General features: G+C 33.8%; 7 protein-coding genes across 12 annotated transcripts in view; 5 read left to right on the forward strand and 2 right to left on the reverse strand.

Moving 5' to 3' along the window:
* Nucleotides 1–2,023, reverse strand: part of LOC142643354 (26S proteasome regulatory subunit RPN13) — an 11,596-nt gene extending 9,573 nt beyond the window's left edge. Inside the window, exons 1-2 of one of the 2 annotated variants that reach the window (XR_012845847.1) lie at nt 1,867–2,014; nt 1,607–1,658 (exon numbers count right to left, since the gene is read on the reverse strand). Coding sequence is in view for 1 of the 2 variants with exons in the window: in XM_075817921.1 (XP_075674036.1) it covers nt 1,607–1,645 (39 nt within the window). In the remaining variant the exon portion in view is untranslated. Of the gene's footprint in view, nt 1–1,606; nt 1,659–1,866 lie in introns of both variants that reach the window. The other variant, XM_075817921.1, reaches the window with a different exon arrangement.
* Nucleotides 2,024–13,853: 11,830 nt separating this feature from the next.
* Nucleotides 13,854–19,863, forward strand: LOC142641979 (protein APEM9-like). Of its 4 annotated transcripts, none has more exons than XM_075816313.1 (6): nt 13,854–14,053; nt 14,235–14,396; nt 16,118–16,195; nt 17,679–18,057; nt 18,254–18,612; nt 19,528–19,863. In XM_075816313.1, exons 1-6 carry the CDS (start codon nt 13,998–14,000, stop codon nt 19,652–19,654), a joined length of 1,161 nt encoding a protein of 386 aa, XP_075672428.1. In that variant the 5' UTR covers nt 13,854–13,997; the 3' UTR covers nt 19,655–19,863. The 4 variants fall into 4 exon arrangements, with proteins under 4 accessions (XP_075672428.1, XP_075672429.1, XP_075672425.1 ...); XM_075816314.1 differs by having other exon boundaries at nt 13,857–14,053; nt 17,679–17,964; XM_075816310.1 differs by lacking the exon at nt 16,118–16,195 and having other exon boundaries at nt 13,870–14,053.
* Nucleotides 19,864–20,498: 635 nt separating this feature from the next.
* LOC142643916 (uncharacterized) lies at nt 20,499–20,942 on the reverse strand. The gene has a single exon (XM_075818629.1). The coding sequence runs from the start codon at nt 20,940–20,942 to the stop codon at nt 20,499–20,501; it is 444 nt and encodes a 147-aa protein (XP_075674744.1).
* Nucleotides 20,943–24,873: 3,931 nt separating this feature from the next.
* LOC142643695 (uncharacterized) lies at nt 24,874–33,578 on the forward strand. 2 transcript variants are annotated; one of them, XM_075818402.1, is made up of 9 exons: nt 24,874–25,070; nt 25,207–25,312; nt 27,472–27,653; nt 28,241–28,386; nt 29,597–29,688; nt 29,891–30,231; nt 31,580–31,643; nt 32,596–32,658; nt 33,089–33,578. In XM_075818402.1, exons 1-9 carry the CDS (start codon nt 24,889–24,891, stop codon nt 33,278–33,280), a joined length of 1,368 nt encoding a protein of 455 aa, XP_075674517.1. In that variant the 5' UTR covers nt 24,874–24,888; the 3' UTR covers nt 33,281–33,578. The 2 variants fall into 2 exon arrangements, with proteins under 2 accessions (XP_075674517.1, XP_075674516.1); XM_075818401.1 differs by having other exon boundaries at nt 24,889–25,070; nt 27,460–27,653.
* Nucleotides 33,579–38,760: 5,182 nt separating this feature from the next.
* LOC142643917 (pollen receptor-like kinase 1) lies at nt 38,761–42,947 on the forward strand. The gene is made up of 3 exons (XM_075818630.1): nt 38,761–39,445; nt 40,800–41,390; nt 42,095–42,947. Exons 1-3 carry the CDS (start codon nt 38,761–38,763, stop codon nt 42,706–42,708), a joined length of 1,890 nt encoding a protein of 629 aa, XP_075674745.1. The 3' UTR covers nt 42,709–42,947.
* Nucleotides 42,948–46,109: 3,162 nt separating this feature from the next.
* On the forward strand, nt 46,110–47,493 carry LOC142642713 (glutathione S-transferase PARB-like). Its single transcript, XM_075817120.1, has 3 exons — nt 46,110–46,323; nt 46,509–46,557; nt 46,797–47,493. Exons 1-3 carry the CDS (start codon nt 46,174–46,176, stop codon nt 47,243–47,245), a joined length of 648 nt encoding a protein of 215 aa, XP_075673235.1. The 5' UTR covers nt 46,110–46,173; the 3' UTR covers nt 47,246–47,493.
* Nucleotides 47,494–66,570: 19,077 nt separating this feature from the next.
* LOC142643918 (U-box domain-containing protein 35-like) overlaps nt 66,571–71,571 on the forward strand; it is an 8,841-nt gene continuing 3,840 nt past the window's right edge. Inside the window, exons 1-5 of the mRNA XM_075818631.1 lie at nt 66,571–66,739; nt 67,634–67,743; nt 67,968–68,089; nt 68,805–69,019; nt 69,110–69,161. Of these exons, the coding sequence (XP_075674746.1) occupies nt 66,571–66,739; nt 67,634–67,743; nt 67,968–68,089; nt 68,805–69,019; nt 69,110–69,161 (668 nt within the window). The remainder of the gene's footprint in view (nt 66,740–67,633; nt 67,744–67,967; nt 68,090–68,804; nt 69,020–69,109; nt 69,162–71,571) is intronic.

The following is a 71,571-nucleotide window of genomic DNA, read 5'->3' on the forward strand; positions in this document are numbered from 1 at the left end:
ATAGTTCTAGATCTAGTCCCAGAATAACAACTATAAGGGGATCTATTGAAAGCACTGAATTTGGGATACGATAAAGTAGTTCCTATTTGGAATTCAATCCTAATTGCATAAATGGAGCACACAAAGGAGCCAAAGCAAGTGGATGTCCATCACAAACTAGATAAAAACAAAATACAAGAGAAGCCTAGTAGAGAACATTATCAAACCTAAATGACCCATTCAAAACGAGAATATATAGGTCAACTTTCATGCAAACCTAATGTTCTTTAGCTCAATGTTGGGCTTATTATTACTTGGCAATTTTACTCCCATGGTAAAAGAATTAATGCGCATGATGAATGGGATCCTTCTACCTCACCATCCATGTTACAATTACAAAGGAATAAGGTGCCATTTAAGCCCCTGCTGGGATATTTTGAAATACAAATTTCCCTTTCATGTTAATTTTGACAAATATAAACTTTTTTTTTTTTGATAGGTTACAAATATAAACATATCTCTTTTTTTTCATTTATTTTTGCTTTCAGTATATCCATCGTCACAAAGATTAATAAAAGACTTCAACATTCTCAGATAATAGATTATACCAACTCTTCCTTTCTACAATCACATAAAAATGTAACAAGCTGCTAATGACCTTTAAGTCAAATGACATTTCCTAGTGTTTCCAACAAAGATATCCAGGGTACAAATCCCCCTTCTCCACTTAAAATGTGTGCATATTTGTGCGTTTGTGCGTGTCATTTATCTCCATTTCTTAAAGACTACTCCCTGCCTTACAATTTTCTCTTTCATTTACTTGTTTTTTTTATAAAATCTTTTACTTGCAACCAAGAAAGAGTGTGAATATGATTGCATCTAATCCATAACTATATGTTGCTTACTTGCTTTACTTATGGAGGATTTCAAAAAAAAATTAAATCTTGCTAGTTTTTTGAATAATTAGGAGGCGCTTTCTCGGTGAGTCAGGTTTTCTGTTGGTTTTACACTTGTTATAAAAATCACACCGTTTATTGAAACGTGTACTCATTCATCCAATATTATTAACCGAAAACTCGCAATTAGTATCAAATACTCCAATTAGGCCATGAGCAATTTTAGTCCCTAAAGTTTAAAGTGTGATCACTTTGTTATCGCTTTCCATCAGTATAACGTGTCTAATGTAGTGTAATGATGACTTTTCAGTTTGGCCACGTCGTTAATCATAAAAACGATCAGTTTAAACTTCAGAGACTAAAATCACACACATGCTAAACTTTAGTAACTAACAGTATATTAACCGAAAACTCGCAATTAGTATCAAATACTCCAATTAGCTCATGAGCATGATCGCTCTCCGTCCCTATGACGTGTCTGACGGAGCGATGACATGTCAATTTTCAGTTTGGCCACGTCATAAAACAAACTAAAATCGATCACTTTAAACTTCGGAGACTAAATCGCTAATAGGCTAAAACTTTAGGGAACTAACAGTATATTCTCAAGGCTATACACATACGTATATCATGTACATGTATATATGCAGGCATACAAATACACGTATATTGTACGGAACCACATACATACATAGAAAATTATGATAAAGTGGGTGAAATATAAGATGTACCTGCATTTGTGGAAAAGCTTCGGTCGAAGACGAACCCATAGCTCCGGTTATTCTAAGTAAAATAAAATAAAAACAATTTATCAGATTAATTAATTAATGTTTACCTTTAATTTCTTCGATTAATTTTTTAACTCCTGGTAATTCATTAGAATTTTTGGTTCTATTATATAATAAAACCCTAGGTACAGACAGAGAGATAAATCAAAACCCTAGAGAAAGGCAGTTAAATTTTTTTTTTTTTTTTAAAGAAAAAGATATACCTGTATAAATTCACGAATATTCTTCTTGATCGGTATTCGGTGGTGGTGGTGAGATTCAAAAATATGCTCAGGTTTGTGTAAGAGAGAGAGAGAGAGAGAGAGAGAGAGAGAGAGAAGAGGTTTATTTAGGTGTTATCGACTTTATTATGAAGGCTCCGAGTTGGGTTGAGATGAGATATTGGATCAGACGTCACAATCAAATTACCCATTTGACATTCAAGTCCCCACCGCCTCAATTTTTTTATTTTTTTGGAAGTTAGTAATTTATTAGGATAAATTATTAGAGCAACCAAGCTCACATTCCGTGGTTTTTTTTTTTTTTCCACATATGTACTATTCTTATATTGTGCAATATCAACGTTACATATGATTATACTTTTATCATATTCGATGGTTTTTTTATTTTTTCTCATATTTTATAGTATCACCCTTACATTGCACAGTACCAACGTCACATTTTATAGTACTTATGTCACATTCGGTAGTTTTCTTATATTTTTTTTTTCACATTTAATGGTATTATTTTCACATTGTGCAATACCAACATCACATGTGACTGTAATTTTGTCACATTCGATGATTCCTTTTATTTTTTCTCACATTTAATTGTACCATTCTTATATTGTGTAGCATTAACATACTCTTAAAATCTAAAAAATGACTGATATACCCTTAGAACCTAAATAAGGGAAACTAGTCTTCTTCCTCAATCTCATACAATATTTTTCTCTACTTTGCTCACCAAAGTACAGTGCGGTGGCCAAAATAAAACAGTGTAAAAACAAAAACAAAAAACATTTACAAAGAACTTTTTTTTTTTTTCGCACAAAAAACGCTAGTCAACACAATCTAGCTATCTTAAGGTGATTTAAATTTTCTCATTTTACACTCTTTTTGATGATTGGTCTGTTCCTTAATTTTTCTTATTTTAATTTGTTAGAAAAAGTGAAAAACAATCTGAGATGTGGTTTTGACATAATAAAATAGGTCCATAGGCATTGAAATAACTTTTTTTTTTTAAAGTACCATTTTAATTTAAAATTGCAGCAAACTAACAAGTAATAATCGAGTGCAGCAAGCTAGCTTTTTAGAAAGCTATAAGTGACATTATAGCCTGTGCTTTCTCTGTATTTCTATTTGCTGCTTCTACTCTTTTGAATTAGCCATTTTGGCTCACAAAATAAGGGGCGTTACAAAATTTAGAACTAATCAACACATTAAAAACTAGTAAATGCTAATATTATTAAATTATGAGTGGTTTTACATTTTCACTACAAATGAGTGGTTTTTTAAAATCTCATCCATTTCAAGTATTTGATGCAAAAGAAGTTGTTTAAAACCAAAACATCAACCGCTGAAGGCTCTCATCACTAAACCAGATGCACCCCCCTCTTTTAGGTGATTTCTTATTTCTTTTTAAGGTATAAATACCATGGCAGGAACTTGATATACGTCTCACCCAAATACAACTACCTTGATTTGTTACTAAAGAATACTAGAAGTGTAAATGATGCAAACTAGCAATTACATTGACCAAGCATTATTAGTTACTTGATATCAAGAAATGATGGCTGATTAGGCAGGAGCATAACTAAATTGCTTATGAGCAAATCTCATAGTTACAACTTACAAGTTATAACATGAAATCTAAGACATTATGGTACATGAAATTATCTATCATAAAAGAAGTTAAACACACTGTCCAAAGAAAAAGTTGTTCAGACTCTAACCAATTGAACATATATGACAACATTAATGACACACAGAGTCTCTCTCTCTCTGGGTCTTGCTCTTTCTTCCATCAATTCCTTTCACATTTCAAGATACAGAATGACTCCCATTATATACAAATTTCAAAGAACACAAACAAAAATATATAGAAAGATTAGCCGAACTAAATAAACTACAATACATTACGAAACCATAGAACAATTGTGGCCCAATCAAATTTCTAAACATACTACGGAATAACAATATACACAGAAGTGCGATATTTGCAGAGTCTATCAAATATTTACTTAAGAAGATGTTGGAATCAATTTATTTACTAGTGATTAAAACTTGTGCAAATATGAAAAAAAAAAAAAAAAAAATACAATTAGATTCCAACTAGCGCAGAAAGTATTCTCAATAACAATCATAAAATGAAGTTACACTAGAATACATAAAACCATAAGCATGTGACAAATATAAAATGAATTAAGTATGCGTTTGGGTTAAGATTAAAAATTAAAATTATTGCACTATTTAGCTTATTTTTGCTATTATTTATAAGCTCCACTGTACTTTTTAGTACTATTCATGAACCCACTATACAATTTTAACTAATTTTTACTTTTATCTACAGTACTTTCAGCAATTATTTTTCAGTTCCAGCAAAATAAATACCTCCTAAACAAACTTATCGAGATAGACACAATAGATAAACGGTCAGACTTGAGACTTGAGAATGACCCATGTTTTTTTGGGAGTAAAATCTGGTTATCTATTTCTAAGGGTCCGTTCGGATATAATTAAAAATTAAAAATATTGTAGCAAAATAATTTTTAAATATATAAATAATATCATGTTTATTTTTAATACTTTTTTTGAATAAAGTGATTATGGTTCCCATAATGCGTATATTTACATAATCAGTGCAAAACAGTGCATAAACAATAAATTTTGTCCCTTTGAAACGCGAGCAGCAGGGAAAAAAAAAAAAAAAAGAGAGAGAAAAACGCATAACGCCATAAAGGGAACAAAATTTTTAAATAACTAGAAAATGTAAACAATATTATTAGTTGGGCAACGTTTCAAACTAATTTGGTTTCTAACAAATCGAGTTCATTGAACTCGATTTTGGGCTTATAAATCGAGTACAATGTTCTCGATTTCTCCGTCGCGGCACCGGCTAATGTGGACAAAATGTCCACGTAGATATAAAAATCGAGTCTATTAAACTCATTTTAAGAACTCGAGTCTAAGAGACTCGATTTGTGTTCAGTGTCCCATATCTCTCCAACACTCAGTCTCGCTCTCACTCTCACCAAAACACTCTCAAACACCTCACACACTCAGTCTCTCGCTCTCACTCTCAAAGCCACAGATCACACTCATCTCTCACTCTCAAAATCACAAAAATTCAAACACTCACTCTCTCTCTCTCATAGTCTCTCACTCTCAAACACCCAAACGCTCAATTCATCGGCGGCTCTCCCTCTCTCTGTCATTCTCCTCTCAACTCATCGGTGGCTGGTTCTGTCGTCGATGGCTCCTCTCAACTCATCGGTGGCTTGCTCTGTCGTCGGTGGCCCCTCTCCTCGTCAGACTGTGACCATCTCTCTGACCCACCGTCTCTCTCTCACTCTCAGGTAATTGATTCTTAAATTCATTATTTATTTAACTGTTTGCTTATTGAGAAATTTGACAACATACCAACCACACTACATTTCATGTGTTTTTGCCTACTTTATAAGTGATTTCCTTCAAGTACTTTAAAGAGGATGTGGCGATTATTTTGTATAAATCAGCTCTTACTGGATGTTAGGTTGATTCATTAGCTTAAATAAATTTGTGTCCTACAATTATCAAAAAAAAAAAAGTGTGTCCTACCAAGCACCTACAAGTTTGCAATTTAAACCGTGGCTAGCCTTTAGTGTATTACTCCATTTCTTGTACTATTTTGTTATGGAGCTACTATTTTATAATGGAGCTTCTTCCATTAGATTGTGAGGGTAGATCTAGTTGCACTCGTATTCCAGTTCTTAAAATTCTCTTATTTTCAAGAACGAAACCCCCTGGTTTCAACATTTAGTTAATGCTTTCAATATTTTTCTTGTCTGGCCCTCTTGAGAAAGAGGGATCATACTGCACTCATATTATTTTCTATTAAAAAACAGGATCTTGAATTAAACAAGAAGCTAGTCATTTCAGCTTTGCTTTTATTCTCAAAAAAAAAAAAAAAAAAGTATAACAAAATTTAAAGGATACATCACTGTTGTTGAAGCTCTATTTGACTTGTTCTTTTTTTTAATTTCAAAAAAGAAAATGAAATGGTGAATGCTTATAGAATGCCAACTACTTGGTGAAGACTTTCTGCTTCATTTAAAATAAGGGAAGGGGAGACATAGTTTATCCAAGCATTGTTGAACGATGTAGTTCCATTTTATTTCTAGATATATTAAATTTGAGGGAGGTTGGACCTTGGTGCAATGGCAAGTGCCATCCATGCAAGGGATTTGTCATGGGTTTGAATTTGGGAATCGGCTTCTTCAAAATTAGGGGTAAGGTTGCCTACCAACTATCATTTCCAAACCCAGTAGAAGCTGGAGCCCTGTGCACTTAGTACTAGCTTTTTAGATTTATTGAATTTGAGTTTTAATTCTTTGGGAGTGGATAGATACATATCATGTGTATTTGAACTATTTCCACTTTTTTAATAGAATTATTTTTACTTATAAAATAATATGTAATTCCATTTTTGTGTTCATATACGATTTCTTCCCTATTTCATGGTTTTAAGTTTTTATTTTTTATTTTTACATGTTTATGGATTTGAGGGTGTCATGGTTGCTACTGATTCTCGAGCTAGCATGGGAGGCTATATCTGTATGTTATTTCTGTTCTTTCTTTTTTCCTATCTTGCATATAATTATATATGGGTTTTGGATGCTGATTTTGTACATATCAATTTCTTTACAGAAACTAGACTTGTTGTTGATGATCATGCTTATGTCTGTAGTTACACAAACATGCTCACAGTTAGCTTGGTATTATAAATTATCCTTTGTTAGTTAACTGGAATAGCATGTATTAGTTCCTTTTCGAGATAATTGACTAATTAATGTTGCAAGTGACATTAATCGTAGTGTTCAATTGCATTGTCTAAAGTGGATGGGAAATGTCATGTTGCACTTACTCTTTCTTTCCTTATCTTATCAGCATCACAGTCTGTAAAGAAAATCATTGAAATCAATCCTTACATGCTTGGCACTATGGCTGGAGGAGCTTGACCGTCGGTTTGGCACGAAATCTGGGCATTAAGGTAATGTATTAAAATGATTGTCTTGTTTTCCCGCATTCAGAACATATTTTTTCAGGCATGTTGGCTCTAAATCATTTGAGTCAGTGACTGTATAACGATTATTATAACTTAGTATCGTTAGCTTTATGCTGTCTGCTTTGTAGTGTTGATGTTATCAGGAAAAGTCCAATTTGTTAAGCGAACCTTTTTAGTATAGTGAAGTCTTATTGCTTTGTATATACATTAGGCAGCTAGAAATTGGTGTAGTGGTGGCTGATCCAATGCCCACTGAAGAGACCATAGCCTAGCCATAGAAAATAGCCTGGCATGCCTTCGTGTGAATATAGTATACGACGTAGGCACTTTGTTTTTACATATTCTGCACTTGATCAATTTATATAGCATACGATGTACAGGATGCTTGAGAATTGTGGTGTAATTTGGACTTGTTCTTTTTATCAGTTTATTATGTGGGACCTGATGGATGGAAAAAGCTCTCTGGTGATGATGTTGGAGAGCTTCATTACCACTACTATCCAGTTATGCCGAGCACAGTGGAACAGGAAATGGTTGAAGTAACTGGGGCATAAAGCTCTTGCTGAACTTGGACTCTGCTATAGATGTTTTCTCCGTAGGAGATGGGGGCCTAAAATCCTTTAAGCACATGCATTTCCAGTTGGTCTTTGAAACAATTTATAGATAGACTTGTCTCTAAGGTTATATCACTTATCAGAGCCCTATGATTCATGGCTGTGTAGTGTTGTTGGACAGACTATTGTTGCTGATTGTTCTGGAGTTTTAATTAAATTCTATTTGGTTTTACCATTTTTTAGTTCTATGTGTGTGCGCGCTTTCATGGCAATACCTAAGAAAAATCTTGTTTTACCTGCTGCTCTTGTGGGCAATGGAAGACCTCATTTGGTTTGAGAGGTTCTAGTAACAAGAGACTTTATTTGGTTCAGTAACAATGATATTGTAGAGTTTTACCCAATGTTTATGCTAGTATCTTTTTGGGAAGGAAGGATTGAGTATATAGTATATACCAATAATATGGAACTTAAAGGAGATGAGGTATACCATTGGCCACTGGTTAATTTAAGTAGAAATGTTTTAAATTCCATTTTGCACCCAATGCATATTCCAGTACCCAAAAAAAAAAATCTCTTTCCATGCTGGGGTGTTCTGGGCGTTTAGCTTATTTTGGCTTCAGCATTTTTACTATTTTTTACTCCCCAAATCAAATCTGAACATGTACATGTTATTTAAAATTGGCCATTTCAAAAAGTTTGATTCTTCTTTTGAAAATATTATAGGAAAGGTATTTGAAATGACTCGGTTGTTATTCCTGATATTTTCGTAGTATAAACATTATCATTCAAATTATAATAAAAAAAACATTATTATGTATTGAGTAATGACCAAAGAGTGGGATGATAAATTATTTTTTAGTTATTATATTTATTTTGTGAGGCATATTTAGTTACTATTGTAGTTATTTTAGTTTTATTCACACAATTTTATTTGAAACTTTGACATGTTTACAACACTTTTTAAATAGTACGCCAATTGCTAAATGCTATAAATATATTCAAAATTTTTGGCATAACAATTTTTTTATTTATTTAAACATGCTCATAATATTAACTAGTCATAAACTCATAATAACTCTATTACAAAATAGTTAGACTCTTATAAAAAAAAAAAATTTATTTTCACTTACAACTTTTTAGGAGAAAAACTCTCCATCTAAAACTTTACACCATACAAACTCCCCAAATTCGAGTTTCCAGGCAGATGGCTCAGCCAGAGAGTTGGGACAAACTCGATCCCTATGAAGTCGATTTTTACTAGTTTTTTTCTGAATTTTTTTTTTCCTTACTTTTTTCGTATCCTTTTTTTTCTTACTTTTTTTTCCTTACTTTTTTTTTTTCCTTTCTTTTGCTTACTTTTTTTTCTTACATTTTTTTTCCCATTTTCTTTCTTACCTTTTTTTTTTCCTACATTTTTCCATTTTTTTTCTTACTTTTTTTTTTCCTTTCTTTTGCTTTACTAATTTTTCTTACCTTTTTTTTCCCATTTTTTTTCTTACCTTTTTTTTTTCCATTTTTTTGCTTACTTTTTTTTCCTTTTTTTTTTCTTATTTTTTTTTTGCTTTTTTTTCTTATAGTCTCAACAAGAAGCACCAACACAGATGAGTATAACAGCTAATAGAAATAATTAACAACTAATTGAAAGATAAAATTAACCATTCATAATATCACAATATAGAAATAGGTACATTGGATACAGAATACTTCGATTACAAGTGCATTCAGTGATAAAAGAAAATAATAATTGTGCCGATATAACCCAGTAGTAAGTTCAAATACACAATAAGGAGAACCACAATTTACATCTAGAATGGCATTCCAAAATCGAGTATCTGCATACCTGAGAAAAATTGAAATATTGTCGTTAGGTACCAACAGCCAAAACAACGGTACTAATCTATGTAACTTGGATGATTGATACAATCATGAAATTTTATATAAAAGCATCACTTACCTAGGTTGGGTTAGTATTGCTTGTCGAAGCCCCACGAGAAAGCGGACATTTTCTACGGTTATGCCCATGTTGATGACACAGTCCACAGCTCTGCTTTTGTTGAATCTCCCTCAAGTCAGAATCTGGCCTTCGGCTTCCCGGTTTTCGCCGGACCCCATCCATCTCATTCCGTATCCTAGACTTCACAGGTCGGCCTTTGGCCCGCAACAGGTCTGGGTCAGGCACCCACTTTGGACCTTCCACATCCCTCCACAATAACTCTGACTTTGGCACCACAAATTGGTGTGAGTAGGTGCGAATGACGTTGTCCAAACTATAACATGGGTCAATATATGCAGTTCCATCTTGCCCCAAGTACTGAAGAACTGTAATCGCATGTGAACAAGGGATCTTTCGATTTTGCCACTTTCCACAACCACATGTTCTGGCCAATATGTTTACTTCATGACTATGTTGTCCCCCTCCAGAGTTATGGATGTTGTACGCAGTCGTTACTTGATATACACCATGGACATTATTAAACGGCCTTACTTGGTGTGTTTTAGATTTTTTCAAATTTGCATCAAAGATTTCTAAGGCATATTTACTCCACACCTTGCCCTCCAAGAGATCATGAGTAATTTTTTTGTGTCGATCATGGAAATACGCAACAAGTTTGCTCCAAGTGAATTCAACCAGTGCAGCAATGGGCAGGCCACGGGCACCTTTGAGTACTCCATTGAAGCACTCTGAGACATTGGTTGTCATAGCCCCATAACGGTATCCACCATCACGTAGCTGGGTCCACTTCTCTATATCCTCTTTCATTAGATATGTGTATGGCATGATGGATGGGTCAGGTTCACTTACCTGTTGTTCAGTGGCTGATTTCTTCCTAAGGGCCTCGATCTCGGCTTCCTTGATAGGTTGCACGTACAACTCAAATTTAGCTTCCTGAGTAGCATACCCCGCTTTCAAGGCCAATGACTTTAAAGTGGCGTCTTGAAAATGCGTGTTGAAGTTGCAAGCAACATGTCGAAGGCAATATCTGTGGTATACTCGCACTCGTCCATGATCATCTCTAGGCCAGTTGGCAATTGCATTTTGAATACCCTTATGTCGGTCAGAAATTATGCATATGTCCTTATTTGCTATCACATCCCCCAGTGCAAACCTGACGCAATCTAAAAACCACCTCCAACTAGGCCCTGACTCTTTGTCCACAACAGCAAAGGCGAGAGGCAAAACCTTGTTGTTGGCATCGGTGGCCATTGCAATCATCAACACCCCTCGATATTTACCATACAAATGGGTCCCATCAATACTGATTACTGGTTTACAATGTCTGAATCCTTCAATGCAATGAGCGAAAGCCCAAAATACATATCGCAATATTGTAACACCTTCCTCCCTCGGTTCAGTGAGATACCAGTACCGGGTGCCAGCTTCTTGATCCAAGTATGCCAACAACAACTTTTTCAGCCTTTCGTAAGACTCTTCCCAATCGCCGAATATCTTTGCAATAGCCCTTTGTTTCGCATCCCATACCTTAGAGTAAGAAAGCTTATGTTCATAATACTTCCCTTTGATGTAATCTCTAAGGTGTTGAATTGTTGCCGTGTGATTTTCTCGCAACATTGGAACAAATTCTGCTGCAAGAAAATTACAATCCATCATTCTACCATCAAGAGCCATGCCAAGGGTCATACAACTGTGAGGACCCCCATAAGATGTGACCATCCATGTTCCCTGTTTAGGCTTCATCACTGCTCCAACGTACCACTTGCATGACTCATCCATGCATTTCACATACAGTCTACTTTTGGTCGACCTACTAGTCAGAAAGTTTCTGTTATGCTTTGCGGCATAAATTGTTAATGCACGTTTCACAGCTGCTTTATTCGCAAAAATCAAGCCCGTACAAAAATTCATGTCCGCATTCCAAGAAGAAGCAAATGCTTGCTCACCAACTTCAGGATCAACCATATTTTCCCAAGTATTTTCATAAAATGATAAGGCGGGAGGTTCATAAACGGGGGTTGCATTTGTAACATGCTGAACTCTAACAGTAGGGTTTGCATCATCTTCATCACATTCATCCATATCATCAACATTAGGATTGAGAGTAATTTCATGGTCATCAACACCCCTATCAAAGTCACCTCGCTCAATCCTCTCTTCGTACTCATCTCTATCGTCAAGATCTTCCCCAACACAGTGTTCGTCTTCAGCTTCAACTACTGGAACTGTAGAGGATTCACCTCGATGTGTACAAAATTGATCTTCATATCTATTAACAGGTTCGCTCTCAACTGTTCTTGGTGTCTCTTGAAAAGGGGGTGTATAGCCTCCCAACGTGGTGCACTGATCATCTAGGACTGCAAACTGTAGAGATGTAGTTGTTTGTACAATATCCTCTATGCCGACTTCTGCACGCGGCTCCAAAGTGACGTACAACTCAAAATTTGCTATTTGTTCCCATTGACGCATCTTGTGAAACATGAACTTCACATGTTTGTCTTCTGTTATCGCCATATATCTGTAATTAATGCATTGATTGAGGACTTCATGTGGAGAACGGAAAGTAATATGTATGTCATGCAAAGCAGGGTTCAGTTGCAGCTCTTCCATAATTTTTATCTTCAAATCACTTAAGGTCTTTAACTTATGGCGTATCATCATATAACAGCACTGGATACCCGGACCTTGAAATGGAAATCCGTCATAAGAGTTGGCATTGCTAAGGGATCCACCGTAGTATATATTTATATAGATCATTATCAACCTATAGATCATCAAGTGCAATTGTGTTAATGACAAATTTATAACTCTCAATCAACATCAATCACAAAACTTTGGGTATGACATGTCAACAATACTAACCTCAACCAAATTTGCATATACTCACATCCAAATCATTCTAGAGGCATGACTTTCAAAACCCATTCAAATAAGATATGATGAACAAAAATATTATAGCAACTAGTTACCCATTGAAATCTTTGTTACAAATCTGAAACAACTATATCTTGAAATAATTTATACTAAAAAGACTGTAATGGGTGTCTTAGGTATCAAACTCATAATCCATTTCATACCAATGACAAAAACCTAAAAGTACTAAATATTCCTAACAATTGATCACAATATTTAGTACTAAATATTCCCAATATTAATTTTGAATAAAAACCTAGCATAATCACAATATTTGGTACTAAATATTTCCCCAATACTAAATATTTCCAATAATTAATCACAACATTAATTTTTTTTAAAAACCTACAAAATAATTTAATCACAATATTAATTTTTTTTAAAAACCTACAAAATAATTTAATCACATTATTTACACTAACAAAAAATAAGCAAATATTCCCAATATGTTGTAATAACATAATTAATCACAATATTTGGTACTAAAAATTCCCAATTTACAATCACAATATTAATTTCCTAAAAAAAACTTAGCAAATAATTTAATCACAATATTTACACTAACAAAAAAAAAATTTCCAAATATGTTGTAAGTTATAATCACAATATTTAGTACTAAGTATTTCCAATAATTAATCATAATAATAATTAAAAAAAACTAACAAATAATCACAATATACTAACAAACTACCCACAAACAAACAAACTAATCACAATATTTACACTAACAAACAAAAAAACAAAAATTTTGCTAATATGTTATAATCGTTTCTTAAAAAAAAAAAACCTAGCAAATAACCACTATATTTAACTAATAAAAAATATTATCAATATTGTAAAAAACATTACCTGAGAGTTGATGAAAGATGAGTGTGATTGTTGTGTGAGTGATGAGGGTTGTGTGAGTGGTGCTGCTGTGAGAGCAGAAGAGAAATGAGAGCATAAGTGAGCCGGGTAAGGGGGAAAAAGGTCCTAGTTGGGACCCACATGACACGTGGATGGGTTGGGGACCATTCACAGAAATCGAGTTCAGGAGACTCGATTTTTAGAAGCAAATAAATCGAGCCTCCTTGACTCGAGTTACATCCACGTGCCCGAAAACCATGGTGCCCAAAAATCGAGTCCAGTAGACTCGATTTACCTTAAGTGATCACGTGACCAAAAACCGAGTCCACTAGACTCGATTTACTAAAGTGATCACATGCACCCCCGTGAGTGTGAAACATAGAAATCGAGTTCATTGAACTCGATTTTCTTGACCAAAAATCGAGTTCAACAAACTCGATTTCTGTGCCTATGTGGCCTCCCTGTCCAGCTCAGCCAGTGCCGCGATGGAGAAATATAAACCGAAAATCGAGTCCAATAGACTCGAATTGTTAGAAACCAAATATGTTTCAAACGTTTGCTTACTAATGATATAGTTTGAATTTTGTAGTTAGTTCCGTAAAAACGACTTTCAGTTGAATCCAAACAGTCACCGATAAAATTAAATAAAAAAAATAAAAATAAAAAACCAAATTTTACACCTCTTCACGGCTCACGCAACTCCCTCTCTCTCTCTTCCCAATTTCATTTCCTTCTCCACTGCCAATCTCCACCCCTAATATCATTTCTTTCTCCCCTACTTGCACATCCAAAGCTCCCACCATACTCACAGAGAGAGAGAGAGATGGCTGTAATTGAATCAAATCCTTCAATTTGGGAAGAAATCGAGCGCTCTGAGAGGTAATTTGGCTCTTTTCTTTTTTTATATTCAAGTTTCTTCGACAATTCCTTTCTTCAAAGCAATTGAATTATTATTTATTTTTTTGGGTTTTCTGTTTGTATTTGAAAATTTTAAGATTTGAAAAACACTGCCATAAAAGTTTTGATATTGTATTGTTGTGTTGTGTGTTGGCAATGGCAGCTACCTTGTTTGCTCAATGTATTCGGAGGCAGAATCATTAGCTTCGTCCATATTGAAGCGTCTTTGTAACGATGATGATAAAAGCATTGTTGAAGTTGGATTCCGTGACATGTTGGAGTCGACCGGTATGGTGTTGGTCCAATCCTTGAAGGCACTAGGAAGGTACCTTTCATTAAAACTCTTAAATTTGTTTTGAGAGAGAAACGTGAATTTCATTGAATTTATGTTACTTTTTAAGACTTGCTATTACTATGTTTTGGAAGTTTTTATAAAAGGATGGAATAGAGTAGGATAGAAAATGCTTTCTGCGTGCGAGGATAAACTGCTTAGCCCATCAGGGGGTGAAAAGGCCCTGGATTGCCCGCAAACTGGTTTTGGCGGGTGGGGTCAGTTGCCTGTAGGAGTTTAATTAACCGTGAGGATCGTGCAGTATACTCTGCACCGTGTAACTAATTTGAATGAAGTTCTCCTACGTCATCCAAAAAAAAAAAAAAAATTCATTAAAGGTTGGAATAGAGTAGGATAGAAATAAAACAAGGTTGTATTTTACTAGATAAAAAGGTCATGCTAGTGCACAATGCTCTCAATTAATGTAGGGAATGCAACATTCTGCTCACTTGTAAGTAGAACATGGATATGGGAATGGGATGGGTTTATTAGACGCATACGGGTTTCTTCTTTTTCTTAAAAAACCATGTTATTCTATGAGTTTTTGTGTGTGTGTGTGTGTGTGTGTGTAGATTCGATGGTTTTCTTGGCTGTTGATTTGTTATTTAAAGGTTTTGGAAATGCTTGGGGATTCATTAGATGGTTTGATATTGAGCATTTTATAATGAATGATGTTTGGGCCTTCCAGTGCAAACAAAAAGGTTTCCAGAAGTCTTTGGGATCAGCCGTCATGAAGAGTCTGCTGGTGGCAGGGGTATGATTTATTCTATTCCATTAACTGGTGTTGGGCATATAAGATTTGCTGGAAACTTGCTAAGAGTATGGGTTTTTTTCGGTGCATGGGTATTATTGTGTTTTGACCCTTTCTAATGATATGTCTTTCCTATGGAAGAGCAGTTGGAAGTCGAAAATCATGCTTAGAGTAGTTTTCTTTTCTTGGACAGCAGCATTGGGGAGAAGTTTGACTATTGAAAACTTGTGTAAGAGGAACGTTTGGGTCTTGGATTTGTACTATATGTGCAAAGGTAATGGGGAAACGGTGGATCATTTATTTCTTCATTGTCTTGTTGCTATGGAGTTGTGGTTGATGGTGTTTGGCTTGTTAGGAGTGTTCTAGGTCATGCCAAAGACTGTGGTAGAATTACTTGCTTCTTGGCAGGGGCTCTTTGGTTGTCATAAGAATGGAATTGTTTGGAAAGCCGTTCCACACTGTTTGATGTGGTGTATTTGGGGGGAGTGGAATGCCTGAAGCTTTGAGGATGCTGAATGGAATATGCCGGACATCGAATTGTTCTTCTTTAGGACTTTGTTGGATTAGATGTCAATTGTAGATTGATATTTGTAATTTACGTGATTGATTGAACTGTCCCCATTTGTGTACATCCTGTCTACTTGGGTGACTGTTTTATTTGATATCAATAAAGTTCTCATTATTTGTGAATAAATAAAAACTTTTGATGCCCCTTTATCTCATAAAAGAATTATATTTGGGAGGATTTCTTTATAACTCTCATAAAGGTTATTTTGGGAGATGGTAATTTAATTCTTCTCCTTTCCCATCTTCCAAATGATATAATTAGATGATTTTATTTTTCTCTGTTTTGTTCCAAAACTCATCAACTTGTTATAATTGATGTTATTTTTTGGCTAGGCAAATGGAATCTGTTATGGTAATCTTGAAAATTTTACTCATAACTTCTTCTGGGTGCATGCAGGACATCAGAAATTCTGAATCAACTTAAACTACTATACGTATCTGTTACAGCTATTCCTGTTCAAGTTCTACTTACTGGGTACCTTTACCTTTTGCACGTCATAATTTCCATTTATTTCAGTTTTGCCATGTGATTTGAATTTGAAAAGAATATATGAAGGGTTATATTCTAATGTTTTGTTGTCTGACCTTAAATTTTTTAAAAAAAAGCTCAACCCTAAAAAGTTCATTTTGTCAAAACAGCCATGACATGGATAGAATGTCCATAATTGGTCTTGTTTGATAGTATTTTTTTGGTATGTAAAGTAGTCCATTAAAATAAACAAGGCCAAAGGAGTTTTCAGGATATGTCAATTGTCTATTACCCCAGTTGTTCAAGGGATTCTGACCCTCCCTCTCTTCTCTCAATTTATTGGCTTTGAGGATGGATTTCCTTGAATCATCAGAATCTAAAGTAAATAATCTTCAATTATTATTTGAAATGCCTAGTTGCACAACTACTTTACTTTTAAGTTTTAACTAATACAACTTGGGACTTCTGTTTGCATGCAAAAGGCCAGGGAAAAGCTTTTTCTTTTAAAAAAGAAATAATTCTTCATAGAGAAGGAAGAGGGACTAAGGCATGTTGATGCATACAATAGCGTAAAAGGCTCAGAGAAGTGAATAGGGATCAACGAATTCAGTAAGAACTGTCCTTTTGGCATCCCAAAGTCTTACACACTGAAGGTCCCCAGTTGGATCCTGGGCAGCATTATCATTCCATTTTTATTATTCATAAATATGTTTTTTCCCTCTTGCCTTATCCTTTTACCTATCCCAAAAAAAAAAAAAAAAAATCCCAAAGTGAGGAGAGCACCAAAGGAATAGAGATTGATGAAGAACATCATGAGTTTAACCAAGGAGAACTTCTAATTCATGTTGTGTTTCCATCACATTTTTTTCTCCAAGCAGATGCCTAAGAAGACAATGTAGCCACTCTCCAGAAACTTTTATTGAAGCCCCCTTTTTTTTTCTCCCTTTTAACTACTTTCCATGGGGGTTCAAGCTATGGCTTAAAGCATGTGTAAGTATAATCTAATCCACAAAACGTAGGACATGGGACATGGTTAACCTGTGGATTTATCTGCTTCTTTTCAATGTTTGCATGTTGGGCAAACTGAAGGGTCCATGCAGTGTAGCATCTTTATCGAAGTATTCCTATAATAGTGAAGGATCAACAAACCAATATGTTCTTTGATTCATACTTATTATAAACGTCTTTATGAGTAAGCATGTGGGATTTAAATGCATATTATAGTCTAGAAGATGTGGGAAACTTAACAAAGGAAAGAAGACATGGGTAATTCAGTCTTTCTATTTTGTCCATGTAATATAGGTTTTGCAAACATGTTCTTGGAAGGGGTATTCTCTATACTTCTAAAGGAATGGTTGTAAAATTAGAAGACATGGGTAATTCAGTCTATTTTGTTCATGTAACGTAGGTTTTACAACATATTCTTGGAAGGGGGTATTCTCTATACTTTTAAAGGAGTGATTGTAAAATTTTAATCATTGTTTGTCAGGGCCTGTTTTCAGATATCAGATGGTTCTTCTTTTGGTGTTCGGGAATTTCTTGAGGAGTTCCTTAGCAAGTGGAATTGTGTGGATGAACAATACTATGTTCTTGTTGGTGCAGAAGCAAATGTAGATTGTATGGCAAGATCTGAGAGGCATTTTATTTTGGGAGTTGATGAATATGTGGAAGTTGTTGAGGTCTATGCTGTGACACTACTTGCAACAGTTTTACAAGATATGCACCTTGCTATCTCGTGGGTTGAGAAAGCTGCACTACCTGAGGAAAAACGACAGGTATATATATATTATGTGGTACTTCTAAGTTGGAATCATGCATTCACGCTTTATTATAATCAGTTGAGGCTGTTCTTGGATTTCGCAGTACATGTACTGTTCAAGAACTTACTGATTTTTTGATATTTGATATCATATTTGGACTAAGCTATAAAATGATGATTGCTGATTCACATTATGCTCTACGTTATATCACATACTAAAATGATGATTGTAAACTTGATTGATTTTATTGATAGATGAAAAGAATATTCTTTCTTCTTATATTCTTCCATCTCCTTTCTTCTAGGTACTTCTGAGGAAATTGCACTCCCTGCATTCTCTTAAAGCCACCAACTTGTCACAAGGGTCCTCACCTCTGCTGGCAGATAACCATGATGGCCATTTATCTTCACAGAAAGAACTGAATGTGTCTGAGGTTTCTCAAAAAGCCTTAAAAGCCACATACCCACCTAATCAAGGGAATGTTACAAAACAAGCAGTTTTAAAATTTTCTGAACGAGGGGAGCCATATTTCTGGTGGTTTCGTACCATCACTTTGAAGTTTGGTAATGCTCGATTGGTCATATCTAACAGAAAGGTTATGCTGGGCTGTTTGATCCTGCTCATGTTTTATGTTCTCCGAAGGAAAAAAGCTGCTTTGAAGAGGTAATGTATTTTATTCTCTCTGATCTACATGCATGACTTCAAAGTCAAAGCCTCAGGTCAAAATCTATTCTTTTTTCTTTAGGTTTAAATCTTATTTGGTTGCCGGTTCATTTTGCTTGCTCTCAGTATGGAGTGCTCTAAAATAAAAACTGTTTAAAATGCCCTTTATTTATTTAGCTGAAATGTTATCTCTTCGTCCAAGTTATCATAAACTTAGCTCCCATTTGGATGGCGTCTTGCGTCTGGCGTTTCCTTTTTTTTTTTTGAAGCGCATTTCAGCAATTTTGAGAGATTCCAGTGGGTCCTGTGCACTGTTCACAGGACCCACAAACATCTTTTTTCAACAAAACTTTCATTAAAAATGGGTCTCATAGCACTATTCACTTATTTAAAAGTATTTTGCTACAGTGTTTTCAGTTTTCAGCAAAATAAGCGGTATCCAAACACACCCTTAATTAACAATTAATGGTGAATTGGAGGAGAATTGGGCTTTATAAATAGGTTATTTAGATCCACATATGTTAATTGCTGCATTCCAATATTCCACATAGTTATATTTTTATTGTTACTATTGAGTTCCAAACTAATATTTATCTGGATGACTAATGTCATGAGTGGCCCCCCACCATTTCTCCCACCTCCTCCACTGCCCTCACAGCGAACCCTATTCCACAACACACAACTACTTTTCTCATGTTTTCCTGTCAATTCCCCCGCCAACCCCAGGAAACCCCAAACTATTCCCCTCATGAACTGTGGACCTAACATATTTCACAGAATCACTTTGTTAAAACAAGTCGTGTAAAGCAGTACAAATACTTAATGGAATTGAAAGTTTGAGGGCCAGTGGTGGAGAAGTTAATTATCGTATGTAAGAGATATGATGTTTTGATAAAATATATATCTTTGTTTCAGGACTGTTACAAGACAAGCACTGTTCTTGAAAGGAGCTCTGGTAGATTTGTGGAAACTCGCATTTTCATACCAAGTGAATCCTCTAGCTGCTGTTCAACCTCTGGCTCCTGCAACACGAAGACAGTGACATATATTTTTAGTCATTATGCTCTTTAGGTGTCCAATACAGGTATAAATAGAGATATCTTCTCATGAACAGCCTCTATTTTAAAGAGGCAATGTTGTTTTAGTACGGATCTTGTATTTCCTCTTGTCAATAAGGCCACGCTATTGTAATTATGATTCGTGAACTGATATGAATTAAATATTTAACAACCAGGTGCAATTTCTATGTTTTACTGTTTGTTGCGAGGAACTAGATATATCATGTGAATTGTGATGCACATTTACCACAAAACCTCATTGTTCTATGTACATTTTTATTTTTATTTTTATAGGTAATAAAGATATATATTCAAGAACACTACCTTATGCAGAAAAAACATTGCATAAGGTAGAGAGGAAATACAAAGGGAAAAGAAAGAGAAAAAAGAGTAACTAAGTACACAGGAGAGAGCTAAGGAACATAGAGAGAGAATCACTAGATTTGAGTCTCCAAGCCCTAGACCAGTCAAATAGAATGCCACTGAAAGAGGCCAATAGCTGGTCATCCGAACTATCTATGTCCTCGAACATCCTCCTACTATGCTCCCTCCATAGACACCACATCAAGCATAGAAGAGCTAAATTTCAAATGCTAGACAAATGCTTCCTAGGCCAATTCCACCAACTGAATAAAGTATTCGCAATCGATCCAGGCAAGACCCAAAAGAACTATTCACCAAACTCCATAGCCGATAAGCCTTTCCACAGTGTAGTAACAAATGATTCGTCGCCTCCCTGTAACTATGGCACATGATACACCAGTTGACAAAACCCAACCATCTACCCTTCAAATTATCACCTGTAAGGATTCTATCTCATACAGCAGTTCACACAAAGAAGGAAACACGTCGAGGAGCCTTAACCTTCCAAACACCTTTCCAAGGAAAAATAATGGGCAAGGAGCTTCTCAACTTATTGTAGAACGAACGAATATCAAAGTCCCCATTCTTTGTCAACTTCCATTGCATACGATCTCCGTTCTCTGTAGGAGGAAGATTAGAGCCCAAGGTACGAAGAAAATCATCCATACCACCCATTTCCCAATCATTTGGTCTCCGAGTAAAATGAACATCCCAGTTTCTCCACTCCTCAATCCCCAACTGCTCTAGAGAAGAGGCCACTGATGCCTTTTTATTGGAAGCAATCCCATACACACTTGGAAAAGTCAATTGAATTGGAGAATCCCCACACCATTGATCTGTCCAAAGCTTCACTCTATCCCCCACTCCTACCTCAAAGCGAATATTCTTGTTAAAATCCTCCCATCCCATGCGAATACTTCTCCACAAGCCACACCCATGCACCCCTCTACGTAGTTTGAACGTCCATCCCCCCCATTCTTCTCCAAACTTGAGGGCTACCACCCTTCTCCAGAGCCTTGTCTCCTTAATCCCAAATCACCATAACCACTTCTCTAGTAAGGCTTTATGAAGGTAGTTAATTTCCTTATTCCTAACCCACCATTTTTCAAAGGTGCGCACACCTTATCCCATCCCACCAAATGAAACTTGGAGTCACCCCACAAGAAGTCCTTTTGCAACCTCTCAATTTTATTGGCCACATGTGTAGGGATAGTAAAAAGAGACAAACAATAAGTGGGGAGGCTAGATAAAGTGTTTTTAAGCAATGTTAGTCTTCCACCTTTTGACAAATACAACTTCATGTCTTTGTATTCTCACTTGGTTATAATGAATAAACAAAGTGAGAATACAATAATTCATGCCCCACGATGCATTCAATATCAAGTGATCGTTTGTTTGCTGAGAAAGAGGATATCGAAGGGGGCAAGAGGGGCAAAATGTTGGGCCAAGTGCCAATAGAGTCAATAGACATGTTTGGAATTTTGTTAAAGCTTAAAATAAAGATGACATATTCGTTTATATGCGACTTCTATTGGTCATTCTATTAACTTTTGAAGCAATTTGCTCTTAAGGTGTAGATTACATACACACTATAATTCGCACGTATGGATTTGTATTTTGTTTTTCAGCAAAAATTATGGCTGTGTATACTGTACAAAAGAAGCTTATATATTATCTAACATATTTGCATTGGGTCTGTATCATTGCCCATGACATGGTCTTAGCATTATTATGACTGTAATCAGAAGGATGTTAAATTGCCCAACATGATATTGTTTGATGTGACAAAAGTTGGATTTTGAAGACAAGTTGTTAGTTATTATAATTAAGGGTAAATTCCAGAAAACTACCCTGAGGTTTGAGGAAATACCAACTAAGTCCATAACTTCTCAAAACTATCCAACTTAGTCCTTAAAAGACAATTTTGTCCCTAAAAACCAAAACTCTGTTACGTTCTCTTCTCTCTTCTCTGACTCTCATCTCTTTTCCTTTCTTCTCTCTCTCATCTAGGTGATGCCCATCTCTTCTCCCTCGTCCCTCTCTCTCTCACCGATCTCTGGTCATCGGCAAAACCCATAACCCTCTCTCCCTCTAAATTTTCTTTGGTTTTTAGGTTCAGATGATTTGGGTGTGGGTATACTATTTGTAGATCTATGGGTTTGCTATTTTGATTTGTGTTTTGGTGTTTGGTTGAATGGATGTCTTCTAATCTGGTGCATGTGGTTTGGATTTAAATTTTGGTGGGTGACCTTTCAAATTTGTGGTGGCCGTGTGGCTAGTTGCTACACTTGTTTGTTTGTTTTTTTTTTTTCCTTTTCGTTGATGCTCTGGGATAGAGGTGGAGGTAGCCGTGGGTTGCTACTGTAGTGGGTCAGAGGTGGTGGTAGCCATGGTGGGTTGCTGCACAGTTGTTTTTTTGTTTTTTTCCTTTTGTTGCTACACTGGGTTAGAGATGGTGGTAGCCATGGATTGTAGCTGATGTTACTGTTTTTAGGTGATAGAAAATAGGGAAGAGAGAGTGGGAGTTGATGCTAAACTAACCTTTAGTAGTGATGATTGTTCAATAGAGTTGCTGATGCCGATGAAGACTCATGGGTTTTGCAGGTGGATGATAGAGAGAAAAAGGGGAGAGATGAGAGTCAAAGAGAAGAGAGAAGAAAACGTAACAGGGTTTAGGTATTGAGGGACAAAATTGTCTTTTAAGGACTAAGTTGGTTAGTTTTGAGAAGTTATGGATGTAGTTGGTATTTCCTCAAACCTCAGTGTAGTTTTCTAGAATTTACCCTATAATTAAAAACCATTCATTTAATCATTAAAAAAAAAAAAACCATACATTTGGGATTGCACCAAGAAGTAGAGTTTTAGTTCTAGAGTAAAATTAATACCTCTTGTGGTAATCCCAAACTGACTCTAAAACTTGATCTTAGCTACCTCAAATTTCTTTTAGGGAATTCCTAACACAATGTCAAACACATCTAAAATCATGCTTGAAAAAACTTACGATCACGATTGTTCTTTCTTGTACGATTGTTTCGCAATGCTGCTATTTCTTGTATGAATGTTACTACATACGCGATTTGACATTTCGGGTTTGTTTGAGATCCACTTATTTTGTTGAAACTGAAAACTTTTTGCTGAAAGTACTGTAGATAAAGATAAAAGTTAGCTGAAATAGTACAGTAAAACCTATGAATAGTACCAAAAAGTGCGGTGGGCCTATGAATAGTAGTAAAAATAAGTTGAATAGTAAAATAAGCTGGCTTTTTAATTTGGAGCCAAACTCACACTTCATATAAAGGTTATGTGCGTAGTTTTAATTAATTAATTATATAAGGAATGTAATGGATAATTCATAAAAGAAAGGAATGAAGCATGGTGTATATTTTTTAAAATGTGTTTAGGAGTTTATTAAAGGGGGATGAAAAAAGAAAAGAAAAGAAAAGAAAAGAAATATATATTTATTATTATATCGTACACATTTTATTTGTTTCCCCCCCTATAAGAATACAAATGGTATTTCACCTTTATTTCATTAAGAAATAAGTGCTCCTTTTGGGAGAAATTCTTGCGAGGGAATGGAGTCATTTTATTATTTTCATTAAAATTCCAAATAGAGAAATAGATGAAATATTCTAATAATAATCAATTCATTTTCTCTTGGTATCTATTGTTTTTGATGCATGTAATATTCCACTCACATTATATGGGTCCCATAGGTGGCAAAAAGGATATTATGTTTAGAGTGTATACACCTAGCTCTCTCACAACAAGTGAGATCAACATTAGTGGTCCCATGTGTTGTGAGAGGATGAGTATATACATCTGAAATATGATATGTCCCCTCCCATAGGTGGATGGGATCCATACGATATGAATGTAATTTGTATGCATTCGAAACATTAGATATTACATATTATGAGTGTGACGTTGCATGTATTCAAAAGGATCAAGACATTAGATATTTTTTCCTTTCTAAAGGGATCGTAAGTTGTAACCTTGGAAGCACATGAGATTTTGTAACCTTGGGATAAGGTTATAAATGAACCAAAGTGTTTATGAATAGTTTAGGTTCGACTCGAGAAATTAAACTTGTTTATATTCGTTTATTTAGCAAATGAGCTAAGCTTAAGCATAAGTGCATAACTGTTGGCTTAATTATTTAGCAATTGAGCCAAACTCAAGTCTAGCTTTAGGCTTGATTAATAAACAAGTCAAACTTAAACATAATAATATGCTTACGAACAAGCTCAAGATTATAAGGTTTGATTAAAATATATATTAAAATGTATGTGTTATTACATATATACATTTATAAAAATTACTTATATAGATCGAGATTTGATTGTGTAAATTTGTATATAAATTCATAATAGATGAAATTATTATTTAAAATTTATTGATAATATAAAAAAATCCATTTTGTAACAAAAATCAAATATAATAATCTCATAAGTTCATAAACAAAAATCACTCTATTTAATTAACTTAAGTAGCTCATAAATACTTCTAAAAAACAGGTAGCTCATAAATAAACTCGAACTAATTTGATTAGAAAATCAACCAAACTTAAATAAGTTATTTAATTTAATAATAAACTCGAATTTGACTTGTACTGCATTTGAAATAAAATCAAACGATAAAACTTAAATATGTTGTCAAATTTAACAATAAATTTGAGTTTGACCTGTATTTGAAATAAAATTAAGCGAACAATTTTGAACCTTTTTAATACACAGTTAAGCTCGGCTCGGCTCGGCTCGGCTCGGCTCGACATAGACTAAACAGTAAGTAGGGGCAGATTGGTCATATCGGCATAACATATTTTGACGAGAGGGGTTTGGATCTGCAATGATAAATGATAAAAACGTGGGCATGGGCGTGGGCGTGGGCGTGGGCGAAGTCGGAGCCAATTTTGGTTTGGGGAAGAGAAGGCATTCGATTTCGAAGGAGATTAACGATGGAAACCCGGGCTCAGAAGAAGACTTATTTACATTATAACCACACCGATCCTTGCAGATTCGCCAGGTGGACTGCCAGGTACTTTCGTAATTTTAATTTCATATCTCTCTCACTCAGTTTCAGTTACTAGCTAGCTCTCTTTTTTATGTTTATATTTCAATTTTTTTTGAATATAAATCGAGTGAATTTGGTTTTTATTTTTTTTTTTAAAAAGGGAGAGCTATGAATTCATGGAAGCAAGGCCTTGGCAAGAAGTGAATGAATTTTATTCAAATGCAGTGAATGGGCAATCATCACTGTCAGCTTTGTTTGGGATTCAGGTGGGTTTAGTTAAAAAAAAAAAAAAAAAAAACTATTTTCATAATTTGTATTTGTATTTGTTTGCATGTGATATGTGAAAAGTGATATGTTCACAACAAATCTTAATTGGTAGGATGCTACTGGTTGTTATTGTTGGGGTGAAAAAGTAATCTTAAGTTCAAATTTAAACCAATAACAACTAACAACCTATGATTTATTGTGAAAATATTGTGGACATAGTATGTCTCATTATATATATATATATATATATATATGCTCTTTTCATGAATTGTATTTGCTTCTGCATTTCTTATACTAGATTGATGATGCTGCTCCCTTCTTTCATTGATTATGTCATATTTTTAAATATTTCTATAACTCGGCTGTCATTAGTGTCGCATAATGGTGTCGCGAAAGCTACAAGAAAACAAACACATTGCTTTTTGAATGAAAATCTGGAATCCACCAAGGGTTCTTTGAATTCACAAGGTGATAGGATTTTGGAATCTACCAAAAAGAAACAATAGAAAAATGTTTGAATTTTTATAAATTTGATAATTGAATTGTCTTGGAAGCTGCAATGCGTTTAAATAGTAAAAGGCGGCTAGGAAAATACCTAGAAAGCCCTAACTTGTGCTATTCTGGAAATTAGGTGGCAAAATAGTAATTTTAATTAAAAGCAGCAAAGTCGAGACAAGTGTGGAAATTAGAAGTACTGTTTCTAAGAGATGTCACAAAACAAATGGGACCTTATTCTATCTTTTAAACTAAAATTTGTTATAAAAAAAAAAAAAACTAAAAAAGGCAGATTTCAGGGGCTAAACAATGGAATTTGCGCAAAATGTGGCTTTCGTCATGGGCCAAGGTTATGAGTTGTGATCTTAGCACTTTCTCATCACCTCACCAAATATTGCGAAATTCTGTTGTTGTTGCCGATGATTTATACTAGTGATTTTTTTTCTTGAATTTCCTGCGTGCTTACTCATGGTGGTCTTTCTGCTCAAGAAAAGTACCTGTTTTCTGTTCTACATCATATAATTTGTTTACTGCTAGTCCCAAGCCTGTTTGGAAAAAGGAGGTTTGGTAGCCAGCGTAAAATTTAGTTACTTTGTTATGAATGAATAGATCCACTGTGGGTACACGATAGGGTGCCCCCTCTTAGCGGGGTTACTTTGGAGTTTGGACCCCAAATGTAGAGAAAAGTGGATGAGGATTAGCTAGTGTTCCTCGGAAGCAAAGCAATGCCCTACATTGGCACGTGGGTGTGGTGAAAAATGGGGTAACAATTTCTGTATTTTGATGGATGAGTAAAAGTAAAGAACTTAGTCCTAAGGATTCAAACAGGCACTTGGAATATAGGTTTTTTAATTGGGAAAACTAATGGCAATAGTAGATACAATGACTAGGAGGAGAATACACAGTGTACCTTTCAAAGACTAAGTGGGTGGGTTGAATGTTGGGCTGTTAAGAAGCAACATGTTCTAAAGTGAGTAGCTCTAAAATGAGAAGCTAAAATGAGAATGTAAAGATGAATAAGTGGTAATACTAGGAAAAATAGAATTCAAAATGAGGAATTTCGATTAAAGATGGGGGCGACTCCTGTTGATGAAAAGACGAGCAATACTTGCTTAAGATTTTCTGGTTATGTGCAAAATAAGAGCGATTAATGCACTAGTGAGGAAGAGTGGGTTGGTTCAAGTCAATGAAATGAAAAAAGGTAGAGGAAGACCTAAGATAACATTAGTAGAAGTAATAGAAAAGAATAAGTGAATTAAGGAGGGAACATAAAAGTATGACTTTAGATAGAATAGAATGATTGAAAAGAATAAAGGTGGCCGATCTTGATTTGTTTGTTCAGGATCCTATTTGATCCAAATTTTTCGGGCGCAAGGCTTGGTTGTTGTTGTATATCTTTAAATATCCATAGTATAAAGTACCTTACACCATGCTTCTTAATACATCTTTCCTGAGAAATCATTTTGCTAAGCTACTATTGTGAGCTCAATCATCAAGTTCATGTTGATTGATATTGTGAATTCGGATTCTCAAATTAAATGCTGGTAACTTTCCCCCTATGATTGATTGGAAAGATTTACAAGTTTATTATGTTGATGATGGACTATTATTATCTTAGGTGATTAGTTATTTATTATATTTATTTCTATAGAATTTTCTCCAGACACATCATGTTCACAATAATGCTGAAATTCCAGAGGTTTCTGATAAAACTGAATTGGAGAGTGTTTCTGCTGAAGAAAGGACTGGGAGATGGGCAAGATCAACATTCAAAATTGTTCTTTCATACCATGGGGGTTCCTTTGACGGGTGGCAAAAGCAGCCTGGCTTAAACACAGTCCAGGGGTAAGTTGTTTTCCTGTCAAACTCTGCAATTTGCTCAAACCATTAGCATAGTACATATGATACTTTATTTCCCATTTATTTTTGGCAAGTGATAATTGTTTTTAGTTGAATCTGTTTGAACTGCAAGTGGAGAGGAGTTGATCCTTTTTATTTTTATTTTTGTTATTTATTTATTTATTATTATTATTTATTTATAAAAAAACACGATTTATGAAATGAGTTTACTGTGGTTTTCATTGGTCAATGGAACATTTGTGCTTTTTCCGTAGATTTCTAAGTTATAGGAATAACGGAATCACAACTTATACCATTCCTTTTGAATTAGGAACTCCACTTTGAAGTGCGGTCTTTCTGCTTCTGAATGTGCTAACAAAATTGTCATCATTATTGGTTAATACACAATGACAAATGCTACCTAATTCTGTGTTTTTGGGTGCTTCAATATGCCTTCTGCGGATTTAAAACTATCAAGATTCCTTTGTGTACAAAATGAGTGTTTAATCGATTGGAATTTGCTAAATACTTTGACAGTTCTCTTTCATTTTTATTCATACTCTTGAGTCTTGACTACACTTTACTTTTGACAGCCTAATTGAAATATCTCTTGGGAAATTTGTTGATGAGAATAAAGTTAAACTGCTGAAAGACAAAGGTTTACCGCTGGAAGGTTGTGTTGTTGTTGCTGGGCGCACAGACAAAGGGGTCACAGCTCTTCAGCAAAATTGTGCTTTTTGTATGTTATTACTTCATTTCCCTAAATGTATTATATTGGCTACTTGAATATGTAACTTTTGGTGATGATGTTATTATTTAAACATTTATAAAGGTGGCTATGCTCTGATTGCAGTTTGCTTAACACATTCCACTTTCTATTTTGTTATGAACTATGATGCAATCATTGTGTGCAGTAAAAGAAAATTAGAGTGGATTTCTTGTAGTATCACCCTAAAAACATATATTAGTTTGAGAACTTTTCTTAACTTTGCTATTGTTACTGAGGTCCATATTCAGTTACAAGTACAAATTCCAATTGTCTAGTGGAAATGCCCTTATTTAAAATGATAGATGCAGTTATCTCTATGATTGTGATATATAACTGCAAGAATGTTTTTAAATTGGTTTGACTTCATTATAAGGTTTTGAGAAGAAATTGTAGATTTGTACTGTATTCAATGTTACGTATGAACTCATCAATTATAAGGTCTCAAAGGCCTTATGTAGAAGTAACAAGGTAGCTACGATATAAACGTTGTTGTATGAATTGGTAGTGTTGTAGCTCAATGAAGTGCAGCACACACACACACACACACACTCAAATTCATGCTTTAGGACATTGCTTCAAGTGAGATAGTGCTGGTTGGCTGTATGCTCTAATACTTTATATACAATACATGGGAAGGGTGTTGATATGGCTTGTGACTCTTCTAGTATATTAGTCCAAGCATTGCACCTCTTGGACATAATGTTTACAGTTTATTGGTTCTCTATCCTGCAAATTTTCAATGAAAAATTCTTCTGTTGGTTGGTGGGCTCCATTGATTGCATCATGTGTTTCCCCAAAATATTTAGTAAAATTTATTTCTGCACTAGAGTCTTTCATGACATGATCTGTTAGGTTTCTTTGGGGTTCAAGTGATTGCCTAATGGTATTGGGACTATTTGTGGTGCCCAGTGTCAGGGTTCGAACAGGCCCTCCCTCCTATTTGCCTAGCAAACAAAAAAAATAATGATCTGTTATGTTTCTTTGATATTGCACATATTTGAAGCAATTGCTTTATGGATCTTTGATTGAAGAAAGTTTATGTTATCCTTTTCTCCCCAAGTAGAGTGGTTTGTTACTTTGGTCAGAGCTTGAGGAGATTAATCTAGATTGTTTTTGTCACTTGTTCCATTTTATCCATCTGGTGTGTGATAATTTCTGACCTTATAATTGTTATATCTAGCTACTTGGAGAAGGGATATAAAAACTCAGGATATAGGGGAGGCCATCAACAGTGCAGTGCCAGGAAAACTTAGGGTCATATCTGTTTCTGAGGTAATTTTTTGTTCAGATTTTCCACAAAACCAAGCTAATTGAAAATGAAATTTGTTATCTGTATGTTTATTTCTTCAATATTTGTAGTAGTTGAATTTGATCTTCGTTATTAGCAACTGGAGATGTTTATCTGATTATACATCTCTCTGTCTCTCTTGCTCTCTACTTCGAATATACTTATATCAGGTGCTACTCACTGTAGGTATCACGCGTATTCCATCCTAATTTCTCTGCCAAATGGAGGCGCTATCTTTATATTTTTCCATTGAATGATTGGGAGGATGGGGAGCACAGTAGTGAGAGTGGGGAGGATCTTGAACATTTTAGATGTAGTGAAAATGAGGATGACCAGAAAATTGGACGTGTTGAATGCAATGGGGAGACTGTTGAAAACCAAATTATCAATGATGGGGAAGAGCTTGAAAGTGGAAAGAAACCACGTAACTTCCGTATAAGCAGGGTTAACCTACTTTTACAGCAGCTAGAAGGAAAATTATTATCTTACAAGATGTTTGCTCGTGATACCAAAGCCTCAAGAAGTGTGTAAGAATAAAAACCTTTGATTGCTTTTGGAACTTGTGTTTCTTGGAAACCCAGGCTTGTATGTATGTATAAGGTAATAAGCTTCTGGTTGACATATTCTCCCCTTGTAAATGCATGGTGGAGGGTAAGATCATAGGATCAAGACTCATCAGGGGTGTGTGTAACTTTTTAGTAATTATGAAAAAAAGTCTTTTGTTAGATTTTTAAGAGTTATACTTAAGACTTAATCAGATATAAGTATTGATGAAAAAATAAAATTGGACATGAAGACTTTGCTAGGCAGGTCATTTTAAATATGAATTCTCAATTTACATGCTGGATTGGCTACATTAATACTTGTATATTAATTTTGGATGGAGTGAGTGTATTGCTCTCCAACCCCCCACCTCCAACCCTTTTCTTTTACTTGTGGTTGGCTAGCAAGGTATTATTGGCCAATTGACCATAATTGGAGCCTATCTTTAGCTAAACTAGATCTTTCAATCTTTTTTTGCAACTTAAGTTTGCATCCTTTCCTGCCATTGTCCTTTTGGTAAAGCAATTCAGATCATTTGTGTCCATTGGTGCAGCCATTGGACAACAACAAATCTTGCAGTTGATCATGGCAGCTTGCCCAGAATTAATGCAGGCCATAAGCCTGTAACCACCAAGAATTAAGCAAGAATCTTATTTTGCCACATGCCCTTCTGATCAATTTGTGCCTATCTGACTACCATGATCTGATAGGTGTAGGAACATGCCAATTTTGCTGTGTTTGAAGTATTTAGGATTCTAGAAAGAAAAAAAAATGATAAAAACTTAGGATTCTTTTTGACAATAATCTGAACTTTTTGAATATATTTATATTGTAGCCAAAGAAAGAAAATGGATCATACTAGATTTAATATAGTACTATATTTGCATGTTTTTAATATGGTAAACTAGTCTGTGTCGCACTATATTTGTTGCGCTAATGTCTACCATCCTTTTGTGCCTTTTCAGTTCTCTATGTTGACCTCTTCATTTCTTGTCTGCTTCCTATCTTGAGGAGGATGGTGGGTAAATTGTTCTAGTAGGCATTAGACTTTGACAGTTAAAAGGTTGAAAGCTTCGGATAATCTTATGGTATAAGCCATCGAAGTCCCAATTTTATGCTACTGGCCTGATCTGAGTTTTTTGGGACTTGGGAAAACTGAAAAGATTGCATAGGTTCAAAGATAATTGCTAGTGTGTTTTTGCATGACTCAGATACAGGACAGTAGCTTTTCTGGGAATAGCTTTGCCTTTGTGATGATTCCTTTGACATTGACTTGATTTTTAAGAGAGGATCTATCCTTGAGTGCACTAACTGCAATTGTATCTATTTCAGTGGTCCTCCTACGGAGTGTTTTGTCTACCATGCTCGAGCCACAGAAGCCCGACTGCCATCCTCTGTAAGTGTTCCATTATTCATTTGCTGTTTTATTTTCTGACTTTTCTTTCCTTTTTTCTGCTAATGTTAAAGTATCCTTAAATTGTTGTTATCCTGAAGAATGAAACCCCATTAATGTGTGACTTTTTGTGTGTGTGCCCGCATGCATGCAACATGAATGTGTGCTTGCAATATTTGAGGAAAAATTCTCAATTTTTTTTTTTTGATAAGTTAGGAAAAAAAAAATTCTCAATTAACAAGACTTTGTTGGTTTTTGGTTGATGAAAATGATAAGAAAGAAATTGAAAATCTTGTAAATAATTTAAGAGTTGACATGGGACTTCTTGTTCCAAGCTCTCAATTTGTGGCCTAACTGAAATTGGAGCTGGATTCCAACTCATCTAAAAAAAAATCTACAGCTTGTGTGGGTGTTCTAGATATCTTTTCTTATGATCTGATAGTTATATTGTAGGATTAAGTATAACTTCTAGAATAACATGCTATTTAATCTTGGAACAGTCATCTGCTCAGAACATACTTTATAAACTAGAACATGTAATAGTTAAATTTCTTCTTGCATTTTTTGAATGGACAAATAGTTATATGATTGATTTTGTAATGTGGAAGCATGTCCAAACCATTTTTTTGGGCTGAGATCGAAATACATTTGGGCTTGCCCATTTTGAATCTAGTGTATGCAAGCTTCTGTATTTATTTGTAATTGTCTTTGAGTTTTCGACCTTCTATTTTTCTTTTCTTTCTAATCTTCCTGAGAGGGTTTATTTTTTTAAAATTTTTTTATTAAAAAAATGAAAAAATATGTGTGTGTGTGTGTGTGTATGTCTTCTGGGCCTCCTATGTCTCCAAAATGTGTTGTGTATTTTTTTTTCCGCTGATCGGACTTGATTGTGTTGTCCTTATGTATGCTGGCAACACCAATTTTTGGATATTCATGTTTCTTTGTATTTTTCTAGGATCATGGGGAAGGAAGAATGGTTATGTGTGTTGAGCTGGTTGCTAATCGCTTCTTACGCAAGGTGATTGTTTTACATTTTATTATGTCAAGAAATACATGTGGTAAAGTGCGTACATTGAGAAAATAGGTATTGCGAAGATGATGACATGAGATTAATTTATTTGGATGTGGAAACTAAGGGCATGATTGGAACGGAAAACTGTTTTTGAGAAGGAGAATACAAAACTGATTCCTATTATTTTTGAAATAAAAAATGTGGTCGGTAAAGAAATAGTTCAAAAACAGTTCAAAAAATCAAACACAATATGGGTAATAAAAAAAACAATTGAAAAGTGTGTAAAACAACAAAATTAACAAGTGTGGTTAGTGCCATGCATGCATTTATCTTTTGTATTTCCATTCTTAAAACCATTGACCTGCATTTTCGGGTTATCTTGCTGATGCTCTTGGGTCTTATTTCCACTAATTTGTTGGCTCACCATAATTGACAGATGGTCAGAGTGCTTTTGGCAACCTCCGTAAGGGAAGCAGCAGCAGGTGCAGAAGAAGATGCATTACTAAAGCTAATGGATGCCACGTGTAGACGGGCTACTGCTCCCCCTGCGCCTGCTGACGGCCTATGTCTTGTTGATGTAGGATACGAAGAATTTGATTCACAAATCTGCCTCATTCCAAAAGACTAAATTTATTCTCATAACCACACAGATTAAGCCTCCAATCTAGATAGTTAGTATCATGCACACAAATGTGTTGGGGAGGGGCCTTCATGACTAGATGGTTCTTGCCTTGAATTACTTAGGTTGAAACTGCAGCTGTTTAAATGGTCATAAACATTCCATCAATCACGTTGTTTTGTTTTTGTAAGTCCTACATTTATACATTTAGAAAGTTTTTTTCTCACTTTTAGCTTATTAAGCTTATGTTTCCAGTGGGTGAATTATTTACTAAATAGTTATTTATATAAGAGCCATTCTTTTTAAAGAAGAGGTCTTATTAAATATGTTCTACTATTTCTACTATGACATTAGCAAAATGAAAATTAAGTGAATCATATTGTAGATTTCACTAAGTAATATGGGAACTGTGCACCTCTCTCTTCTTCTTTTTCTTCTTCTTCCCTCCCTCCCTCCCTTTTTTTTTTTTTTTATAAATAATTTATGACGTCGGTTTCTAAAGATAGCTCTATTATTAGACCAATACACTAATCGGTGTTTTTGGTGTAAGTGGGGATTGAATCTTAGATCTCTTATTCAACCATTAAAGACTTTACTAGTTGATCTAACTGGAACTCACAAGGGAGCTGTACACTTGGTTGAATAAAAGAATAGCAACTATTTAATTTTAATACTTAGAATTTATATAACTTTTTTTAAAAAAAGAGTTGCAAATTATAAAGCCTTTCTTCAAAATTATCAAGAAATTGATTTTTAATTCAATACGATAAGATTATGTAATCATGATAGACATTAGATATGATACAATTTAAGTGGGTTTCTAATTGGAGTTTGGTAATGACATGACAAAATTTAGTGTGGGATTTACACTTGAGAGACAAGTTACTTATGATAATTTTCCAAAATTTAGAAACATATAAAGGTGATTAATTGCCACTCTAGCTTTGTAAGATTTAGAGCTTCATTGGGCTTTAATATTCTTATTCTTCTTTTGTCCATTCTTCTTCGGACAAAGTTTGACTCCAATTTTTTTTTTCCTTATTGTTATTGTTAGAAAAGATTGAGTATAGATATTTAAAAAGAGTAAGTGTGGTTGTATACTTGTACGAATGACAGAAATGGGAATGAAGCATCTAGACTTCAAGTAGGAGAAAATCCATGTGGGTCGAAGGTTGGGGGGTGGGAGGGGTTGCATGCATTTTTATCTTAATTGAGGTGACTTCGATACTGGTGAGATAGAGATGAGAGAAAAGGAAGGGACATTTGAGAGAGGAAGAGAGCAGGGGTGGAGTTATAGCTAAGCTTGGGGGGGGGGGGGGGGGGGGGGGGGGGGCTGTTATTATTATTATTATTATTATTTTTAAATATTTAGCTATAAAAATAGAAGTTTCCTGCCCCCAAATATTTAAGTTAGTTCAATGGTGCTCTTAAAAAACAATATAATTTGTCAATTGGCCTAGTAGTTATATAGGCAAAGTAGTTTTTGTTTTCTCAAATTCGTTTTTGTATGTGTTTAACATCAAACTTGACAACTTTTGTACACTCATTGGACTTTGCAAGATGATAAATTCCTCTAAAAATATTATCTAGCAAATATACATATGTCAAAGTTGATAGTTTTATACAATATATTTATAAATTATGACATACTTTAGTTTAGTATCAAAATATTAAGATTTATATATGTGTGTGATGATTTATCTTGACTTTTGACTAATATAGTAGTACCACAATTTGACCACCAAACAAAAAATCATAGCCCCGCCCTTGGAAGAGAGCAAGTGTTTAAGGGATGATAATAATATATATATATATATATATATATATATATATATATATATATATATATATATAAACTAATTTTTATAAATTAAATATGTATAAAAAAGATTAAATTATATACACACACTTTGGATTGGGTGGGTCAAGTAAAATTTGTTCTCATCCCACCTCTTTGGGGTGGGGCATTTTTGCAATCCCTGCCTATTTGATCATGATTCATTTATTTTTATTTTTTTATGAATGAAAAATGGGTAGAGGTGACCAATGTGGTAATCTTATCTGGGTGTGACCATTGTAACGCCTTATCCGTTGGGTCCAGGGCATTGCTGAGGTGTAGAGGGACCACGGTGAGTTATAGCTTCCCAGTCTCATGAGGGATACTAGTAAACTTTGAGCTGCTGAGGGAGGTAATCCAAGTGAGTCCATATTCGTACTCGAACCTTGGACCTCACACTTAGCACATCTTGTGCATCACCCAAGACCACTAGACCACACTCCTTGATTTGTTGTCTACTGTTAAATACTCTTACAAATTAATAGATATATTAAGTTTCTCACAAGTATTGCCCATCTCTACCTACTTGATCATTAGTTGTTGCCTACCGTTGAATAGTCTTGCAAATTAGTAAATATACTTTTAGCCATTTGAAACTTATTGCTGCCGATTTTTCTATTTATAAAAAGGGGGTTTTATAGTATTGACCTTTTAACATAACACTATGTTTGTTTCGATTTTTAAGTTTTCTAGAAAATGAGTTATTTTTCAAAATGTATTTTGTATACTGTTGAGTTTTATTTTGGTAATTGGACAGATTTTCAATTTAAATAATTAATCCTCTGAAAAATAGGTTTATGACTGTTAGAGATATATTAGCCCATTAGCATAAGCCCAAGCCTAATTCTACTTTGTGTGCAAGCCAAGTTTCCTACTTGTACTAGAAGTCTATTAGTTTAGGGTTTAGTCTACTATATATACACATATTATGGTTCATTGTAACACAGGATTTGTACTACACTCTAATATATTATTGATGTAGCCCTTTAGGGTTTCCTCCGTGGATGTAGGCCGTTAGGCTGAACCACGTAACCCTCGTGTGTTATTGTGTTCTATACTTTATGTTTTTGCTTCCGCATCCATACTAGCATATTCAACATGGTGTATCAATGCTAATATTTAACATGGTATCAGAGCTGCCTTCTTATGGCCATGGTTTTCTGTCTTTACGGTGTATTAAGAGCAATCTTTGCCTTCCTCGGTGTTTTTTCGCTGCGTTCATCTTCTTTGGTTTTCCACTGCTGCCGTCAAAATTCTCCGGTATAGTCATGTCACCGTTAGAAGTCGCATCAACACTGCAAGACCATTGCCTTTCTCAAGCTACCGTCACAGAGCCAAACTTCATTCAAGGGATCTTTTCAACCTAATCAAATCTCAAGATTTCATCAAGTTTCCATCTTGAGTTTGAGAGGGGGTGTTAGAGATATATTAGCCCATTAGCATAAGCCCAAGCCTAATTCTACTTTGTGTGCAAGCCAAGTTTCCTACTTGTACTAGAAGTCTATTAGTTTAGGGTTTAGTCTACTATATATACACATATTATGGTTCATTGTAACACAGGATTTGTACTACACTCTAATATATTATTGATGTAGCCCTTTAGGGTTTCCTCCGTGGATGTAGGCCGTTAGGCTGAACCACGTAACCCTCGTGTGTTATTGTGTTCTATACTTTATGTTTTTGCTTCCGCATCCATACTAGCATATTCAACATGGTGTATCAATGCTAATATTTAACAATGACAAATCAAACATTTGTTAGTATTTTTTATTTTTTTATTTGTTAAAGCTTAACGAATTTAGTAATGTGATATGCACGTTATAATAATTCTATCTCAAATTGATATTTTGATAGAAACCATGTTTATATGGTGTGATTAGATTCATATTACATTATAACCAACAATAACAGAGGGTTTGATTTGACGCAAACATAATAATCTGGTGGTTTTTTTGAAAGGAATTAATATTTAGGTGGTTAATGGTTTAAATTGAAAGTTCAAGAGCCTTAGGGAATGTTTAGTAATTGTTTTTTCTTCTTATTTTCTGTTTTTAAAAACAATTTTCTGTTTTTAAAAACAATTTTCTATTTTTAAAACTAAAAAACTTGTTTGGCATCTCAAAATAGACAGAAAATAAAAACTGTTCTCAAAACTCAATTTGTGAAGAAAATTAGAAACATGTAAAAAACTGTTTTCAGTTTCTAGTTTCAAAAGTAAAAAGAAAAAAAAAACACGCATTTGATTTAATGAATCTATCTCATTAAATGAGTTAGTATTAGAGTTCAAATCCTAATAATAACATGTTTCAGTATTTTTTATTTTTTCTGTCAAAAAACTATTTTTTTAGTTTCAACTAAGCAAACATGTTTTTGGTTTCAAAACTATAAGAAAATTGTTTTTTCTTTATATTCTAAAAAAAAAGTTTTAAAAATAGAAAACAAAAACTGTTCCCTAACATAATCTTAATGTCAAAGTAGGGTGATATTTATATTTTCTAAAAGAATCGGCGATATTTATAAAAACAATTATTTATAATGGATTACGTTCAAGTTACATTCAGTGTAACTCTAAGTTATGCTATACCACTCAATAATTTTTTTTACTGGATATGAACTTTATCAAATCTATTGTTGGATAAGATTTTCTTTTTATACTTTACATTCTTATAAATTTTCAAGATAATTTAAGATCAGTAACTATATATGTCACTTTCCATAGTGAGGTGTTACGTCCACAACAACTTTATGACAAATCATAGGTGGTTAGTTGTTATTGGTTCAAATTTGAACTTAACACTAATATTACTTTTTTACCTCAACAATAATAACCAGTAACAACTTACTACTTAATATTTGTTATAAAAATGTTGTGGACATATTATTTCTGTTTTTGATAAAAAAAAAAAAAACCAAGTCATCAATCTATTTATAATAGTGTACACCTGTCATCTCTATTGTTTATTTTGAATTGAAGTTAGGAATCAAGAATTGACGTTACGGATGTTGATAATGAGTGGTACAACATGCTCTTACAACAGCTAATAAATTATAAACAACACCTATGCCAAAAAACTCTTACTGTATTTTAACTATTTAGTGCATTTATAGTGGGGTGTACTTTCTGTACATGAGTGGGAAAGCTCATCATTTTAAAACACAAACGTTAAGAAAAACAACAAAAGTTAGATTACACTCGTAGCCGTTTTTGCACCCAATTCAAAGGCACTCCGGATGCTTCTCTTGCCATGCACACACATACAAATATAAAGCAATATAGCCATTTAAAAAAAAAAAAAAAAAAGTTGATTTGATAAGTTTTTATTAGTTCTTATTTAGGTTCGTCGCTGTCATTACTTTTTTTATCTACCATTAACAATTTACAATATTAAAAAATTTTTATCGAAATTTTTAGTTTCCATAAATTTTCTCATGAATTAACAAAGACTTTGTCAACCACGAAACCCCTTTAATCTATCCCTTGTAAACAGCCTTTCTTATTTACTATTCTAAGCTAGTACCTCCCTCTTTCTCTCTCTCTCTCTCCAATGCTATCAAACTTCCACCATTCTTGCATCTTTCATGTTATCTCAAAAGAACCCATTACCAATTTGCCGCACAGCCCACTCTAATGGGCGTGCACGCCGCCCCGATAATGCGTGCATGTCCATACTACACGAAAGCACGTAATAATTTGCGATCGCTGCTTGTTACCATTTTCATGTTTTTACACGTCGTTATTCATGTTGTTTCTGGGGCTTCAGAATCAGAAACCCTCATCAAATTCAAGGGGTTCCTTGAAAACAATAAAGCATTAACCAGTTGGAGATCAGGCACAACCCCATGCTCTGGGAATGTACAAAATTGGGTTGGTGTTCATTGCTTGCAAGGAAAAGTTTGGGGCTTAAAACTAGAGAATATGGGACTAAAAGGTGTCATTAATGTGGAATCGCTCATGTCATTGCCACATTTGAGGACCTTAAGCTTCATGAATAATCACTTCGATGGTCCATTGCCGGATTTGAAGAAACTCCCTGCATTAAAGTCAGTGTATTTGTCACATAACAATTTTTCAGGACCTATTCCAAGTGATGCATTTTTTAACATGCTATGGTTGAAGAAATTGCATTTGGCGCACAATAAGTTTACGGGTGCTATTCCAATATCATTATCACCATTGCCAAAGCTTTTGGAATTGAGGCTTGAGAATAACCAATTTGAAGGCAAAATACCCGATCTTCGTTACGGACAGTCTCTGCAATCTTTCAATGTATCATACAACAATTTGGATGGTTTAATACCAGGAAGTCTTGCCATGTTAGATTCGAGCTGCTTCTTGGGTGAGTCAATTTCTTAATTATGATCATATATGTTTTCATAACAATATGTTTCTTAAATAGTTAAATTAATCGGGTTAATTATTCTTTAATTCACCAATAGTTTGAATTAAATTTGATTTACATGTGGTTTAAAACGTTGTAATTTACTTAATGCTACTTTTTTTGTGGTTGATATTTCTTTAGTTCCAAATTGTTAAAAATTTACTTGTTTAAATTTTGTGCCTTGACAGGAAAGTCCAAAAAGCACAATAATGGCCTCTCATTGTAATATGGATACATTATATTTATAAACAAAAAAAGAAAAGAAAAATAAAATACCATTAAATTGGATGAGTCAAGTGCAACTTTTTTTTTTTGGCTAAATCTCTTGGGGTTTAAAATGTTATGATTAAAAGTGCAAGCTTACGCCAAAACCCCCTCTATTTTATGGTCAACCTAAAAATATTTTTAAGTTGACCTGCAAGTTAATTAAGTGCAACCATTTTTTTTTTTAAATTTTTTTGAGAAGAATTAAGTGCAACTTAGAACGTATATTAACAATTCAAAGTTGGCCAAAACTCTAGGTGGAAAATTTTAATTTTACCTAAAAAAGTATCATTCAGTCTTATTAATTAGAATATGGCTATTTTCAAAAAATTCAAGGTACAAATTATTATTAACATGTGACTTTAGGCATTTGTTAAGGAAGTATCAATTGAGTCACATTTATATTTAGAAGTAGCAAAATAAGCAAAAGTTAATTTAAAATATGAACTTTCTGATTGCAAGTGACTCGATTGTCTATAAAAGTAGCTTAACTGCTTTAAAATTTTCATTCTTAAGACATTCATTAACTGGATCTATTCAGTTGATCAAGTGCATGATTTTCATATTTCTGAGTTTAAGTTATGTAAACTTAATTCTGTAATTTTAATTTACCATTTCAAATTAAAGATAATTTTCGTTAGACTCATCCGATATGAATCATATGATACATTAGTTTGGTAGCATGCACGATTCTACTCATGATAAAATTATCTTATGAAGCAGTTATGTGATGAAATCATCGACTAACAACATGTGGAACTCACAAATACTAAGAGAGCGTAATCTTATGAGTAGTCTATACTCTATAGCTTTGATTCTCTACCTTCTTAAGGCATAGATCTTGGATCGCTAGCTCTGTCTGAAGTTTATCATTATCCTCTGATCGAATACAAACTACCATACATACAAATGCACACAAAGACACATATGTATATATATATATATATATATATATATATATATATATATATATATATATATATATATATATGTTATATCTAGAAATATTTTCAGGTATTTATGGTACTTTGTTTAATGTACCGAGCAGGCAACAAGGGTCTATGTGGAGGTCCTTTAAGTAAATGTGGCAAAACCTCGAAGGGGAGTATCATTGTGGTTGTCATAGTTGTGGGGCTGGCATTAGGCGCCATTGGTGCAGTGATCTTCATCCTTAGCAGCCGGAGCAAACCAGTTTCATCAGTAGAGGCTCCCTCATCAAAACCAGGTTCCGAAAAGAAAACAGGTATTAAAGAGTCAGAACAAGCTTCGCATGGCTCACCAGATCCCTCTGGAAGCAGCAGCAAGAAGGTTGAGAGTACACTGAAGCTGACCTTTGTCAGGGATGATAGGGAGATGTTTGAATTGCAAGACTTGCTTAGAGCCTCAGCTGAGATATTGGGAAGTGGATCCTTTGGGTCTTCTTATAAGGCAGGTTTGGCGACTGGATCAGTGATGGTTGTGAAGAGGTTCAAACAAATGAACAATCTTGGGAAAGAAGAGTTTCAAGAGCATATGAGAAAACTAGGGAGCTTCTCACACCCTAATCTGCTTCCTCTGGTTGCTTACTACTATAGGAAGGAAGAGAAGCTCTTGGTATATGACTATGTTGCGAAGGGTAGCTTGGCTGATCATATTCATGGTACTTTCCTCTTTATTTTACTTTAATTTTGTCACCCAACTTTCTTACTCACTTACTCCACTGCAACTTCTAGTTCAAAACTCATTCATACAAACATGGTCTTATTTCTTATTGGTTAAAAATAAATTAGGGCAGTTGTAATGTCCTCATTTCTTTTAAAACACAACAATGTCCTTTTTTGTAATGAGTAGTTTACCTCATTCCTTATTATTTCCAATCAAATTGATGGATTTTAATTATAAATTTTTTGTTCAAACCCACAATTACCTTAATTCTCTCCAATTACAAACATATTACATATATAATGATGACCATTCATATCGTTGATGTGATGTGTTTGTGTATGTGACAAGTTTGTTATTCAATGTATAATATGGTCATCGATCAATGTGTGGATTCAAAAAAATTTTCAAAAAGAAAAAAAAGAAGAAGAATTTTTCATTAATTTAAAGAAAAATACTAATGGCTAGGATAAAGTGATCATTACGAATATATGAGGAGGATATTGCAGCTGTTCTACACTATAGCAGTTAAGTGAAATAAATTATGTATCCTCATGCTAATTCAAAATAATAACCCCATGTATATGATTGAATTTGGTACCATTATCTTTTGTTATAAATCCATTATGCATGAGGAATTCTGTGTCTTGCAACAACTCCTGAACTTGCCTAAATAATTTTCTGCCATTTACATTCTTTCAGGACACAAAGCGATAGGCCAACTAAGCCTTGATTGGCCGACCCGGTTAAAGATTGTCAAAGGCATTGCCAAGGGCCTTCAGTATCTCTACACTGGGCTTCCTAGCCTAATCGTTCCCCATGGCCACCTGAAGTCCTCAAATGTTCTTCTCAATGAATACTGGGAGCCCCTTCTCACTGACTATGGTCTAGTCCCTGTGGTGAACCAAGAGCATGCCCAACAGCTCATGGTGGTTTACAAGTCTCCAGAGTACTCACAATTGGGAAGAATAACAAAGAAGACTGATGTATGGAGCTTTGGAATATTGATATTAGAGATCTTAACAGGGAAGGTCCCTCCCAACTTTCTACAAAAGCGTAAGGGAAGTGAGGAGGAATTGGCAAGTTGGGTCAGTTCAATTGTTCCTGAAGAATGGACAGAGGAAGTGTTTGACAAAGAGATGGGACCAATTTGGGGTAGTGAGGGAGAGATGCTGAAGCTTTTGAAGATTGGATTGGATTGTTGTGAAGGTGATGTGGAGAAGAGGTGTGATTGGAAGGAGGCTGTTGGAAGGATTGAAGAGCTGAGAGAGCAGGATGGTGATGATGATGATGGTGATTTTTCCTACACTTCATGAATGAGGCAGACATTGATGAACCTTGAAGAAGATTGTTTGGTTGTTTCAACTTCTCCATAGATTTTTAAGTCAAAAGTCCTTAATCTCTCATGAAATATTGATTTCTTGGAAAGTTATATAGATTAGAAGGTGGAATGGTTTAGTGTAAAAATCCCTTACTAGAGGGGGTGGAAGTTACTCGTGATAGGGTTTGTCACAGCATGGTTTTGAAGTAGAATGGGAAGGCTGTCATTTTTTTTTTAAATTTTTTTTCTTTTAAATAATTCAATTATTACAACAAGTAGTGGAAGTGCAGTTTGAACACTGAATCTTGTCATATATGGGAGACTAGATAATATAGTTATGCAAATACTCTTCGAGGAAGGATTTTCCTTTTGTTTTGCTTGATTACTTAGTATAAGCTTAACTTTCTCCCTCTCAGAGAATCTTCAAAGAGTACAAGTTTGGCAAGGACGGGGTGTAAAATCCATATTTTATACCATCTAATAAGAGATTGTCACATTAGTTTTTTATTTAAAATTCAATATATCCTACCACACATAATAACATTTCAATAAACTCACAGTTAAGTTGGATTTTTAAATGAGTATTAGAATTGATTGAGTGTGATTATGTCTATTCTTTAATATGTAATGTGATAATACGACATGTTGGGATTTGAGGGGTAAAACTAAGGTCTTATACCACATCCTTATTGAATTTAATCTCATCTTCAAATGCATAATTTGTGAGTAATTTCAAACATGCTTGGACCTGAAGTGAATAACTCACCCTCTTGATAAGGTATCATATTCATAACAACCAAAAAATAAAGAGGCCAGGTAACATTTAAGGTCATTTCCTCCATAATCTTTTGAGGAGGCTCAATATGGTTTTTTGCTTTAATTGTTAGGAAACTGAAAGTCTAGAATATAAAAAGGCAAAAAATTAGCATCTAATTAAATAGGTGGACATGTGTCAAATTTTTATTTGTCTAGCATAAAGTGGAGCATAGAGAGTGGTACATAAGATTTAGACTCTCAAATAATACGCATTAGCTAATGACTCTTTAAATGGAAAAAAAAAAAAAAATTGGAACACATGACATTGTTCATGTTTCCTGTTTCCTGGGCAATTTGTTTTGGGCTATATCATGAAGTTTTGATTAGATTAAACCCATACAACAACAAAAATTTCAAGTCAATCGACCTTTAGTATTATGTCAATTATTATTAGGAAAATTTTCATTTTAAATCCCATGATTTATGGGTGTAACAAGTTAGACTCTATAATTCCAAAAGTAACAAATCAAATGCTTAATCTATATTAAACATTAAACACATTAGGTTGAGATTTATTTTATTAGTTTTTGAAACCTCATAGTTCAATTTATTACTTTTGAAATGATAAGATCACTACAAAAAATGCTAGCTATAGCCGCGTTTACATCCTCTTATACTTAACACGAAAATAGACAACATAGAGAATATTGAAACACAGTTATAATTTTAGAGAGTCAATTTTACATTTCAATAGTTTAAAGGAAAAAATATAAAAAGTGATAATTTATAATAGAAAAATGTAATTTCCCCTTATTATATCCATATTAATTATGCCCCTTGTGATTCTCAAAAAAAAAAAAAAAACTATGCTCCTTGTCATTTAAGAAAAAAAAAAAAACGATTAAGACGGAGTCTTAGGGGTGTTTAGTTTGTGTTTTTAAATAACAGTTTTCAGTTTTTAAATAACATTACATGTGTTTTCACACACTTTTTCACTCACACGTATTTCTACAAATATTTTTAAACAATAATTTTTAATTTTTAAATACATGTGCCAAATAGGTCCTTAGTAGTTGATGGAAGCAAATATCTTTTGGAATTTGGATCCATTCACACCCCGTGATAATTTATTCATTAATATAGCGCAGCCAGGAGGGGCCTAAAGGGCTCGGCCCCCCTGGGCCTTATGAAAAAGTAACAATAGTAATATTTTAAATATTATAGGTATAAGCCCAAATACACACACACACACACACACACACACACACAGGCTCCTCTTCTAAGTAGAGTGGCTCTCTCCCCCTCTAGAATCATCTGTCCAACCTAGCCCAGTCCAACCCAAATTCATGTAAATTCTTATCCAAAAAAAAAAAAAAAAAATTTATTAAAAAAAAAACCAATGGTGTTTTGTCTTTGTTAATAGATAAATGCATCTAAATGTATTAAAAAAACAATAATTTTATGTATTTGTCTTGATTAATAGTTTATTGATACTATGTAGATGCTTATTTAGAGAATTTTATTTTATTTTATTTTTTATATTTATCATTTGGTCCCCCTATCTTGAATCCGGGGTCCATAGAAATTTTTTTGATAACTTGATAATTCAACAGAATTGATAGTGCAACAAAAATTTGGTAAAGATTTATGATGAGTACCAATATATCGGTTGTCCATTAAGAGGACAATTGTTACGATTTATGAAGCCTTTATTGCAAGAGGAACAACATACACAATGGTCCTTCATCAATATGCTGTGGGACTCACATATCAGTTTCACATAAATTTTATACACCAGATATATACAAATTTTTTTTCCTATCATTGACCCTTATCTATCAATATCAACAATAAACCGGTGGTTGAATTAGTTGTTCAATTTTTTTAAGCCACATGTGGCAGCGATCAGCTGCTAGCATTATTTTCTTCTTGGGTTGGGGTTGGTGATATCATATCAGAGCATGTGTAACAAAACTGGAGACAGTGGCTAAATTTTTTAAGCCACAGACAGCCTAGCACAGGGAGCTCAATGGCTAAAATTTATGAATTTGCACATAAAATATTACTACTATGGTCATTGTGCTCACTAGTAAATTACTACCACTTGTTTTGGTCGGGAATTAAAATAGTACGTACTTGAAAAGTCCCCAAAGCAATAATAGTGGAGGATGTAAAAAAATCATTCAATATGTAATCAGCTGCCAAGGACTTTCAACTTTCAGTTTCCATGTACTTTTGCCAGGATTAAGAATTCTCGTACAAGTAACTCTAGCCTTCTGTTTAGGAAAAAAAAAAAAAAAAATTTCTAGCCTTCTAGGATCAAATTATTTCATAATTTTTTTATGACAATTTTAATGTAGTAGACTGAGAGAGTGATTAATTATTACTTCATGCTATTTTTTTTTCATCAATCACATTATATTATATCATAGTTGTAGTAAAAGTTGTGAAAAATTTTGTAGCTCCAAAAATACAAAAAAGTTTGAGGACTATTCAAGAACACTAACCTACCTTCCAAATATGAAATACCCATATAGACTATTATTTCAAAAAATAGTTTATATCGGTATTTGGAAGGTATTTGAAATAATTTATTTCAAATACCAATATATATGTATATATAAATGGATCAGATGAGGCCTGTGGTATATAGCTTTGCTCTATCTCTTCTTTGTTCTTGATCATATCACCGTCCTCCCCCATCATGGCAGCGATCAAAGTCCATGGAAACCCTCTCTCAACAGCTTCAATGCGAGTTCTCGCTACCGTCTATGAGAAAGAGATAGACCATGAGTTTGTTTTTGTAGACATGAGAGCTGGAGAACATAAGAAAGAACACTTCCTGTCCCTTAATGTAAGGAAACTAAAAACATTCATTTATCTCAAACATTTTTGGGATCAAGTACAAAAATCCAATCCTTCTATTCCCTATAAGCCCATTATTCATTATAATCATGAACGAAAACAACAATGAAATAGGTTCAATTATTTTGTTGTTATTATAATCATTTTGAATCTAAGATTTTCTTGTCTATGCAGCCATTTGGTCAAGTTCCAGCTCTTGAAGATGGAGATCTCAAGCTCTTTGGTATGTCTATATGCAATTGGTAGACATTAGTTATAGTTTTGCTTATGTTTGGACCGGGGAGAAAGACATTAATATATCTCAATCAATTTCCCTTTTCTCACCCGTAAAATTGAAACTTTCATTAGCAGTATTAGTTTTTTGGGACAAGTGTTAGTTTATCACTCTCCTCTCTTTCCGTTCAAGCATAATGGATGCATTTAATTAGTATGATCCTCATGCTTTGACCTTTTGTAATTCAGAATCAAGGGCAATTAATAAATACATTGCCTGTGAGTATGCTGAGAAGGGAACCCAGCTGATATACCAAGACTCTAAGAAGATGGCAATTACATCTGTCTGGATGGAAGTGGAGGTCCAACAGTACGACCCAGCAGCTTCAAAGCTAGGCTGGGAATTGGCAATAAAGCCACTACTTGGCATGAGTACAGACACTGCAGTTGTGGAGGAAAATGAAGCTAAGCTAGCTAAGGTTCTTGATGTCTATGAGATTCGATTGGCTCAGTCAAAATACTTGGGAGGTGATTGCTTCACCCTGGCGGATTTGCACCATTTGCCCACTTTGCATTACTTGTTTGGGACACAAGTTAAAAAATTCTTTGATTCACGCCCCAATGTGAGTGCTTGGGTAGCAGACATCACAGCAAGGCCAACTTGGTTGAAGGTCCTTGCCTTGCAAAGCCAGCAGTAAGGAATGGACTGCTATCGACTACTCTCTGGTCATTTGTCTCCAATAATATGTGTGCTTTGACTTTATGTATTTTGATTTTAACGTTCATAGTCGGCCATTTCCAATGTGGAGGCTTGTATGTTTCTAGAGTTTGGTTTCACAGGTTGTCGTTGTTGTGTCTTCAATCTTCAAGTTGAAGGCATCAAGTTTATGCACTATTTAATAATCCATAGACATGCTCCTCAGGTTCATGTCCCACATTACTCAAACTGAGTTTAATCCTCTCTCTCTCTCTCTCTCTCTCTCTCTCTCTCCATACAGATCAGATAGATGTAGCTACGGACTATGCACTATTGATTTGCAAACATAATGTTCAATAGTGCGTGCAAATTCATAATTCACACAAGTCAAGGACTCTTAAGATTTATACCTACTCCATGTGATTCATCCCAGCCAATAAGGCAATAACAATAATACAAAGTAACAGATAAAAGAAGGTCAAATATGACATGAATAACAGAAAAATTGGCACATTTATTAAATGCAAGTTAGAATCTCGATGAATTGAAGTGTCAAACAATGCAAGTTTATTTTAATCCCCAGGCTAGAGGCTAATCATGAAGTTTCTTTGAGGTCTTATCCACAAGAATAATGAACTGGGTACGAGGACTTAGTAAACAAATTGGGTTGATTATATTCAGATTCAGTCTAATCAAGTTCAGGTTAAAATGTCTCTGTGCCGGTAACGTAAACGGTTTGTAATTGTTGGGTTCTAAGACTTTAGGTTTAAATGTATTAGAACTTTAATTTGTAATGTTGGCAAACAATGATCAAAACCTTTAGTCTTGTTTTAGACTTGCTCAAAGTATGTTTAAGTTGTAAAGTTGGAATCGAGTGTTCTACAGGATTTACTGTATAAATCTACCCGTCTCGATCGATCGAAAATTAGACTCGATTAATCGAAACTCGTACAGATTGTTTTTCTACAGAATTTTCTAACTCAGCCAAAGCTCGTTTTACGTGTAGGTTTTATGTTTTGCCCTAGGTATAAATAGAAAAATCCTAGCCACGTTTTGGGATGCTCTTTATGCTGTGTGTGTGAATTTTTTGTGAGATCTAGAGGTGTTTGCCTTCATATACACTTAGGGTTATCAAGATCTAGATTGATATCAAGAGCTTGGTAATCAATTCAGTTGCAGATTCAAGAGCTTAAAAATATACAAGCGGGAGTGCTTGTGCTTGCTGAAAATCTAAGAAAGAAGTAGTCCGTGGACTCGGAGCTGTCACGTGGTCGTGGTAGTAAGTTTCCTACTCGAGGTAGCAATAGGATATTAGTGGTCTAAGTCGCTATTGTGTAAACTTTAAATATTTTATAGTGGATTTAGTTTACCTTGAGGATTGCTAGGTTAAATTCTCCACAAGTTTTTTACTGGTTTGGTTTTCCTGGGTTATCATATTATTGTGTTCTTTATTTTCCGTACTTTATAATGATATGATCTATATGTGCTAACCTAGATCTGCATAATTTACCTAAGTTAATCACTTAGCTAAAATAACTAGGTTAATCTGATTGTATTTAAGGGGGTCTAAAAAACGTACAAGTGGTATTAGAGTGGGTTAGCTGTTTAGATCTTTTGATCTAAGAGTTGATCCTTGACCGTTGTTGTCATGGAACACAGTCACTTTTTTGTGATCTCACTTCACTTTGATGGGAATAATTATGTTTATTGGAAAGTAAGGATGAAAGCATTCCTGAAATCTATTGATGAGAGAATTTGGAACTCCGTTGAATACGGATGGGAGAAGCCCACTACTCCAATGAGTGAGTGGAAAACTTCTCAAAAAGAAGAAGCCGCTAAGATCAATAAGCTATAGCAGTTAACAACTAACATAACCACGTCCAAACTATGCATGAAGGCAGTTAAGATCAATAAGCTATAGCAGTTAACAACTAGATTTGAAAGTATTAGGATGTCTGATGATGAAACTTTTAATGAATTCTATGCTAAGCTAATGATATTGTTAATTCTGCTTATAATTTGGGTGAAATCTATGATCAACCTAAAATTGTTAGGAAAATTCTTAGATCTTTAACTGAAGATTTTAGACCCAAAATAACTATCATCACTGAAAGCAAGGATGTGGACTCCATCCCTGTTGATGAACTTGTAGGATCTCTTCAGTCCTATGAGTTGGACCTACCTAAAACTAGCAAATCCAAATCAATGGCTCTTAAGTCTGTTGATGATGTTAATGTGAGTGGATTTGATGATGAGCTCTCTGCTATAGAGATTGCTTATCTTGCTAAGAATTTTAGAAACTTTCTTAGGAACAACAACAAAATGGCAAGAGGTAAAAAAAATGCTGAACTTAGAAATTTTAGGAGGAATGAACCCACTAAGGTGAACAATAATAAGAAACCTAAAGAGAAAGTTGGTCAACCTTCTAATAATTCCATGGGTCAACAATATTTTGGTTGTCAAGGGTATGGTCATGTGAAATCTGAATGTCCAACATTCTTGAGGTCTAAGGGTAAGGCTGTGGTTGTAACTTTTAGTGATGATGAAGTTTCTGACAATGAATCTAGTAGTGATGAGGTTGGAAACTTCATTACTTTCATTGCTACTGCTGTAGTTGATGAAAGTGTTGCTGTTGAGGAGAACCCTTCTGATGGGGAACTCTCTGAGGATGCAGATTTACAAGAAGCCTACAATAAGCTTTGCAAAGTTGCTACAAAGGATGCTATGAGTTTTGATCTAGGCTTAAAGAAAATTGCATCTCTTGAACTTGATAAGAAAAATTTGCTTGTAAAACCATTTGATACTAATGAACTGTTGAATAATGTGAAGACCGAGAACATGCTTTTGCTTGATAAAGTTAAGAATTTAGAACATGAATTATCTGTTGCTAGAGAACAAATAAATAGATCTGCTAGTTCCAAACTTGATCATATGCTGAGTATTCAAAAGCCTCTTTTAGACAAAACTGGCTCCGGTTTTGTAGAAAGCATCTCTGTTTCTGAAACACATTCCACAAACTTTGTTCCTTTGCCTAAGCCCCCTGTGAGTGAGGTTGTCAAACCTGTAGAAGTTACACCTCCTAGAAAGATTAGGTGTGATCTTCAAGAGTCTAAATCTAAGACTTCTAATCCTCCTAAGGGCAAGTTGCATGATAGACCTACATGGGTTTGTCATTTTTGTGGAAAGTCTGGACACATTCATCAAAATTGTTTCAAGTTGCAAGCTGCTAAGCGAGCAAATAAACCAAAAGCACCTGTGCTTCAAGCACAAGATCCTATGGTATTTATTGGTGAGTTGGTAAAGGCTTTAAACCTTTATTCCAATCTTGGAGTTGCTTAGAATTCTAATGTGAATAATAATTCCAATGATAGAGTTGCATCTAAAAGGCTTTGGATGCAAAAGGCTCGATCTTATTGAGTCTTTCTGACATGGTTTTTGTGCTTCATCGTTCTTCTCTTTGTGACCATTCTTCTTTGTTATTTTTTTTTGTTTTCTTTGTCTTTCTAGGATTTGCATTGCATAATATACATACATTTCATTCTAGGTTGTTTTTATTATTTCTTTTCAAAAAAAAAAAAAAACAAAAAAAAAAAAAATAAAAGGAAGAAAAAGGGAAGCAAAATGTGTTTTGCATTTTTTCTTGGATTTGAAATCAAGGTTGGCCAATTTATTTTTACATAACATGTTTATGTATCTTGTTTAGCTTGGATGAACTTATTTTATTGCATTTTACTAGTTTGAGCTTTGTAGTGCATGTTGTGTGGGAAGATGTTTATAGTTTTTAATCACTTTGTCTTGATCTTGAAGTCACATGCCTTTGATTATCAGACTTGATCTTAATGAGAAAGGCATAAATAATCATTTCACCATTGTTTACTAGCCAATCATGAACACCTTAGTTCGTAAGATTGTGTGCTCGAGAAAGTGTAGCACATGCCCAAAAAGAACATAAGGTGTAGCCTCGATTCAAATGATAAAATTGGTGTGTACATTATTGGATCATAATTAAATCAACCAAATAAAATTGGTGTGTACCTTATCTCTGCTAATACTTAATAAGTTTCTGATCCGATAAAATTGGTGTGTACATTATGAGGCAACTTAAGAAACTTACATGATTGCAAACTTTTATTTTAGGAGATGTGAGAGTTATATGATGTAACTCTTTAAGGAATAGTCTCTTTTAAGTGTGTGTGATAAATTTTGTAAAAATTGTGCTTAATTACTATTCACATATCACCTCACATGTATCTCAAGCTTTTACTAGTAGCACACACTACACAAGTTACTCTTTGCTAAACTTTGTACATGTTATTGTGTGAGATTTTGGTTTGGCCAACAAAGTTTGAGAATTCCTTGAGTTTTATGCAAAATGTATTTGAAATTTGAAAATTTAAGGTGAATTGATTGAAAATCTTAAGTTTTGGAAAAATAGGTTTAAACAAGTGTTTTTGAAAAACATTTCATCTCATACTCATACATTTTATTCATAAATTAATATGCTTTGAAGAGTTTCTGTATAAAAATGCTTTGTTTTTCAAAAAAATTGGTTTTTCCAGAATTTCGATCAATCATACTTGTTTCTCGATCGATCGAAATTGCGATTAAAATTTTGGTTTGGTTTTGTGTGTTTCGATTGGTGCTTGATTGATGTTTGATCAATCGAAGACATTTTCGATCGATCGAATATGTTTTTCGATCAATCGAAAATAGTATGGAGAGTTTTTTAAAAACTAAGTTTTTCACGTGTTCATTCACTATTTCAAAAATTTCAAAACTCTTTCTCTCTCTATTCAATCGGTCTAAGGGTCCAAGCAAGATTTTCGTCATTTTCCCTCGAAATTTTTGCAAGGTTTTTGTCTTCTAAGGCCGATAGACCTTTTTGCCCTTCTTTTTTCATTTATTTTCATGTTTCATGCATTTTTGTCATGCATTTTGTGCATATTTTGAACCTTAAGAAAATTGGGATTTTTGTTGATTCAAGCTTTTTCTTTGGAAATTGATTGATGGGTTTTTGTCGTGGGATTATATACAACTGTTTTTGATGAATTAATTTGATCAATTTGATGGATTTTGAAAAATGGAAATTTATAGGGCTTGAAATTACCCGAATTGAGGATTTTGTTCAATTAGGTTTTATTGGATGAAATTGGCTTGTTAGATTGATGAATTTGATCATTATAATGTGTTATCTATCTTGTTTAATGATCAATTGGTCAATTTCTTGAAAATTGTACAAGTGGTTTTTTCAAAATTTTGGGGTTTTTGATATAAACTCTATGCTCAAGCTAATTTTGTGATTCTAAAACTAAATTGAACTTATTCTCACTGCATTAGATCATGCATCATCTAATTATACTATTCATGCATCATATAAATTGTATTTTTTCTATATTGTTTTGTGCTAACTTGCAGTCTGCCCTTGGTTTTTGTTTTCTTTTCTTTTGGTTCTGTCTGTGTGTCTTGTCCTATCCTTAGTACCATGCCTAGGAAAACTAGAGCCAATAGGAAAGCTTCCTCTTCTTCTGCACCTTCCTTTGAGAGTGATAGGTTTCTGAGTGAGAAAAACCAAGAAACGTATGAGACTTTGAACCTTTTGAGAACCGTTTGGGCTGAGAGAAAGGTTGTTTTAGATGAGCTTGATCCTGAGATTAGGCGAAACTTTAAGTGTAGGTGTTGGTTACCGTTGCTGGATATTTCACATCCTCCTCCGGCTACCTTGATCAGAGAGTTCTACTCGAACCTCTCGGTCCACTCCTATGATTCCAACACTTTTGTGAGGAGTTGGATACTGGGTGACGAGTACACCATTACTCTTTCAGTAGTGGCTGTTGCTCTTGGGGTGGCACTGGCCCAGCATCCTGTTTATCCTTATGATGAGTCTCCACCCATTGATGACATCATGTCATATCTTACTGGGTCTTCTATCCAGTGAGGTTCTGATCCTCGAATCACTACTCATGAATTGACTAAGATTCATTATCTCTTTTTCCGAATTTCGTGTCATTCCATTTGACCTATCTCTCATCTGCACACCATTCCTATAGAGAGATGTGCATTTTTGTATGCTCTTGTTACCGATGCTCCTATGAGTTTTCCTCACCTTTTCATTCGTTCTTTGATTGAGATTCATCGAAGTAGTTCTGTTTCTCATGCTCTTTTCTTCCTTGTTTTTATACATCGGATTATTTTGCATTTGGGTTTAGAAAACTTTCCCGTGTCTGAGCCTGTCCATATAGTTGCTTCTATAGGTGCCACCTTTCTTAGGCAAAGGGCTGCTCAGATGAGAGCAAGCTTTAAACGTCCTAGGGTTGAGACTTCTTGTGTCGCTCTTCCTCCTCCCTCTTCTACATATGATACTTCTACTAAGGCATCTGTCGATCTTGCTGCTGCTGCTGTTCCTCCACCTTCTACTTCAGATGATTCAGAAATTCGTTGTATGTTGGAGACTGTCATGACTGTTTAGGCGGCTTATGGTCAGCTTTTGGTGGACATACTTGATAAGCTTCATGCTTTGCGAGCGGATTTGAAAAGTATTAGACTACCACCTCCTTTTGATGATGAGTGAGTGTCCTTTGGCAATTCGTCACAAAATGGGGAGTACATATGTTGTAGAGAGGAGTTTTTTATGTTAAGGGGAGATTTTGATGCTTTGGAGCTATATGTTTCTAGATTGTATCTAGGTGCTTCATTCTGTATTTACATTTTTGGCTCATGATGTATTGTGTATGGGTTATCCACAATAGGGGGAGATACTTTGATTATATATGTTTCTTGTTTCACATTGTTTAGTGATTTATATTTATGAGGTTGTTCATGATATATGTCTCTATTGTGTGTTATGTGAAATCAAGAAGTTATATTTGATTACTTGTATTTTCCACGCATGTGTTTATGTGTTTGTTAAGTGTTACAAGAATATACAGGTTGATTAAGTCGTACTGTTGTCTACACTTGCAACTGATGGATAGTAGTTAGGTTGAATTTGTTTTTGTGTTGGGTCATGATTTTGTAAAGAGCTGTTTTGTTTGTAACTTTGGGCATTTTGTGTAAGTTTGTGTTTTGTCACAGATTGCCAAAGGGGGAGTTTGTTAGGTTCTAAGACTTTAGGTTTAAATGTATTAGAACTTCAATTTGTAATGTTGGCTAACCATGATCAAAATGTTTAGTCTTGTTTTAGACTTGCTCAAAGTATGTTTAAGTTTTAAAGTTGGAATCGAGTGTTCTGCAGGATTTACTGTGTAAATCTGCCTGGCTCGATCGATCGAAAATTATACTCAATCGATCGAAGCTCGTGCAGTTTGTTTTTCTGCAGAATTTTTCAACTCAGCCCAAGCCCATTTTACGTGTAGGGTTTTATGTTTTGCTTTAGGTATAAAAGGGAAAATCCTAGCCACGTTTTAGGATGCTCTTTATGCTGTGTGTGTGAATTTTTTGTGAGATCTAGAGGTGTTTGCCTTCATATATACTTAGGGTTATCAAGATCTAGATTGGTGTTAAGAGCTTGGTGATCAATTCAATTGCAGATTCAAGAGCTTAAAGATATACAAGTAGGAGTGCTTGTGCTTATTGGGAATCCAAGAAAGAAGTAGTCCATAGACTCGGAACTGTCACGTGGTCGTGATAGTAAGTTTCCTACTCAAGGTAGCAATAGGATGTTAGTGGTCTAAGTCGCTATTGTGTAAACTTCAATTCTTTCATAGTGGATTCAGTTTACCTTGAGGATAGCTAGGTTAAATCCTCCACAGGTTTTTTACCGGTTTGGTTTTCCTAGGTTATCATATTGTTGTGTTCGTTATTTTCCGTACTTTACAATGATATGATCTATATGTGTTAATCTAGATCTGCATAATTTACCTAAGTTAATCACTTGGCTAAATAACTAGGTTAATTTGGTTGTGTTTAAGGGGTCTAAAAATGTATAGTAATGTCTATGAACTTTACTTGGTCTTTTGAGTATCATATCAACTTGGTATGACTTGTATTTCTTTTTTACATGCAATAAAAAAATACAAAAAAAAGAAATTCATATTATTGTTTTGTCATCCTTTTAATACAAATAAAAAGAAGAAATGAACAAAAGCACATAAAAATAAAAGTTAAATAATATATAAAATTTTAATTTTACATAGTTAATTTGAACGTTACTCTAAAAGAAAATCAGAAAGCCAAAAAAAAAAAAAAAAAATCAACCATGTGACCCATGGGTTAACTCAACCCACCAATTCAATGGGTTAGGTATGCCTCGTTTTCCACTTGGTTAAAGGTCGTTCCCTTGCTTTCACTCACTAATTTAAAATAGTGCATAAACTTTGATAGGGGTATTTTTGACAAAGAAATTGAGACTTGTAAACAAATGACTAAGAAAGCTGATGACACCTACGGGGTTGTCAGCTTCACAGAAACTGACGGAGGCTTCAGAACAACGACAATGGGGGTGACGCGCCCTTAAGAATCAACAGAGCTTTCGAAAGACGATTCCACCATAAAAGTCGACTGATGCGTCTCCTTCACGAAACGAAGGGAGATCTTGAGCGATGGATGACCATAGGCTGGCGGAGGGGGAAAGTCGACAGGTCCTACATGGCCTTGCTTGGTCCTCACGAATGCTCATATATGGAAACCTTTTGCGTATCACGCACAAAAACCCCACTACTTACCCATATCTCGCTTGTATGGAAAAACACCCTAAAATCTCAGAAATCCTAATACCAGAACTTCCCTACAAGGAAAAATCTCCGCTCTCAAGGGATCTCAATTTACTACTCATAAATATATAAGCACCAGACCTCCTCTTTTCTTAGGTACGTAGAAAATCCCTAGCTCTCTCACTTAGAGTTTTTAGAGATTTCTCATCCATTGACTTGACCTTTGAAGGGTTTTTGGCCGATACTATACTGGTGCCTTCTATTTGGTCCTTTTATTTTTGTTCCACGGGTACCCATTGGCGTGATTTGGAGTCTAAACTCACTGACGATTTCGGCATATCATCAAACTTTATACCTCAAACTTGAAGATTGGAGAAAAAACAACACGGTTTATGAAAGTAACTTATTAAAATACACTTTCATCTAATGAGAAAAAAAAAAAAAAAAACCACATGGCTGAATTTTAAAAGGAGAACCTAATGAACTGCACCTAAGGTACTCTACCTAAATTTTGTCCTATAATTAATAAATTCAAATATCATGTAGATAATGTAGTTGTATTAATTCTTACCCTCTCCCTTTTTTTGTCTCTTTTTTGAGGGTGAGCTATCAACAATTTTGTTGAACTGCATAGCAGGCACATTGGATTGGTTGTTAAAGACATTTTTTTTGTTAAAAAAAAAATCCTACACCTGCCTATATTTATTGATTTGTGTAATTCTTTTTTAGCGAAAACACTATTTTGGTCCCTACATTTTGGGATCACAGTTAATTTGGTCCTTACATTTTGGCAGCAGTCAATTTGATACCTGTTATTTTCAATTTGCAGTCAATTTAGTCTATTCTATTAGCTTACTAATGAAAAACGCATATAAGGTTAACAGTGTGCATTGCTGACACACTTAAAACTTACGTGGCATATAGAATAGTACTAAAAAATGCCACTTCAGCAATTTAATTAAAAAAAAACGTCACATAAAAAAAAACAACAAAAAATGCCACATCACCATAATGTTTTCGCCTAAAATATTTTTTTTATTGGCATTATAAATGCCAAATTAGCATTGTATAATTAATTTTAAAGAAAAAATAAAACAAATTAAAAAAGAAGAAGACAAATTCAGATTTGGAACAATCTTTGACATGAACAAGAACCTAGAAAAATAAAACCTATATCAAATCAACCTCCACAAACACCAGTCATCCTTAATCCTCCACGCCACCGAAGAAAAAATACCTGCATTTTCTATTCATCTAAGCCACCATAGTGAACCACAAATAAACCCAACATCCATCCATTTGCCAAATCAAAATACACCAAAATCAAATTGCTACATTCCAAAGTTCTGAAACTTCCAAGCATGGCTCAAAGCAATCTGCAAGTCCCCAAATCTACAAAAGTTCAAAAAAAGAAAAAAGTTTAGCAGAGGTAAAAAGCAACTACAGTCTACCAGACAACCTTAAGCTACCCTTTTAAGAATTTTATGACCATGATGTGGCACTAACCCAAATCAACAGAGCGCCAGGGACAAAAAAAAAAAGACTCGGATTCGTTGAGGTTGATTTGGGTTTGATTTTTGCTTTGATTTTTCTGGGTTCAATGTTTATGTTCATGTTCTTAAATTTTTTTTTTTAAATGATCAAATTAATTTTTTTTATTCGGATGCTGCAGTGGAATTTTTTAATGTCAATAAAAATTATTTTTATTTTATTTTAGTTGCCACGTAAGCTTTAAGAGTGCTGACAATATACATCGTTTGCCATATATGAGTTTTCTGTTAGTGAGTTAGTAGTAGGGATCAACATTAATTGCAAGTTAACAATAACATGAATCAAATTGATTGCTATCAAATTGTAGGAACCAAATTACCTGTAATTCCAAAATATAAAAACCAAAATGATATTTTCAATTGTCTTTTTTTGGATTCAATTTACTTTTTTTTTTTTTTTTTTTTTGGAATACTAATGTGCATAATCACATCTCTTCCATATGAAGTTAATTATCCCTAGCAATTGCTTTTCCTTTCGCAAGTCGCAACAACTTATTTTCATTTTTTTTTTCAAGAAAATATATATTTTAAATTAAATGATATTATTGCTCACGTGAGAACCTTTCCCATAATATATTAAAACTATTTATTTATTTATTTTTGTTTTTATTTTTTTAGGCATTTGAAAATTTTGTAATAGATGTGTACTTAATGGCTGCATTTTACAACTAAGCGGCTACCTTTTAGGATAAAAAAAGATTTTGATCTCATTTCAAAAAATTAATTAACAATCGTCAGCCTTTCCCATACTATTTATTTATTTATTTTTTCTTTTTTAGGCATTTGAAACTTTTGTTGTATGGATGTGTGCTTATTGTCTACATTTTAGGACTATAAAAAGTTGATAATGTGATAGGTTTTCCCATAAAAAACAACTAGCCTAGAAGCACACACGTTAGACCAAGGAAGTCAATACCGTACCGGAGGCTGTACCGGTTTGGCCAGCGGTACGATATATTTTGGGTATCTGTCAATATCGGTGTACCGTTTCGGGTTTACCGCTATTTTATATATATAAATTATAAATGTGCTACGTCCACAATATTTTCTCAACACTTAATACAACAAATCATATGTGACTATTTTTTATTAGTTCTAATTTGAACCTACCACTAAAATAACTTTTTTACTCCACCAATAAAAACCCATAACAACCTAAAACTTAAAACTTATTGTGAAAATGTTGTAAAAATATTGTAAATTTTTTTTAAGATACATGTATCTCAATTTTCCACTAGTCTCTGCAAACAAATATTTTTCAATAACTCACTTTTTTTTTCACCTCCATTCATTCTCTTTTACTTTTACAATTTTTTTTCTTTATTTCTATCTTGATTTTATCTCCTCCACATGTTTAACTCTACTGGGTCTTGTCTCATTTCAAATTTCAAAAAGCTAATACTCCTTACCTTTGGTCAGTTATCACGTGGGCACCTGCAACAAGACATAAAAAAGAAAAATAAAGAAAGCATTGGGTATCCAAAACAAGATCAAGTTCTCCAAGTAAATGCATCAGATGGGTATGCTGACTTTCTCCCCAAGAGTCCAAGTATCAAAGCTCAGACCGAGTTGATTTGCGAAGAAATAGAGCAAAAGTAGAGCATAGAGACAGGTGTGATAGTGGAAGAGCCTGACATTATCGATGTTGAGGAGCTTATGCAAGACCTTGAAGATGAAGAAGATATGGATTTTGATGACGAAATCAACAGCAAGAAAAAGAAGAAGAAGAAGAAGATTAGAGGAACACAGAGTCACAAACATTGCAGAGACCACGAAGAAAAATGGAAAGCTAAGCAGAAAAGAGACCGAGATACAAGAGAGATGCATCAGATTGTGAAATTTGCTAAGAAATTATCTTAGGTGAGTGAAAAACTACAAAGAATTCTGTGTTTTTGTTTCAGGCCGGTATCAATTTTTCGGCCGAAATCCGGTATTTTTGCCGGTACAGCCGAAACGCTCCCGGTACTACCGGTATTTAAACCCGTACGAAATGAGGAAGTCTTTGTACCGTTTCAGGCACCGGAACGGAAAATATCAGCCGTACTAGCCGGTACGGTACGAAACTAACTACCCTGCGTTAGACTCTTCTATTTTATTTATTTATTTTTTTTGTAAAGATTAATAATTTTCATTCATAATTTGGGATTACTATATTTTTTTTTATTATAAAAAGTCTAGGAATGTGTGATAAGTGTTATGCATTTGTGGGTAAAATAAGTTTTTCTTATACGAGTGTTTTGCTTTTGTGAGTGTGTGTGTTAAGTGTTATGCATTTGTGGGTGAGATAAGTTTTTCGTATACGAGTATTTTGCATTTGTGAGTGTTTTTATACCGAAGCTAGTTATTATTATTTGTTTGTCTGGTGAGCAGGAGCATTAGGGCAATAAAAGAAAAGCAAAAAGGTATTAAAAAAAAGCACTTCTTCTCAACGGAAAATAGTAAACTTTACAACTTCTTCTTCTTCTTCTTCTTCTTTTTTTTTTTTTTTGAGGAGCATAAACTTTACAACTTGACCTATAGACAACAGGAGTCCTATGGAAATTTCATATATCATACACCGCGATGAAATCATTTGCTTTTCGCGTTAAAAAATAAACTTCATTAAGTACTCTTATACATACAAGAGGTAATTAAAGGGTAACCCAAGAAAATATTACTAACAACTAAGAAATATAACTAACTAATTCTAAATAATTACAAAGTCACATGTAGAAAATACAAAGCCACATATAATACCAGTAGCCTATTCATCAAAAAATAATAATACCACTTGCCTCATCACACACGCTTTGCACGTGGGTTTAACGCTTTTCTTTTTGTCTAGTGTCATAATTTTTTTAAAAAATAAAATTTTGGATAAGTTTGTTTGTTTTTATTTTTTTTATATTATTATTTTTTTATACAAGATATAGAATTTCTACTCTAACCCAATCTAAGTATATATATGTGTGAAGTTTCCTCTTAGAGACTTGAATTCTGGCCCTTACCCCCCACACTCCATAAGCATTTATACTTGTGGAGTGATCATCATACCAAGGGTGTGCGGTGGTTGATAAGTTTGTTTTGAAGATATGGATTAGTAGGGAGTGTCCTATTTTGTAGGCATTTTCAATGGAGTTGGAGATATATTTTTACCGAGTTGTCCTTGAGTTTTTTCCCTGCTAAACGTAAGGTTTAGGAGTATTTTTGAATTATATAAAAGTCTAGTTCAAAGAGGAAAATCCTCTTATATACAGTATAAATAAAATAAAAGTTAGCCTAAACGTGTGAATCGTGATTAAGCCAAGTGACTATCTTGTTTTTAAGTCAAAATATTCATTAACTAGGAAAGTTCTTTTTAGTTTAAACTTAAAGTTTATTAGCTAAAGTTTCAAGATATTTTCAGAATTCTACTCCAACTATATTGTTCAATTTAAGTAAAACTCAATCACTTTCTCTATCCCCATGTGTGTGTGTTTTTGTTTCTAAAAAAAAAAAGAGAGAGTAAAACTCTATTAGATAAGTTTCAAGGAATTTAAAACTCTAATCCAGCTACTGTTCTATTTCAAAAAACTTTCAAGATTTTAAAATTTAAAAGTCTATTAGATAAGTTTCAAGAAATTTAAAATTCTATTCTAACTATTGTTCAATTTAGGTAAAACTCTATGATCTAAGTTTCTAGAAATTTAATGCCCCAACTGTTATTTTATGAGAAATACTATGTTCACAACATTTTCGTAACAATCATAGGTAACAAGTTGTTATAGATTTTAATTTAGGCCCACTATCAAAATTACGTTTTGCCGACCAGTAACAACTAGTAACAACATACCGCTAAAATCTGTTGTGAAAGTTTGATGGAGTAGAACTTCTATTACAAAAAGTTAGAATAATGCTATAACTACAAACTATTTTATAATATTTTTACAAATTATTGATGTAAAATTTTTTTATTGGTTCTCATTTGAGCTTGTCATTAACATTACTTTTGCTCCTATCAAATAGCCATTCACCACATCATTTTTTTTTGGGGAGAAACCACCACATTAGTTGTTTGTAAAAAGTTTGTAAAATAATTGGTAATTTTAGCATTTTCCAAATAGTATTTCTAATTATATATATATATATATGTGTGTGTGTGTGTGTGTGTGTGTGTATATACTGTCACACAACCATTAATGAGAACAAAAACATTCATACTTTAAACCCTACTTCGCTTAAAGCCAAGAACCAACCATGGAGATCGAGTGCTCTTTGAACATGTACGAACCCAACACACAAAGAGTCTTCAAAACCACCACACTCACCATACGCATATTCATCACACAACGCTACCAACTCAAAATCCAGCCCTCCCAAGACGTCAAAATAGTGCTTGAAGACGCTATTTCCCCACGGCTTTGCTTTCACCTCAAAGTCCCACTCTCTGTTGTTACTGCTGGGCTGCCTCTTCTGCGTCAAAACTACGTGTTAAAGGACTTCGACCCTACTGTGAGTCAGTACTTGAAAGAAGGATCGAATCTTGGGTTCTTGGGGAACTTGAGAAAAATGGGTGCAAGTTTAATGAAGGGTGTGAGAACGTGGCTGAGCTTAGGGTTTTCAAGGCCGAGTCAGTTGGTAAAGAAGAGTTTGATCAGATTTCTTGCCAAATTCTTGGCCCGGAAGGTCCTAATTTGTTGCATTGGGATCCATCATATTTGTGATTCATTGCTGATTTTGTACAAAACCATGATGATTTCAATGTGATGTATTTTCTTTCTTTTTCACTTTTGTTTTTATTTTTTAAATATTTTTTTGACTTGGTGTGTAAATAATTTGGTTTGAGATAAATTCTATAGATATTTCTATTCTTTTTTTTTTTAATAATATTGTGGTACAATGAATCTTCCTTAGAGATTTAAAGAGATCAATTTTCTTTACGAATATAGTGTGGATATTTAGAAAGATTCTCAAAAAAAAAAAAAAAAAAAAATTGCTTTTTGTGATGTGTAATATGTAATACATTACAAAGATCAATATCAAAGGTTTCAAGTGTTATGAAGATCACTTAGGGCGTATTTGGTTGTGTTGTTTAAACAACAGTTTTCGTTATTTAAACAATACAATATATATTTCCACAACACTTTTTTACCCACACGTATTTTCACGATACTTAAGCAACGACGTTACCAAAGAGGCCCTTAGATTTTATTAGGGTTGTTTTGTTGCATCGATCACCGGTACCATTTGTGGTGGTTATGTCTCCAAAATTTTAATGAATTGTTGATTGTTGATGAAAAACATGGTGTGGGTACTGTAACCAAACTAAGATTTTATTAGGGTTATTTTGTTGCATCGATCACCGGTACCATTTGTGGTGGCTATGTCTCCAAGATTTTAATGAATTGTTGATTGTAGATGAAAAACATGGTGTGGGTACTGTAACCAGATTAGAGCGGTTTTGCAATATTTGGGCTATGAGGGTTCGTAGTTCAATTGGAGTAACAGATTTGAGGGTGCTCATCTAGTGCTGGAATATTTCCAATGGTATCATTAACCAGATCTAGCCATATATGCATGGAAACATCAGACCATATGCTCGAGTGTATATTAAAGGTGGCATGGCAACCAAAGTTGTTTAAATGCTTTCAATTTGAGGAAGCATGGACTTCGCACCCATGGTGTAAGGAGATCATTGCCAATAGTTGGTGATAGCAAATCAAACAGGTCCCCCAATGTTTGTTATTAAAAGCAGAAGAAAGCATTTGTGAGATTGGAGTCCAAATAGTTATGGGTTTCATCAACAATTACAGGCTAAAAGGGATCAATTGCATTCATTAGAGGGGATTTGAACATGCTATAATTGTAACAGAAGATTTGATTTTGAGACTAGCGTTCTCACGAAAATTGTTTGAAGAACAAGGATAGGAATATCAAGTATTTTCATACAGAAGTAGAGCAGAGTATGTAGAAAGAATGAGACTAAGGGGATTAGAGACTTTTAAGGGAGTGTTGCAAATTGAAGCAAACAAGATTGAGGAGGTGATTGTAGGGGTACTTTATGGAAATATCAATTCTTTTACACTGGTCACTAATCTTTTGAGTCCATTGGTTACTTAATGAATATGGAATATGGATGTCTATTGTGAGTTTCACGATGTGGCCACCAACACAATGGATGAGTGCGATGATATGAGATAGTCGTTACTGTTGATATTGTATTTTTTTCACCCTCAAATTTTTTTTTTTTTTTTGTGAAGAAGATTTTAATGAAACTTGGAAAAATCTTAAAATTAAATTTTGAATCCAATAGCCAAAATCCATAGTAACCACACGAATTGTGACAATTAATCCTGATTGAAAGATAAATCAACCAAATCCATGAACTAAAAGCCAAAATTATGAGAAAACCCTCTTTGATGTATGGATTAAAGAAGCCTGGGAAGACACCAAAACACTAAATTTTGTGGCTTACTAGAGTCAAATGCACATTTTGGAACATTCTGACCATGGTTGACCGGGTTTAACCTTGGTTAACCAAAGTTTGACCTAGAGTTAACCAAAAATCTAATTGTGAAATCAAAATTTATATATAAGATAATATAAATCCCTTTAAAACAACTGCTCATGAGTCAAAATTGGATTTAAAATGAGTAAGATGTCGTAAAATCGTTGAAAAACGTTAATGTAAGTAAGTAGTTTGCCTGTTATCAATACTCTTATTATTATTATTATTATTATTATTTGAGAAGATGAAGCTTTATTAGATTCTTAGCAAATTCATAATCGTTAATCCATCAATATAGTCCTTTTTGAGTTGCAGTCTTCTGTTGCTCATCAATATAGTCTCCGGTAGTATATTGTAGTTTGGTAGATTCCTAAGAGGTTTAACTTTCATGCAAGTTTTCTTCATTTTCAACCTTTACTTTTCCATTTGATAGTTGTTTTGTTAGCAAAGTCCTCAATAATTGACTTAGTAGCATTCGCATTGATATATTAAAAGTACTCTTAATTGAGGCAGTATTGAATTATATCCCTTTGAACACATAGTCAAATCACAATTCAAAAAAAAAAAAAAAAAACACATGGTCAAATCATAAAACTAAGATCTTAACAAAGGTTATTAATGCTGTGTTTGTTTAGGCAAAAATATTTTCTAGAAAATGAATAATTTTATAAAAGGTATTTTCTGTAAAACTATTTCATTTTCCTATGTTTGGTAATTACTTTAAATGAGTTAAAAAACAATTTTCTAACTTCTCTTATTTAGCTTGTTGTGAGATACAGTTGTTTTCCAAAAAAAATTAATAGAAAACAATCTCTAAAAATAAGCTATACTTTTTTTGTTAACTAAAGATAGTTTTCTTTTGATTTATTATTATTATTTTTTATACCACCAAACACTGAAAAAACACAAAAAACTATTTTTACAGAAGGTTTTCCATCAAAACAAACAGAGTGTAAGAAGGCCATTGATACTTTGGCAGCAGTTAATACACTCACATTCATATCAATATGTACAAATTAAAATGATCTCAAATAGCTTCGTTTGTTTACAGTCTAGCCACACACACACACAATTTCATTACAATTTATTGTTGTTGCACTTGTTTATGAAATCAATTTTTACAAGCAAAGATCTAAAACTGAAAAGGAATACATATAAAATGTACAAATGGCCAGAGAAAGAGGGAAGGAGATTGTGAATCCCATTAGCCATGAAAGTGGGGCAGGGTTTGGGTTTGAGAACAATTGAGATCTAACCCTAATTTGCTATCCAAGGCAGGAAAAAATATACCATGTATCGTACGTATGAGTCATCCTTCTCCGTGACAGTGTGGCATAGTTTAGGTTAGAGACTAATTGAGATCCAACCCTGATTCATTGTCCAAGGTAGGGAAAAATATATCATGCATTTGATATATGGTACACCTCCTTCCAGAATAGGACTAGGTTAGGTCATGAATAATGTTTGCCAATTATGTTCGTTGAAAAAAAAAAAAAAAATACCTATATGCTTCTGGCTAATTAATTCCCCCCCCCCCCCCCCCCCTCCTTTTTTTAAAAGCTTGACTAATGCCCTTCTAACCATATATATTGACAACATGCATATTTACAAGCTTGTTTTATTGAACTAGATGTCCTTTCAAAGTGTCTTGAAACAATCTGTGAATTGAAATCTACTGAATATAACTGTGAATTCCCTAGTATATACATTTGAGTTCCACATGCATATATTTGTGAGTGACACATTAATTTAGTATGCTTCCAATTTTTTTTATTTTTTAATTGTCAACTAGTGGGAGAGGGGGGACCCTAATTCTCCTAGTAAAGAAGAGCAAACAATGTTACTGAGGTACAAAATTTTTAGCGTGTGCTAATGTGCTTCCAAGTTAGAGAATATACAAGACCTATAATACATGCTACAATTATATTGACATGCATGCATGACTTTCCAAAAATAAGGGATCTGGTCAAGAAAACCTCTTTTAACCATGCTGTCAAGGTCCTGGAATATTTATGCTCTTATCTAGCTAGAGGTGCATATGCTGAAAAGGACATAATTATCCTTTACTCTCTTTTTGATTAAGATTGCATCACATGAAGTGAATATGGTGAGCATGATGTATTAATTGTGTATAATAAGCTAATACTTGTTAGCTAAGTTTGGAAGGCTATCGAGGTTAAATTAATAAAACTGAAAATTGCCAACCAAAGATGGACTGGGTCTCCAATGGTACCGAAATACACACGGGAAGACCCCAGTCTTTCAGTTGAAATGCATTAGCTTAATTTAGAGAAATAGGAAAAGGTTAAGGGAGGGTTGGTTATAATTGTTTTTATTAAGGAACATAGTAATTACACCAGAAAAAACTAACTCTCTTTGTTTCTTTCTATAGAGGGAGATAGAGATGATGAATCTCTCTTCAGAAGATTGAAAGAGAAATAACACAAAAAGAAAAGAAAAGAAAAAACTAAGGTCTGTATTAGTTTCAGAGAATCCCTTTGTTTCTGTCATCAAAATATTGCTACATTCGATCAGTGCCAGGGTGTTACAAGATATTGTTGTGGTTTTCTCTCTTTTGGGTTTTAACTAGCTAGCTAGCTAGCAAGTTTTGATTTTGTTTGGGAGTTTTTCTTCTTCTTTTTTACAAGTAAAAGAGAGAGAAATGGCAAGGGGGAGTGATAATAAGAAGGAAGAGGCGGTGGCAGTGGCAATAGACAAAGACAAAGGGAGTCATTATGCTCTGAAATGGACTATTGATCATCTTCTCACCAGGGGACAAGTTCTCACTCTTATCCATGTTAAGCAAAGAGCATCTTCATTGCCCACCCAAAGTAAATATCCTTCTCTCATTCAAGAATAATGATAATATATATATATATATATATATATATATATATGATTTGGATTAAAATATTATGGATAGACTGTTTCCCATATTGTTCTAGCCATAAAAATCTATACCTCTTCTCCTCTAGATAGTTAATGCATCATAACTTACTTAATTTCCTGATCATGTGATTGTGAGGTATGAGGTGGTAATACTGCCCTCTCTGTTGCAGGATCAGGTAAAAATTGTTTTAGTAATGACAAAAATCAGAAAGGCTTGTTATATGGCATACTAGCTAATGTGAATCCATGAAAGGCTTACAATGGACTGCATTTCTGCAACACATTGTTCTCAGGCTCTCATTCTCATGAGGAGGTTTAGGGACATTGTATCATTACACAGTAATGTTATAGCCACAATAATATTCATAACTGTTAACGTAACATTATTTTTACTCAGATCTATCACTTACACCAATTTTATTATGTACGAATCACAATAGGTCATGTAAACAATTGTAAAAAATGTTATGTGCTTAGACTTTTTGTTTTGCATAAAAATTAACAACTGGTAATATGAAGTTAATTTCTTGAACCCATAAAATGATGTGGCAAAAGAAAATCGCTAAATAATAAATGAAAAAAAAAATGTACTAGTCCTAAATACTTAAAAAAAAAAAATGAAAAGTTGAATCTTAGATGAATTTATGGATTCCATGTAAACGCCTACGTTTTAGCACATTGGTAAATAATTTTTATGAATTTGCAGATGTATATGCTATCTAATATCAGCAGTGTCAAGTTTTTCACATTTAGCATGTATATTCTCATCTTGACTATTGTTAATACAATCCAATCTCATGGACTATTTCGTTTGAATATTCATCTTTTGGGTGCAGTTGGGAACCATGAAGTAAGCGAAGAAGTTGTAAGAGCATACAAAGAACAACTTGAGAATCAAGCCAAGGAGTTGTTCCTTCCATATCGTTGCTTTTGCACAAGAAAGGATGTGGGTTCTGCCTCTTACATTTCACACGTTGCTTTCCTTGAACAACACAATTACTTATAGCTAATCAAGAAAAATTAACATATTTGATCACCCAAAAAAGAAGAGCAAGAAAAGAGTTAAGAAATGGCCAAATCCAAGCTCAGCTAATATTATCATCCATTGTCCTTTGTTTCCATACATAGATAGTATTTTTACTTTCAACTAATTATTGATGTTTGCAACAGATAAAATGCAACGAAGTCATAATAGAGGACTTGGATATAACAAAAGCATTAGTTGACTACGTTTCTGCTAATTCAGTTGAGATTTTGGTCCTTGGCGCAGCATCAAGGGGTGGTCTAGTAAGGTATATTACCCTTTCTCCAACTTGGCCAACCATGCTCTGGGTTATATACATTTCCAGTTTGGAAGTTCTGATGGTTTGAAAAAATTACAATGGGTGGTATGAATGTTAATGACCTGACTAAAAAGTCTAAAATGAAACTACATCTGACTTTTATGTATAAAATCATGATGGCACTTATCCTAGTGGTTCTGAAATGAGGAGTCCTTGAACCAACATGATGATGCATTTCAACAAGGGACACTCCCGTTTGGTACAAATTATTTTTTTTGTGTTGTTGAAAATGAGATTGTTTGAAAGAACTGTACCTAAAAAATTAAGGACATAACCATTGCACAAAACTACCATTTCTGCAGGTTTAGGAGAGGTGATTGGTAAGTAACCTTACCCCTAGTTTTTGGAGAGTATGATTCCCAGATATGAATTTGTGATTTGTATTTTTTTGGTGGAAGGCATTGTACCTAGGAAAAAGTGAAGTTTAAAAATGATGTACTTTAAAAAAGTGTGGTTTGAAAAAGCTATAGCTAACGGGCAATGGCTGATAGCTGGTGGGTCAATATAAGAGTTTGCCAATACAGTGCTGTTTGACATAATTTGCAGGCTAACGATTCAACCAACTTCACTGATGTGTTACAGCTACTTAATGAAAAAATGCCACATGTGAAAATTTTCAATATGCAAGATATAGCATCCTAATTTTATTAGTCATTTCTCACAGAAGATTCAAAACTACAGACATTCCAAGTAGTGTGTTAAAAGTAGCTCCAGATTTCTGCACAGTGTATGTCATTGCCAAAGGAAAGATATCAAATGTTCGAGCTGCTACTGATCAACCACCTGCAAAGATACCACCCCTTAACCCAATGCAGCATCAAGCAAGCAATATTTCTGATTCAGGTGGAGCTAATTTCATGCGTAACCATCAATCTAGAGGTCTGCTTCTGTAATACTAGCTGCATTTTGTTTCCAGCTGTATCTGATTTTTGTCGTTACTAAAACAATTTTTACCTGATCCTGCAACAGAGAGGGCAGTATTACCACCTCATACCTCACAATCACATGATCAGGAAATCAAGTAAGTTATGATGCATTAACTATCTAGAGGAGAAGAGGTATAGATTTTTATGGCTAGAACAATACGGGAAACAGTCTATCCATAATATTTTAATCCAAATTTCTAAAAGTTTATCTCTATTTCCTCCCAAAAAATCTATTCTGGATTCTTTTACTATAATTGTTGTATTGTTCTATTTTGGTCCTTCTACCTCTTATGCTTCTTAACTTATCATAAGTCACTGCTACAACATTGATTTAAGTGCATACTAGCTGAATTTTCGCACGATGTGTGGTACAACTTATTATTAGTTTTCTCCAATATTTCAATAATTTTTATAATAAATATTATAGTTTAACTGGTTGGCACTCAATTTCCAATAGAGACATTTATAATTCAGATCCCTCAACTATTGATGTATAAAAAAAATTTCAATAAATTTCCTTGTAAAAATTATAATATTTAATTATTTTATAAACAAAATAGAAAGACACTAAGAGCAGTGTAGTGATTTGATTACCCTATATATATATATATATATATATATATATATATATATATATATATATATATATATATATATATATGTGTGTGTGTGTGTGTGTGTTCACTAATTGAAAATTACATGATATAATGGTTAATATAGATAAGCATGATTCATGCCTACTAAAAAAATGCATATATACTTTTTTTTTGTAACATTCTTGATTGTGCATTACTAATTTCCCCCCTTTTTGTTGGGCATTGCCTCAATTGTTGCATAATACAATGTTTCAGTTGTTTCTTACATAAAAAAAAAAAAAAAATGTTTCTCATATGTTTCTAAGAAAAAATGATACTCCCTCCGTCCTAGTTTGTAATCTAATTGGGACACCTTTTTAGTTGCTTCCTTAAGAATAACTTTTTTTTTATTTAAAAAAGAGGGTAAACTACGTATTTGGTCCCTATCCTATACACCATATTTCAATTTGATCCCTAACATTTTAATTGTGTCAATTTGGTCCCTAACCTTTCTTTACCATGTCAATTTAATCCTTACAGTTATCTTTTAGATGAAAATTAATGACATGTCTAATGGCCAAAATAAAAAATTAGCTTCTGTTGATGTGATAATAAACTAAAATTTTATTTTGGCTATTTGCTATGTAAATAATTTTCATCTAATATATAATGGCAAAGACTAAATTGACACGACATTAAAAGGTTAAAGACCAAATTGACACAATTGAAAGGTTAAGGATCAAATTGAAATATGGTGTAAAAGTTAGGGACTAAATATGTAGTTTACCTAAAAAAAAACTGATAAATTTATTTAAGGATAGTTTTGGAAACACAAGATAATAAATGATATTTTCTTAAAAAGTTTGACTTTTCAAAAAAACAAACAAATTGGAAGGAAGGGAGTATTACAATTTCATTATGCTATAACAAAATAAATATATTTATTCTATTACACACACTTATATATATGTATGTATGTATGTATGTATGTAAGGAGTTAGGAAGTTTAAATGTTTAGCAACTAAACATGAGTAAGAATGTCATATTCTAAATTTATTATTATTATTCCAACTAATAATTATCTCTTTTATAAAGTTTATAAAAAATAATCATATAAATTTATTTAATATATATAATTAATACACAACAATAGATAATTAATATATGCATTTAGATATTTATGGAAGATGGTTTTGGATAATGTTGTGTATATATTATAAATAAAAAGTAAACTAAATTAGAGTAAATAAACATATACATTTTGAGATATTAAAAATTAATTTAGTAGTTTCACTGGATATTTGTAGCCTTCTCAAGGTAAGATTAATTTTTTATTTTTTAAAATCATGAAATCAAAGATAAATGCAAAAAAAGTAACAAGACCATAACAATCAACTGATTTGTATTGTGTTCACCTATTTCATACCATAAAATGAAAATATGTCCAATTCGCTCACCGTCTTTTACTCATCGATAGTATAATATTAAGACATGGTGTGGACAAGTGTATATACATGTATCTTATAGATGATTTAAAATTAAATTATGGTAGAATATGGCTTTACATTGCGTACCAAATATTTTCTCTCCTTATATACCCAAAATAAAAGCCATCCAACCAAATTACCCAAACCTAAATCATATTTAAGCCCCTTATTTTAAAAAGAAAAAAGAAAAAAAATATAACTGTAAGGGTTTCAGCGTCTTGATGGTAGTGGGCGGCCGGTATAATAGAGGTAGTGACCTCATAGATTTCTCTTTCTCTCCCTTTCAAATATTTTGTCAGTCTCAGGTCTTTTATTTTGATAATATATAGTGAAACAATGCGTTTTATTTAACAATTCATAACATTTTTATGTATTTCTATATCTTTTCAGGGCCTTATTTGGTTAGTTATTAGTATTAGTCTTTAATTATTATTTTTTTTTTA

Source organism: Castanea sativa, chromosome 7 (assembly GCF_040712315.1).
Source record: "Castanea sativa cultivar Marrone di Chiusa Pesio chromosome 7, ASM4071231v1".
NCBI lineage: Eukaryota > Viridiplantae > Streptophyta > Magnoliopsida > Fagales > Fagaceae > Castanea > Castanea sativa.

Coding starts and splice junctions, on each gene's coding strand:
- LOC142643695 (XM_075818401.1), top strand. CDS start 24,889: ATGATAAAAACGTGGGCATGGGCGTGGGCGTGGGCGTGGGCGAAGTCG. Junction 28,387..29,596: donor TCAGCAAAATTGTGCTTTTT/GTATGTTATTAC, acceptor TGTTATATCTAG/CTACTTGGAGAAGGGATATA. Junction 31,644..32,595: donor AAGCCCGACTGCCATCCTCT/GTAAGTGTTCCA, acceptor GTATTTTTCTAG/GATCATGGGGAAGGAAGAAT.
- LOC142643916 (XM_075818629.1), bottom strand. CDS start 20,942: ATGGGATGGGAGGATTTTAACAAGAATATTCGCTTTGAGGTAGGAGTG.
- LOC142642713 (XM_075817120.1), top strand. CDS start 46,174: ATGGCAGCGATCAAAGTCCATGGAAACCCTCTCTCAACAGCTTCAATG. Junction 46,324..46,508: donor AACACTTCCTGTCCCTTAAT/GTAAGGAAACTA, acceptor TTGTCTATGCAG/CCATTTGGTCAAGTTCCAGC. Junction 46,558..46,796: donor TGGAGATCTCAAGCTCTTTG/GTATGTCTATAT, acceptor TTTGTAATTCAG/AATCAAGGGCAATTAATAAA.
- LOC142643917 (XM_075818630.1), top strand. CDS start 38,761: ATGCGTGCATGTCCATACTACACGAAAGCACGTAATAATTTGCGATCG. Junction 39,446..40,799: donor AGATTCGAGCTGCTTCTTGG/GTGAGTCAATTT, acceptor TGTACCGAGCAG/GCAACAAGGGTCTATGTGGA. Junction 41,391..42,094: donor CTTGGCTGATCATATTCATG/GTACTTTCCTCT, acceptor ACATTCTTTCAG/GACACAAAGCGATAGGCCAA.
- LOC142641979 (XM_075816313.1), top strand. CDS start 13,998: ATGGCTGTAATTGAATCAAATCCTTCAATTTGGGAAGAAATCGAGCGC. Junction 14,397..16,117: donor TCCTTGAAGGCACTAGGAAG/GTACCTTTCATT, acceptor GGGTGCATGCAG/GACATCAGAAATTCTGAATC. Junction 18,613..19,527: donor AAAAAAGCTGCTTTGAAGAG/GTAATGTATTTT, acceptor TCTTTGTTTCAG/GACTGTTACAAGACAAGCAC.